The sequence below is a fragment of the Nomia melanderi genome, chromosome 12 (assembly GCF_051020985.1).
Source record: "Nomia melanderi isolate GNS246 chromosome 12, iyNomMela1, whole genome shotgun sequence".
In the NCBI taxonomy this organism is placed as follows: Eukaryota; Metazoa; Arthropoda; class Insecta; order Hymenoptera; family Halictidae; genus Nomia; species Nomia melanderi.
In genome coordinates, this window is record NC_135010.1 from 10,394,890 (window position 1) to 10,466,978 (window position 72,089).

A 72,089-nucleotide genomic window follows, 5' to 3' on the forward strand; every position below is an offset into this window, starting at 1 on the left:
GCGAGTGGAACGATTAAACGTTAGTTTGAATCCAATATTTTATTTTAAACATTCGACCAACCGCTCCGAAGTTGAGAATGCTACAAGCGTGAATCGTTTAGAAGAGAATTCCTGCTCGCCGGATCTCGATAGGAATTTTTCTTATTGCGCGCACCTTTGAAAAAGAGAGAGGCGCGAGCGACGCGGATACTTGTAGTACGGCCGGAGCTAATCACGAGGATCGTTCCAACGGGGCTGACAGATGCGCGTGTGTTTTGCATAGAGTGGATTTATAAATCCCTTATCAGGGTATTATCTCGCGAGATTCCCCGCGTCTGCGCGGATGCGGGACGCGGTGGAAGAGGAACGATGCGAGAAACGTGGCAGCGGTCGGAAACCGGTGAGAGCGAGAGAGGAGAAAGTGGGAGTACCTGTACGCGTTCGCGTCAAGGCAGAAAGAAGAGTCTCGGCGGAGGGGAAAAAAATAGAGACAGAGAGAAGGAGGGAACGACGGAAAGAGGGAGGTGGCGAGGGGTGAAACGGCGGCGGGAGGGGGATACAGTGACAAATGAGAGCGACTACAAATTGCACTTTCCGGCTCTCATTCTCATTCGACTCTCGTTCCTCCCTCTCTCTTCCTCTTCCTCTGTCCCTCTGCCTCCGTTCCTCCCATTCGTCGGATCGGAGCAGACGGGTAAATGTTCGTCTGGCCCTCCTCTTTTATTCCTGTTCCACGCGGCCTGCCTCCATTTATCCTCCTTCGCGATAATACTTCACGGTCGAATAACGAAAACTACTCACAGCGGGTCGGTGCAATTCCGGTTATTGGTAAGGACCATCGCAATATTCGAGTCAGGTCATCCGGTTCGATGATGTTTCATTCGACCCCCGTTATCGCCCGACCCCCGTTTCACGCTGTTACCGCGATGGGTACGCGATTTAATCGCGCGCGAACGCGTAGAACGGGGGTAAATGAAGTTTCATCTTCATCGTCGCTTCCGACGAGGAATCATCCAACGATCGGTCGTGAATGAACACACGATAGTAAGTTTCTATTGTTAATGTAGAGTTATGCGGGTACTTACCTTGTCTTATCGAATTAAGATAGTTTTCGAACACGCGCTTCGAAACTTGTCCCACGGTAAATATTCCAGTTTCCGTTTCCTAACTTACTTGAAATTCGTTTCGCACAGAACGATAAAATTCTCTTTTACATATTTCCGTGCAACGAATTACTATAAATCAGTGTCAACATCTACAACTTTCAATTTCATTTCAACTGCCACAACGATTACCACATTGCTTCACAAATATTCTCGAACAAACGATCGAAGTGTCCTATTAAACAGTAACTAAATCAAACGACGCAAGATTTACTGCGAAGAACGAACACTTCGGAGAGTGTTAGCGCGCGTATTCGGATTTTCGAAAACGGAGACGCGCGGCGTTTCTCCTCGCAGCCGCGGACATGCAGTTGGCGAATGCAGCAGTCGGCTGCCTTGTATTTACTTGAACGATTTCTGGTAGGACGGCGGGGGCGAGGATGTTATATCGTGGCAGGGGCCAAAGAGTAGAGAGAGGCTCTGTATTCCCGGTAAGCACTCGACGTCGTGGCTTGCTGCCGTTGTAATAACCCCCGTAGATCATACCCGGGCGCACGCACACCATCCTCCCGCGGATCCTTCGGGCCCGACGCGGACGGAGGAGCGCGCCCGGCAAGGAGTACATGTGCATCGCGAGTGCCCGTTGTCTCCCTCCCGCGCACCGAGGTATTATTCATTGAACGGAGCGCCGCGTTCCGGCTTCGAAATACACGACACAGTTTCACTTCGCGGGAGCAGCCCTTAACCTTTTAACACCGGCCGCCACGATCGTCTTCGAAATGCTTTATCGAACGACGGGACGGTACTGGACGAGTAATCGATACACAATAATGTTCCTTGGCGAGGAGAGGCCAGGTGAAACCTTTCTGCGAGGCGAAAAATGTATCTTCTTTCGGGAGCAGTTGGGAAGATATTCAAATTAGAAAGAGTCTCTGTTTCTGTGTTCTCTTGGCTGAAGGTCTGTGGATGTTTGAGGTTGTTAGAGAAAAGTTCGTGGAGATTTTGAAATATGGAAGTTGACTTTGCGAGGCTAAGTCATTTTACGCAAGATGGAACCTTATTAAATTTGCTCGTAGTTCGTTGGATTCGTCGTAAATATCTTCAGTAGGAAAAGGTAATCGAAGTATTCATTTTCCGAAGTACCAAGGATTAGCGTGCATTTCCAAGGAAGCGTCAAGGTACAACGCAGGGTCGCGTAAGGATTGCAGTGATTTATTGCATGGGGATCAACGCGAAAAGAATATTCGGACGCGAGGCACCGTCCCGATACATTATAATTCATGGTTAAAATAAGTCCGGAATTAAAGTAATTTCGAGGACTCCGATGAGAAGCGTCGTCGCTTCGCCGCGTCCTTGCCCGCGTAAAAATGGCCGCCGCGTCCTGTCGCGTCGCGTCGCCGTAGAGTTTGCAACTCTTCGGGTAAATGCTCGGTTTTCAGTGGCCGCAATACCGATAAATCTCCGCCGGCCGGATGCCCACAATTGTGTTATTTATGAAACCATCAATAGAGTAATTTATTCGCGGGGACGGCGCGCGATTCTTCAGCGGGCGCACCGTTCGCCGGCGACGATTTATCGCCGCGCGACGCTCGAAGAGTACAAAAAAAAAGGAAGGAAAAGGGAGGAAAAAAAAAACAGCCGGAAAAAAGGAACGCGAGGGGAAAAAAAGCCGCGCGAAAATAAAACCGCAACATCCTCCGGTTTTTAATCCGCGCTGCTGCGAGGCTGGAACGCGCGAACCTACAATGTTCCCCGTGATTTATCAATCGCTTCTCGCGGCGGGATTTAACAGCCGCCGCGGAACCGGTAATAACCGATCGATCGATATTCGCGGGACCGAAACGAGAAAGGGAACCGGACCGGCATAGCCGCGCAACGACCGCCACGGGCTAAATTAATGGAGCGGACGATCGGACCGTTCGTTAATCGATTAAAATCGTTCGAGCTCGCGATCCGTTCCGTTCCGTTCCCGGCTTCGTTTCCCTTATTAATCCCGGTGCCGGCCCTTAACCTCGTAAATACGTCCGGCGGCCGGTTCTAGACGCAGCCCGGTTTCCCGTTAAGACTCCCGGTCCCCGCCAGTTACGGCCGGTTTCCATTAAAACGAGGTAAAAAGACTGACGGTGGTGAGGCTTTTGTTGGCGTTTTCGTAACCCACGAGAAGAACTACGGCGAGGAGATCGTTAAGGCGAGTCGCGCTGCTCGTGCCCGCAGCTCGCGCTCGCGCGCGATGTTGCGTGATTTATCAATAGCTTTATGGAGGATTTACAGTCCGGACGGGGCCGGTAATGGAAGCCAATCGGCCCGCGGCGTTTTAATCCTCTTACATCGTTTTACGTCGTTTCTGCGGAAGTGGCGTCGCCGATCGTGCCCCGACGGGGCTAACGATCCTCGGGACCTGCTCTCTTCTTTCGATTTCCATTCACCTCGCCTCTTCTTCTTCTTCTGCACTCCTTCACGCTTCTTGTGCGCCCTTTTTCTTTGTGCCGGTCTTGACCGTTCGAGTACCACGGGTCTTCGATTGCGAAAATTTCGCCGAACAATATTGAACGCTGCCATTGATCTTCTTTCGTTTCGGTTTGAGGAATGATGGATTACACTTTTCCAATTCTGGATTTTCAATCTTCTAGTAATGAATTTTGGAACGACGAAAATATAATCATTCGAGTTCGATAGGAAGATTTATTACCTTGCAATGATTTATTTCAATTTTACAACAACGACTGTATTGTCTAGTGTGTTCGTTAGTTGGAAATAATTAAGCACGCAGCTGCAGGCCTTCGATGTGATGTAAGTCACTGGAAGGGTTAAGACTGTTTCCCGATACCGTCCGTTTCCCATTGACGTTGTAAATCTCCGCCGAGTCTCGTCTATCTTCGAGCTTCGCCGATAAATTCTTGACTCGCGGCTTGTCACTCGTTACGCAAGCGTTCCTATGAACGATCTCGCGGCCCCTCGCTACCGGTATAGATGACGGCCTGTCACGGGACGGATACTCCCACGTCCGTCGCGTCGCGATTCGATTTCCCTCCGGGTAGCTGATTTTTAGTCGACACCGTCTCTACATTGTAAGGTTTACGGCGCGGATTTATGTATCCGAACGCGTTCCGCGAGCTGAATACAAGTTTCCGTTGCGGCGGCGAGTTTTTTCACTCTCGCGAATTTGTAGCGCGGCGCGCGCACATTTCCTTCTGTTCCACGGAATGAATTTCGCTCGCATGCCGTCGAGTTATGCTGAGGAATTTATGTGATTTGGTAACCTGAACGATAGGAGATTCAGCAGCTTTGATTCCCGGGGACTACCACGGTTGAAACTGCAACGTTTGCTACACTGTACGCAGACGTGTAATTATGAAGAGTGAAACGAATCAAAATGCATATTCATAAGGCATAAATCGTTCAAAAATAATATTTACGATGTATGCGCACGGCACTTCGAGTCGTCGAGATACTTTAAAGTGCTACTTGTTCACGCAAGATTACCATCACCGTAACATAGTTTATAAAATTTGCAAATAAGTTTCGCAAACTCTCATGTCCCTCAATTAGAATGTGCATTAGAAGGATAAAACTGAAATTGTTTCGTGATAACGTCAACAATAAATACTGAAGAAGAAGCGATACTCGACACTAAGAGCGAAGCACTATTCAAATCACTGGGCAACACGCAGCGTCAAATAACGAAGGGTACAAAGATAATTACGGTATCCTCGCGGGCAATTACAACTCCGCAAACTTCCAACTAATTACCCCCGTAATTGCGACGGTTCTCGCGTGTCCTGGGCTTCAACGTAGCACGCGCACCGCGGTCAAGGGTAGGTTCGCGGCACGCGTCATGCGTGCAAGCGTGTAACGCGGACGCATGTGCGGACCGCAGGCCCGTTGCTCCGCGAAATCCAGCGAGCGCATCACCTCTCGGTCTTTCGTGACCGTCCGGCATTAATTATAGTGTCGTGCCCTTTAATATGAATCCCGGCTTTATGAGCGGATGAAAATGGGGGGGCAGAAAGGTAGGGAAAAAAGACAGAGAGCGAGAGAGACAGATAGAGAGAGAGTTGAAAAAAGAGAAAAACCGGGTGGAAGGCGAAGACAAAAGGACGCGTCCAGCGACGGAATTATTTTTTCGCGTCGGCACACACCATACGATGGAATCTCCGCCACAGAGACCTCAACCCTTCTTTCCTCCCGCTTCTCCCCTTCATTTCTCGTTTCTCCTATTCGCGCCGGAACGATATTTATTCGGCGTTCTCTGACGAAGGTCCGGCTGCCGTCGTGATTTCGGCTGAAACGACGGACGGCGAGAGGCAGAGCAAGAAAGAGGACTAGAGAGTTTGATTGCGGACCGACTTGACTGATTGGATGGTCCCTGGCCCGGACATCGAGCCACGGTTGCGGTTGATATTCGCGTTCCTAGGGCCCGGCGAGCTCGATTTGGACCCCGGATATGCTGTAACGAATCTCGCCGAAGAGAAACGCCGCTGCGGTCCGTGCGGATTCTGGATACGAGATCTTGGAGCAGTTTAATGCGTCCGTGGACTGTTCTAATCTCTCGTAGACACGCGAGGCAGGAAGAGAAAGAGGTTCGATGCACAAAAAATAGGGGCAGCATGATGGATCAAGCTAGGCTACGCAAAGACAAAAGGAATCTGCTAGTGTCACTTTATTGGACGAAGGATTCTTGGACCATGAGGATTTGGAATGGACTTCAGACAACTTTGATGTGTCCGTAGATTATCCATGGATATATAACAAAGAAAGGGAAAGAGATGAGTGGTTCGTTATACATAAATTAGAAAAAAGCTAGTAAATCTGAAGACAAATAGCAAAGACCCAAAGAAAAATCTAGATACTCGCTATTATACCTCACCAGACAGATTATCAGTCCACGTAAATTTGGAACGCAATCAATGTTAAAAGTCTTCGACGTCTATGGACCACTCTATCCACGGACACCCGAGACGAAAAGAGAAAGAGAAAGTGGCGGTCCGCCGCACAAAAACCAGGGGAAAATGATCGATCAAAGGCGAGGCGGTGCAAAGACACCAAGAGAGATCTACTAGCATCCCTTTATCGGCCCGAGGAGATCTCTCATCCGGGGCCCCGCGTGTGTCATCTCAATCGTGTCCGGCACTGAAAAATTCCTCTCCCTGGCCGCGCGCGCGTGTGCACGGTGTACCAGCTAATAAAATCATCTGCATCCGGGCCAGTGAAATTATCTGACGAATTCATCTGCTTATCGAGCAATAAAATGGCCCGGCCATCGTCCACTCCTCCGATCCCGATGCCTATCTCTGCTCTCCCCGCCCTCCCCGCCTCGTCCCCGCTCGCGTAGGTGCCTAGACACATTGTGGCGCCATGCCAGACAAACCTCTCTTCCTAACCGTGTACGTGTGTGGCATCGCGTGTATATTTATACGTTTCATGCGTGAGCACTTGTATGTGTGTGTGTGTGTGTGTGTGTGTGTGGCGCGTTCCCCCTTTCTTGCTCGACTTTTTTTATTCCCTCCCCGAGCCGCTCGATACCGGAGGAGGACGCTCCTTACGTTCGAGGGCCCGTTTAATAAGGACCCACCCGTCCCCGCGAAGATATTTATAATACCGCGGGGAAACTGTTTTTATAATCTCGCCTAGGAATCTCGGAGCCTGCGCGCGAGCATACCTATTATTCCACCGTTTGCTCGGTCTTTCGGATTTTCTGACGACGCGGAGATGCGCCGGAGAGATCTGACGATCAGGCAGAACGATTGGTCGAATGCTTGTTTCGACTTCTTTTCTGCCTTTTATATTTTTGCCGGTAGTACTGTGGCCACTGCTTGATTTATGATTATTGATCGCACCGAAGGGGAACGGGAAAAGAATGATTACTTCGATCGGTTAGTTGGTTATTGGATTGAGTTCAGAGTCTCCCATGAAGCGACGAACTTTTTGTTACTCTTATGAGATTAATTGCTGAGACGAGTGAAGCTGAAGGTAGCTTCCGTTGAGTTGAATGATTTAAGTAGCCACGAACAGTTGTGGTTAGCTTAGAAGAACTTCGGCCTGCGGAGTTGCAGAACCACTTCGTTCAGAATCGCTAAACGAGTTCAAAGTAACTTATTCAACCCGACAGTTGTTCCTACGATTCGCTAAGACAAATCCTACGTTCCCGAGACATTCTGAAGGGATCGACCGCCGACGTCAGGTATATTTGGTGGTCGCGCAGGAAACGATCAGAAATATCTCCGCGGAACACTAAAAACTCTACACAGAACACTGGCGTGGTCTTCCTCTCTCTCTCCCTCGTAAAGACCGGAATACGCGGCGCGCAATAAAACGAACGTTAATTTCCACACGTTAAAGTTATTATTTATTGATACGACGTAATCTCGGGGCCGGGATCAACGGAGATGCTTAGTCGGCCGATATTCACCCGAAACTGCGGCCCGGCCGAATTCCTCGTCGCATTTTATTATCTCGATCGTTCATAAATTCCGTTACAATACAAGTATAAAGTATCCCAGCCGCCTCCGCAGTACGAAAAAGGTCGTCCACGGTCCTTGGAGGTCCTTCGCGTGCAGCATTGTCATCGTCCCGGGCCAGCTTTTCAATAATCAATTATACGACATTAAAATCGTATATTTATGAATCGTATCCTGGCCGGGGTTCAGCGGGGCGGGGGTCGCGCGGAACAGGGAAACAAAAAGGAAAATGGACTGAGACAAATAACAAAAAAAGGGAAAAAAGGAAAAAGACAAAGGAAAAAAGACGAAGAAAATAAATGCAGGCAAACAGATCCCGGAGAGGCCGCTGCCACCAATAAAATACGCATCTTAATATCCCCGACGAATAGTCCTCGTAATTAAATCCCCTTTTTTGCCGGACACCGAGACAACAGGAATAGGTGGTCGACGCGTCAAATAAATCAGTCACAGTTCTCTAATATACTGCATCGTCAATATATTTCGGGATCTTTTTTGCAAAACAAATATTATAATATGATACAGGCATGGTCTCGTGGATCGGGAGCCGTCTACGCTCCTCCGGCAACCCCAAGCATTATACACAACGGAAATAATAATTATTACAATAATGTTAGAATCGCCGTGGTCTGTCCCACCCTATCACTCTCTTTCTCTTTCTCTCTTTCATCCACACGCAGACGCACACACATACATTCTCTCTCTCTCTCTCTTTCTCTCTCTTTCTCTCTCCCTTCTTTCTTTTCTTTTTTCTCTCTTATTTACAGGATATCACACATCAGAAAGAAATCCGTAATTCATATCTTACAAACGCGGAACGTCTCCTTTTCCCCCGGACGTTCCCCGGCAACCCTTTAATTCACCGCTTCGATAACATCGCCTATTAATTATATTTACAATGACGCCTCGTCGTGCGTGTAACCCAACCTCGATCATCCCCGCGCGCGGAAGCCGATCGCGTTTCCTCGGCCGCTCGCCGGCCGGTCGTTTCACGCTTCGAATCGGATCCGCTGCAGCAAGCGAGACGCGAGCCTAGATCGGTCGTGGCCGGCCCCGGAGGAACGATTAACGAGCGGTCGGTGCGCGATCGGTTCAAACGCGACCGGCAGCGAGAGGATCGAGAAAGAAACGCGAGGTCGCGGCCCGTTGCGATTTTTTCCGAAAATCGCGGCACGATGATGATCTACGTTAATCGTATTTACAGTCCCGCCGCCCCGGCGCGCCGCCTCGATCCGAGGTAACTTTCTTATTTGGTTTCTCCCGTGTCCCGTGCTTCGATACCACCGCCGCGTCCCCGCTTCGCGCCCCCGGAAGCCGAGCGTCGACCAATCAACTGAATTCCAACGTGAAACAATAAATATACTAACCGCAGTCTAATTAAGTCTCGATTCCGGTCTACCTTTGGTCGCTCGAGTACCCTAACCTCTAATTCCCCGTTCGTTCCTGATCGGATGTCACCGTGCCTAAGTTCTCGAAGTCCTACACTGAAGCGCAATCCTCTTCTTGTTCTTCTCTTGGCAGCCTGTTGATCTTCGATCTTTAATATCCAATCCTCCAGCGATTAAAGAACTCTTCAGATCAATCTTCTCAGGGTGTGTTCCAGTGGAAATCACCGTCCCACAGAAGTACGGAGAACACGTTGCCGCCGGTCGTCGCAGCCGAGTCATCGAAGCCGGGTGATTGTCCCGAACATTAGCTCCTCTTGCTCCTAGATCACAGTTCCTTACCCGACGCGAACTATCATCGTACGCGGAATCATCTCTCTCCCCTAGGGTCGACTAGTTCGGGGACTAGTAGGCGGTCGCTTGGTGATGCATCAGCGGATTGAAGTGATGGGGTCCTAGGTGATGGGGCGGCGGAGGCCCCGGCAGAGGACTGTGCTGGGGACCGACGGTCGGCGGCTGGCAGACGTACCACTCCGTCAGCTCGGGACCGCGAGTCGACGGATGGCTCGACGGTGGATTGGCCGTGGTCGTCGTCGGCACGACTGGAGGCGGCTGCGGGGACTCCGTGTGCCCGGTCACCGACAAGCTACCCCCGCTGCTGCTGCTCTCTTCACCCTCGCTCTCGTAGCCCCCTCCTATCTTGCCCTCGCCCAGGGTCATGCCGTGCACCTGGAAACAAGAGGCGGAGCCTAGCGTCAGATTATTTTTCGTTACCCCCTTGCACTGGGAACCACCGGGTTGATACTGTTCCAGGGGGAGGAGTTTCTGGGGAGAGCTTTAGCGACTGGAATCCGGTGAATCGGGAAAGACTCACGGATGAAAGGATCCGCGGAACGTGTAGATTTCTTAAAGCTGTTGGTATTTAGGTTTGAAAGTCTCTTACGATCAAAATCAAGCAGTAAGTGTGCTATAACACCTGGTTTGACATTTCAAAGATATCTTAATGAATATTCAATATGAACCTCGAGCACTGCAGTTTTAATACTAATGCCTACAGATGAAGCATACCAATTGAGATTTATCCCGCTCTCATATTTTCAGAGCAAACGATCATTTGCACACGACGAACTTACCAAATCCGGGTTCCAAGACACCACGCACACTCGTCAAACGTTAACCGGTTAAATCCCGTGGCAGATCCTCCCGTAAATCCTTCCGGCGCGTTTTTAATTTACTTTTCCGCTCGGCCGGGCCCGGAATTACATTCGCGGGGGATGATCCACGGTCGGCGCGCGCGTGTCTCGGCCGTCGCGTCTTGTAACCGAACGAAAAAACGCGGCGCGGGGCTAGTTGTGTGTTTGATCGTCGTAAGTTATCGCTTCGGAGATCAAGGTGGAATCACGAGCAAAACGAGCGCGTCGCCGCGTTGGCTGAACCGAAGGAGCACCCGGAGGATCACGGAGAGGAGGCCAGAGGGTGCGGAGAGCGAGATAGAGCCGGGGGAGAGGAGAGATCAAGGCTCCGTAGTTTCCTGTCCCCGCGCGCCGTGGTCCCGGGTTCCTCTTCGTTCATAATTCAGTGAGCAAATCTCGACGACTGCCTTCCGCGAATCACGGTTGCCCGGCGAAAAGCGTGGAGAAGCGAAAGCCGCACGCTCTCTCCCCCCGCCCATCCCCTATACGAACAGGAGAACCTATCGCGCACGTATCTCGGGAGTTGCCTTTTGGACGGTTTCTGCGCTCCGCTGTCCGGTCGCCACTCGTTGTTGCCACAGATAATTTCCTATTAAGATTCCGTGGCCGTTCGTGCATGAACCTTGCGCCCGGGACGCCTAACCGGGGAACCGAGTGTATATCTTCCCACAACTCTTTTTCTACTGTCCGCTGACCGCTCTCTCCTACCCGTGTCTACCTAGCGTAGGTACCTACGTTCCTCTTGCGCCTGGCGTGAAACGATATACGCCGGAAAACACGCCGCTAGCCAACGATACGGTGCGCGAGTGCGATACCATGGAAAACGCGGCTCGCAGGTTAATTCGTGGGAGGGAAACGCCGGGAAGATCGCGTGAACGAGGATAATTGCGTAAGATTCAACGCGCGCATTTGGCTCCGGGCGGTTGAACCTTTAATGGCTGAATTAAATGATGATGCGCTGTTACGCGGTCGTGGGTTTTTCTAACTGCTTTTGCACAATGTAGACGTTATAGAAGTTGCTTTGCGTTCATGTCTCGTATTCGTCGTTTAGTTTATCTAGTAGTTTTCGGGTTTCATTGATATAGAGGACTGATAGTTACTACTGCAGTGTTCAATTTCCAATAAAAAAACTAATTGAAGATTAGTTACAAAGGAACAGACTTTCCATTAATCCAGCTTTCATCTGTAGTCTACCTAATTGTTAATGATTAAATCACTTTGATCAACGTAGCTGCGAAAGGGATCACAAGGCGAGGTGTTAATCCCTAAAAATCTGTATTCAAAGTATAATAACGAAGAATGAAGGAGAGGGGATGGGCGAACCGCGAATTATTCGATAGCGTGCAATCATTTGGAAACGAACGTACCTTCATATGCTTGCGCAACGAGCTGGGATGGGTGTAGGACTTGTCACAGCCGGAAACCCGACAATTGTACGGCTTGTCCGACGTGTGGACGTGACTGTGCTTCTTGCGGTCGCTGCTGTTCGCGAACCGCCTCTCGCAGCCGGAGTACTCGCACTTGAACGGCTTCTCTCCTGGAAAAGAAAAGGAAAAACCGGGGACGGGAATTAATGGCGTTGTAATTGAGACGTACAATTACACGCGCGTTACACAGCGATAATTGAAAAGCGGTACACGCAGCGCCGTGGCCGGCGAATCAGCGGATAGAAACGTGGACGTTGATCTATGCTCGCCGTTACCGAACAATCGCCGTTCAAAAATAATCAACAAACACCGGCGTGCGTACAAAAGACGCCGGTGCACGCGTTGACACGCGTTGACATGTTACTTCGTGTAATGTTCGCTTCGGAACGCATTGCTAAAGAACTGATTACACGTGCGCACCGTTTAGTAGATTAAACGGCAGATACTTTTAACACAACTCGAAGTGAAGTTAATCATATTCTTCTAAGTTAATCGCTTCATAACATCCCGAACGAGAACGATTTCTAAACGAAACTATCCCACTTCGGAATTACTTGACGCCTGATATCTCGACCTCGGAATATCCATTCCGAAATCAGTCGTTCCGTATCGAGCGCACGGGGCAAGAGACAAATGGGCAACAAAGGGAACGATAAATAAAATCGAATAAGACGCTTGACATCTGTTACGGCGTGTAATTAATTTCACCTTTCTCGCTTCTTGGGTCGTGTTTCCTACCGGAAGCATTCTTGTTCGCGGTGTGTACGTGTGTGCTAATTATCACGGTGGAAAGTAGCGATACGCAGCGGGAAAAGGCCCGGGGTCGTTGAGAAACGAACAGGAAGAATATTTTCCTCGGGGCATAGGTGGAAAAACCGCGGCGACTCGCGGCGCTACAATAGGCGTCCCGTACGCGATTACATCGTATCGCGGATCGTTCCATCGTGATTTCCGGATATCTTGATGAGCACTGGTGGAACATTTTCTCTCCGGCACACACACACTTTCTCTCTCTCTCTCTCTCTCTCTCTCCGTCCCCACTCGCCCCTCCATACGCTCTCTATCCGTAGTGGCTCTCCTCTCCGCCTAGGGCGAGGAGCAGAGATATCGAGAGATAAGCTCCCCTGCACACGAATGGCCGCCGTCGTCGGGGCGCAACGAGACCGTGTGGCGTGACTCTTATTTATTTCCACCGGAAGTTGACTGGAATATATTTTACCGTCGGCTCACACCAACCCCCACCCCATCTAGCTCCGCGTAGACACCCTTTTCCGGGACTTCCTACTGGCGCTCTCTCGCCGAGAAGTGCGGAGACGCGCGAACAGGAAGCGCAAACTTGGCGGATTTTTTATGGGGAAAATGGTGGCCAACTTCGCCCTCCTCTCCCTATCTCTCTCTCTCTTTCCGTGTCTCTCCCAGTTACTCCTTTTCTCCCGCTCTCTTATAATCCGTGTCTCTCTCCGCTGCTCTATTTCCTTCTCGTTCATTCTCTTTCACTGTGCTTCTCTCTCCATTGCTCTTTTTCTCGCTCCTTATCTCCGTGTTCCTTTCCGTTGCACTTTTTCTCTCCTTCTCGGTCCTTCAACTCTCTTATCCGTGACCAAGGGAGAAGGGGGGCGACAGTCGCGGCTGCGGATTTGAGATCCGCGTTAGCGGAACGTAAAAACGAGGACCAGGCTCCGTGGAATGGGTTCCACGGAGTGTTCGAGAGAAGGTTTTACCGTCGCCAGGATTTTCCTGCCATATTGTTCCTCTTTACGCCCGGGGATCTTTATTACCGGAGGTTTCTCGATGGATCGGTCCGCTTGGAGTCGACGATTGAACGAAACTTTAAAGTCTTCGGATCGAGATGGCATCGGTGAATTTTCGATGTATCGTCTGTCATAGTGAATACCGTGTAGTATTAGATACTCGAATGTAGAACGATTAAAATAAACGTACTGAGAAAGTTATTAGGTTAGAACGGGTATGATGTTGAACAAAAGAAACGATAAAACCGAAGTTCAACGTGGTTGATTCAGTAACAGTGTCCCCATAGATAAGTGTTCACTCGGATATATTAAAAATGGAATGTACCGTTCGAAACCTCGTCGCTTGTTTCGATTAGCGAAACTAAACGGTTTCGGAGTCTATTCGGCAGTTCCTTTTCTTCTATTTGCTAATCACGATCGTTACGCGTTGCCGGTTGGCGTCTTTTTCTCGGCGGCCGATAACGAACGGCGGCGGTTCGAGTTTTGAATGTCGATCCGCGGCGTATCGCTCGATGGAAAGTCAGCGCGCGAATGGCGACAAAGAAGCGTGGCGAGTTTTCGCAGCGCGCGCCGTGCTGCCGCGCCGTTATTCATCTCACGTGTGAAAAGCGCGATAACATTGCCATGTTCCCGTGACGTATCGCCGCGACACAGATTATATTTAAATCGCTCGGACGTGGACTGCGGGCGCTTATGGCAGGCCCCGTCGTAAGAAGGCGTCTTAAATATTTATGAACCTGGAAAGATAGCGGTACGCGCGCGGTGTCGCGCCGCTTATCTGACGTTTCACATGACTATGCTTCAAATTCTCCCGTTGGCTACCGGCGCGGAGAGGTTTCACCGCTCCGGCCAATTTGCGATGGACACGCCGCGCCGCGTTCAACACGCCGCCTGACCATGTCGAGAAAATTCCGCTCGCCGTCCACTAAATTAGATCCAACGACTCCTTTCCCGACTTTTAGAAGCTCCCTCGCCTCTGGAAAGATGAATGAGAATCTCTGGGAGGATCGTGTTACGAAATTTTTCTCAAAAGTTTGATTCATTGATACAAGAACTGAATGAGTTTCTCGATTTCCGAATTTCTCAAGTAAATTCGATCCCTTTAGAATCTTTCACTGACAATTAACTCCTAGTACACATGAATACCCGACTACTTAATTTTCTATCAGTATGTAACACCCTATACAACTCGACCATATTCATCTCTAATTATGAAATCTTGGAATAAACTATTCCACGACAAAGCATCCTTCGAATTCAATCGATAACAAAACAATAGGCCGATACGGAGATTGTTCTATTCTCCGATCTTCCCTGTTCGATCCTCTGAATCTCCACCCACCGATTCGCACCTCCTTGAGAGGAACCCTCTTCTCTCTAGCCAATCGAGGACGAGGGTTAGCGAGCCCCGAGGTGCCAACGACGCCTGGTTATCCCAGCCCCACGGCACAAAAGGAGATTCGCCAGTTGAGAGAGCCGGGGCTCCGCTCGCGCGTCTCTCCTTCTACCGAAAACGGGACGATTAATAACTTTTCAAATCTGTCCCCGGCAGGGTCGTGAGCCCGGCCGAGGACCACTCCGGTAGCGAGCACGTTGGCAAATAAATAGCAGATAAATAAAAGCCTCGCTCTCGCGTCTCTCCTACGTCCCGGCGTTCTGTCGTGCGCGCGCTCAGCTCTCCCTCGCTCTCTCTCTTTCTCTCTCTCTGTCTCTCGGGGTTGCGTGTGCAGATGGCAACAATATGCTGTGAAATATTGCCGGCGACGGTCGTGTGCGAGGCGACGGACGCGTGTGCGTGCACCGTACCCCTATACGAAGACGCCTCGATACACGCGTGATACGGGGAGAGCGAATCTTTTCTCTCTTGGGGATGGGTTACTCGAAACGTTGAAACTTTGAAACCTCGTGAAACCGAAGAATGCTTCGAGGATTCGAAGTTTGGCAGTTATTTTCTGCATTTGAAAATATTGAAGTTGAGATTGAGAAAGGTACAAAGTCAATGGATGAAGCATCGTTCGCAGTATGAATGTTAAAGAGCCTTTAAATAGAAATGTGAATTAGATATTTCTGTATATTGTTGGATTTTCCTTTACTGAAACCAGAATTGTCAGCGAATTTCGAGTTTTGAAAATCTCCAAGGGATACAACGTTTGGAGAATTGAAAATTTCAGTTCGAACCCGTCCCTACTTTCTCTCTTCCTCTTTCTCCTTTACCTGTCCGCGCACGGAGGATTCCTCTGTCGGTGAGGCTCGACTCGGATGGAAGTTCGAACCCGGCCGAAGGATTCCGAGGGAATTTCGCGCGGGGATCCAGACTCGAACGCGTATCTCACGCTTCCCGGAGGAACGAGTTATGGCGATGATTCCTGCGATCGAAGGTACAGAGAACGTCCGTTGGCAAACTGAATTTTATGAGAGTATCTTCCGTTGAATTGTTGTATCATGTTCTTTGAATTTCTTGTCGCGCCTCACGCTTGAATTTCATTGGAATTTTATTCGTTCGTCAGAATGGATGCATCGATCTACTATTTTATACGAGAGGAAAGAGTTCAATATTTAAGAATTACAGACTTAACTCCGATCGAGTCGAATCGAAAATTGTGATTAAAATTCAAAGGTTCAACACTACCGAACGAGTCAAATTAACAGAATTTTTATTGTACAAGTATTTCAATTATAAAGACGTTTTTGCGATAGCCTTTCATTTAAATTGCATTTGCTCAGCTACAAGTCTAGGACACCCTTCAAATCTCAAGAAGCGTATTGTTCCAATTTAAAAAAATTGCAAGTAGCTTTATTGTTAATTAGAAAACGAGTCCTGCATTTGACTCCTACAAATTATTCATACAAAGGCTTAACCAAACGATGAAACTCCTGTTCAACGAAACCTACGAATTCCATTTCCCTCGATCCGCCCAATTTCCCCGCGAGATTCAATCTCGCCGGGTATCAACGATATTGCCCGCGTCATCTTCCATCGAAGACGGCCCGGCATAATACGTCCATACAAATTCGAAACACAGTTGCTGGTCGGTGTGCGCGCCGAGACGATGTGTTCGTGAAGGGAGAGACCGGGAGAACTGCGAGAGAGCGAGCACAAGGGGAGAGAGGCCGCAGAGACGCGTATATAAACTCGAGATTCATGGTGCGCCGGGTTTATAGCGCAGTGAGCGCGGAGCCAAAAGGGAGCCCCGAAGAGCAGTTCCCGAAGGGCAGCGTAGGCACCGTGTTATGACTTTCAGAATGGGGAGGCACAATGGCCCAGATCCGCGCCGGATAAAATAGTTATTATAATCGTTTTGGCTACGGCCGGGATCGAAGAGAATGAGGAGCACATGCGCGGACGCGTGTGCGTTTCAATCCGTGCGCCCGCTCCGGGACCCACGGACCTGACCACGGAAAATAGAAAACAACGAGATCCGCCGGAGGAATACGCTTCGTAACCGCCGAATCAGCGACGAGAAATTATGGAACGTAACATTGTTTCGTCGACATAGTAACGACAACGATCGTGGCATTTGGAGATCGCTGTTCTTATAAATTTGGAGTCTAAACTGATCTTTCTCTGGTATTTCTGTTCATAATGAAACGTAAAAGGAGAAATGTAATTTAAACCGAATCCTAAGTGATTCTTCTTTTGTTCCACTTTGGAGTAAACGCTTCAATTCGCGACGCGTAGGTTTCGCGTTTTCCTGAACAAAATCTAGAGTCTCTAGGAAATAGGGTATGTAATTCGGAAGACACCGAGCGAACACTTAACACCCAGCCATGACTTTGATATTAATGTTTCAATTAATTAAGACGATCCTAAGGAAACCATTTCCTCCTCTTCTCACTTACCGCGGAGAATGTCCCGGTAATAAGGCATTGTTCTCGCAACAAAGGCCCCGGCGAGGCGTTAATTCGCGGGAACACAATCATCGAAACGTTTCCTTCGCACAATTGAATTAACAGACCCTCCGTCGGATGATCTCTGATCGTAAAGTCGGAATTAGTCCGATCCCGAACGAGAACGAGCTGCTTTAAAAGATATTTGCTTGTACAATGCGCGGCCACGGAGGAAGATTTATTATCGATACACTTCCGTCCGGTTTCGAACCGGTGTGTCTCGGCTTGCACCTTGAGGAGGCGCACTATAAAAGCAATCTAGAATTCCATCTTGCCTTGAATGCCTCTTAGTAGGAGTCTCATTGAGCCGCAGTTTTCGGGAAACCTCCGGAGTGATATATGGGCGTACGCCATTGTGCCGGCGTTCGGGGCTTCGCCTCTCTCGCTTTCCGTTCGTCGAAGGATAACGGATGATTTTTCGCGACCATTATACTCGAGGAGGACACCAGGTCCGAGGCCATCGGACATTGTTGCGAGCCGTGCCGGAAAACCGAATTCTCCCCACCCTTTGGGAAAGCTTTCCACCGGCTACCCTCTATCTCCAGGGTGTCCGGGCTAGATCTCGTTCAGGCCCGTCCCCTCTATTATCGACGGGTTCTCGTGTGGATAATTTTCTTGTTATACGTTCGGCATTAGTGAAAACCGAGAAATCATCCCCCTAAACAACAATGTCAGTGGATAGTCGCGCGTCGATTCCAGGCCGGGCATCGATAAGATCCGAAAACGTAGCCGGGGATCGATCTTGGCACGGATTAGGACCCCGAGATATTGGATCTAGACAAGAGGTCCCCGGGAGGCTCGCGTTTTGTAAATTGATTGCACCGTCTCCTTCTATCTCTTCGTTTTTCTCGCCCCCCCTTCGCTTCTTCTCCTTGTTCCACTCGTGCCGGTGGTGATTTTTGTCCTCGTGTGGCAAAAGTCGAGATCGAGGCAGAGATAGGCTCGGAGAGGGAGGTATGGAAAGGCTAGGAGAGATCGGACGATCGCCGCTTATGATCGATGAGCTTTCCGTGGCGGGATAAAAGCGGGATCGAAACGTGAACGTCGCGATTTAATGAAAGCTGCACGAACAGCGGGTCGGAGGCAACGGCTGGAATTAGAATCGGTGCCCCGGACGGCCGGTCGTGATTGGATAATCATCGCGTGCCCGAAAATGGAAGTGTCTGCTACGCGGGATTCATTGCGCCACGACTAGCGCCTTTCGCGATGCCACTCCGCGCTTTTGATACGCACAGCCCCTTCGAGGCTTGCCATTTCATTTTTCCCGCGGATTTTCTGATCCTGATCGTTGCGGTAATTGGATCGGTGATTTTTAGATTTTATACTAATACTACTGCTTTAGAAGAATCTTATGCGGAAGCTTGCTAAGGTTAAATATCTATTAACGCGAATATTGTTGAATATTTATCTACAAAAATATAAATACGTTGAATATTTGTGTAAGATACTTCGATTCTGGTAGTTTATGACTAGAATTGAATTTATCAACTCCAGAATGAAAAATCGACTACACTTTCGTTTCAGTTCTTGCCAAGCAGAAAATTCTTTTCGGAATATTTATGGTCAGGATTTCCACGGTAAGAGCAAAGTTTACACGGGCGTCTGGCGAAAGCCGCGTGAACCTGCCCGGACAAAGCCGAGGAATCAAGGATGCGGCCAGCGGGGCTGGAAGCACGCTTCCGCGGCGGTGGTTCCGTAAACAGGGAAGGGGCGAAAAGGGAGAGCTTCGCGGAAAAATTCGTTCGAAAAAGTCGAGGCGTGGGGAAAAGGAACACGGGCGAAAAAAAGAACCGCAAATCCGTGGGTAAACGTAACTACCGGTTGATGCGCCGATCATTCCGCCATGTTGGCTACGAAAAGGGAGAGCGCCATTGGCAGATGTTTCCTTTCCCTGGTAATTCGAGTGTTTGCCCGTTCCTACCGTTCTCTTCTATGTTCTGCCTGCTTCGAGCCACTCGCGATACGTGTCTGTGTATCTCGTACTTGATACTATCATAGTACAATAAAAAGATTGCAGTTTCTTATAAAAGGAAAATGACAAGGAAGTCTGTACTTCAATAGACACCTAGGTGTCTCAGCTAAATTACTGCACAAGGAAGCTACACAAGGTTCTATTATTTTATAGAATTCTATGATACACTTTTCTAAATTCTTTCCACAAATCCTCAAGACAATAATCTTAAATGAACCCATTCCATTTTCTGTGTTCTCACACGGATAAAGCGTCCATCGAAGCTCTCCCCATTACAAAGTCAAACGGTAATTCAAGAATTTCAAGATAAGATAAAAATATATCCCAACAAGTTCCACAGAGACCCAACTCAGCCGTTTCACCCCGATAGATCATCGAAAGGGGTTGGAAAATCGCAGCGGATCTGGATCCCGACTGGCTCGAGTATACGAGGAAGCCTTTCCAAGGTATAGCCACCCTCGGATGCAATAATTCTCAAACGACAGAGGATCGATCGCGGTATAGAAACCGCACCTCTTCGAATAGGAACTAGGAGCCACTAGATCCCGCAGGATTTCCTGCGAGACACTTCTCCGGTCGTTCTGAAAAATCGCCATGGGATCTTGATTTCTCGAAAATTCGGTAGCCCAGTGTCCTGCACGTAGGTGCAGTTTAGAGTCGTATATCCTTGCCCGTTATCTGAGTCCGGATGCTACCGTTGCTCGGGACCTGGTCCAGGGACTCTCTACCTCTCTCCCTCCCCTCTTTCTCCGGCGTCTCTTTCTCTCGCGTCGGTTTACACGACGTTTATACGTGTTTATGTAAACTCCGTCCGCGGAGCACACGTGTTGCTGCTGCGGTTGCTGCTGTCGCTGGCAACTAATCTTCCCATCCCGACTCTCCCGTCCTTCCATTCTCTTCTCTCTTTCCACCTTTCCTCGCCGAGAGGATCCTCTCTCCCGGTCTCTCCGTATACACGCGTAGGGAGGACGCGTCCGTACGCGGCGAACACCGGCGAGAGCCAGATCAAACTCGGAGATTTTCAGAAACTGCCGGCATAAAAGATAGGGGCGCCATGGGTCCACGGTATGCCCATCTAGAGTTACCAGGGTCGGGGACCGTGCGCGCGGTCCTCCCGTTTCGGGCCGCGTGAAAACAGAAAACCGTCCTCCGCCGTGGGAGGACTAGGGTTTCACCGGTCGGCTCTCTAGCCGCGGAGTTGATTACACGGAAATTGATACTTCGATCGGAATTTCGGGTCAGACGGGGGCATGGTAGCGATCCTCGGAATGGACACGTCGAACCGGCAGCCTTCCCGTTCTCTCTTTTCCCCCTTTTCTTTGCGCTTTTTTTCGACGGCAACGAAAAAAGCCTTCACCTCAGCTACCGCGTACGGCCCTGGCGTATCTCCCCGTATGCAAAGCGCGCGTTATTTATTCGTGGAAGGTGGCATTTTTTTGGACACTGACCCGCGCGTATATAGTTGTCACGGCGCCGGCTATCTTTGCACCGATCTAACATAATTGAATGTCCTCGCCGCGAAAGGGGCACCCTGCCCTCCTATCCTCGAACCCCTCTCCCGCCTTCGGTATCTACCCCTTGGAAACGGATCCTCGGCGAAATGGAAACCGAGAGGTTTGTCCCGGGGGACGGCTCGTCAGAGAATGGTCGATTTTGACGTTCTCCGGTATCGGAGATGGACTTTCTCTCAGTTCTCTTTGTGCGCGGAGGGTGAGTTTACAAACCACCTGAATAACTCCTACGGTTTTGGAGTCAGTGAACGGTTCTTGAAACGAGAAAGGGTGAATTGTGGTATTATTTTCAACATCTGTCTTTTTGTACCTTTAACTTGGTTTACTTATTCTCTGAAGATCTTTCGAAGATCTCGTCGATCTCTCATATATAAGAACTAACCATCGTAGAGCAGACCTAGGATCAAAACAAATGGTAGTTCCACATAAATTTACTACCACCATAGTCACCAAAATCATCTAAGCTCTTCGATCTTAGTACCACCACATAATCTCGACTACAAAGAAAAAACCGACCCTGTATCCCATGAAAAAAGTTTTCTCCGCGAATAAGCTTCTCCGTACCCTCGGAAAGTGCAAAAGTTACTCGCCGGCTCGTCCCGTATCGTTGAGATCCATCTAGCCGTAGATCCGCTGGTAAACGGTTTGGAAACCAGTCGAACGCCAATATCGGAGCGTGCCCCTCGAACGCGCAGGTACACAAACACGGGCGACACTCGAGAGAAAGAGGAAAGAGGGCCCTCGAGGGCCGGGCATTCACGGGCGAAGTATTAGGCGCGGCCCGCGCCCTTTCTCCCCCCCTCGTGTTCAAGGGCCACTGAAAGTCTCGTCAACTTTTGCACGGGCCGCGGGAGAAAACAGCAAACAGATTTCGCCGGACCGTCTCTCCCTCCCTTAAAGAGAAACGAAAAGAGGGTCGCCGTTCGCTCCCTCGCTTTGTTGCATCTTTGTGCACCGGTGCTAAACGGCAGAAGAGCCACAACGGGAGAAGGACGCATTCAGGAAAGAGGAAGACGGCCGAACGGTTTTGCTTGTTAGGACGCCCATTGTCCGGCCCTCGAGGATTTTTCCGAAAGGAACTTTTCGTTCTCGATCCGTGTCGGCGAAAAGGTTGCGACGCCGATCGTGAACTTTTCACCGGCGACGAGCGAGAGCCCAGAAAAAGAGAGCGGAATATGGAGAGCGACGGGATAAGAGGGAGTAATCGGTCAAAAGGAAACGTCGGCAGATTAGCATTTCAGGTTTCGAGAACCGGAACGAATTGTGTTTCGAGTGCCGGCGCACCGCGTGCTAGTACACGGCTACTTAGTCCCTCTTCTAGCCCTACAGCCCTCGGCGCAGCCTCCGTTCACCGGGCTCTTGTTGTGTAGCTGTCCTCTTTGTATATTCCACTTCGAATTTAATATCGCCGCCTTCCCGCGGCTCTGCCGAGCGCCTTCTGTCATCGCTGAATCCTCACTCGACACGTTCGTGATTTCGGCGATGGAGCCCTAACATTCGATCGGCATTTTTTGTATCGAGCAATGCAGTTATCAAGTGATCGCATATGTTTCACTTTTTCTATGAAGTTATCCACGTTAAAAGCTATATTTGAGCTTGTTTAGATTTAGAGAAGAATCATTTATCTATCGCAAATAATTAGTATCGTTTTTGTACCTTGCAGAGTTTGCGCTTCTACTTCGTTTTATTTTATTACCATTGCGAATTGAACTTCCTACAATATAAAATACGTTTACATACATCATTAGAGTCACTAAGACTGTCAGAGGAAGATATCCCGAGTCTCTTGCTAGTGTATTTATATCTTTACTCTCAGATCGAAGAACTCCTCGGAAAACTTTCGATTCGCCGGTGTTCGCAAGCAAAGATGAGTTGGAGTACCCTCTGAGGCGTCGAGGAGGAAGTCGATGATTTACGCGCGGCAAGGATTAAGCGGGGGAAACCTCGTGGATGGCTCGAGGGAGTATAAAGACCGTCGAGGTCGCCGCGGGGAGGGACTAACGAGAGCAAAAGGGGTGGGAGATGATGCATCGTGTTACCAAGTAGCGAGCGCGCGCCTTCGCGCTTTATCGAGTGTCCTCGGAGAGACGCGAGGTTCCTTACCTACGCGTCGGACAGGATTAAATCCACTTAAGGTACCGGAAACAGTGACCAGGATATCTCTTGTCAGTCTCCCTGTAACTCGAGGGATTAGCGCGATGGCTCGGCTAGTCGTTTTAAATCATCCTCGCAGGACTTGTCTGGAAGACGTCGTGTAGAGATGCTCAACAGTGACGTCCTGGGAATTCGATTCGAACTAGAAACCCTTTGTCGATCATTTTAACCGATTATGATTTCCTTGGTCCGCTCGTTCGACGATATTATTGTGGTTCGTTAGGAAGAAAATACTTTGACACGTTGCTACGCGCAAGGGGAGGCTCAATTTATAAACGGTCGCTGTGAAATCTGTTTTTAACCCTTAGGGGTAGTTCTTTTATATTGCTGGCAAAAGGGATTCGATCGATATCGAGATTAGGGTGGCTTGCTGTACTATTCGTGTTAACTTTTTGTACTCGACAATATTCTCCATTGTACTCATTATTTTCTGATGAAATACCGTTGATACTTTTTATCTCGTAAACAGTGTTTCATAATTTAAGAACTGTATTTCAATATTCCACGCGTTGGTGCATTACACGAAATTAAATATTGACTCTTAGAGTTATAAAATATAATACATAGGGTTATAAAATATATGTTTAATCAAATGGTAATCACTGTTCGAGTGTGTTAAAACTTGAAAATACGTCTATCAAAGGAAACTTATTAATTATCCAATTAGTTCCATCAGCAGACATTATTTACATTAGACACCGAGAACTTTAGACACGATCGTATATAAAATATTGTGTCTCGGAGTTGAACAACAGTTCCGCGATTCAGTTCAGGGAAGAGGAACGTATCTTATCGGAGTTATCCGTCGCTATCGGAAACAATGCAGCGAGCGACCCTGGAACGCCGAATTAAACGCACTTTAGTCACGGTTAATTTGGTTAGCCGACGTTTAGTCATTAATAGATGCTGGCGCAAGATCGATCGGTATTTATTGACGGCCGATGATTCGACGTTTTCGTTGCGACCACGTCCCGATCCTGAATCCGTCGACGAACGTTTTGGTGCCCGCCTCGGCCCTTCCCTCCCCTCTTTCCCCTCGTCCGCCTGGGTCGCGCGTGTACACTAGGTCCGCGAGAGAGGATCCTCGAGAGGGCGACCGCTCTTTCCCCGTTGACGTGGCACTCCGGCTCGTTTTCGTGTGTGGGCCAGTGTCAGGCTTATTAATGAACAGGGCCCCAGGTCCTCCCTCCCTTCCTTAACGATTAGACACAGGGCGTGGCGAAAAGATTGCTAAATCAGATCGCGTTCCAGCGGACGCGTTGTAGCCCCTGCAGCTGCATTATCGACCGACTATTAACCCCATTTAATGACGGGGAGGCTCGTCGCGAAGATTATTAGTTCGGTTTGGTACTGATCAATGCAGTGAACACTGTTCCATGTTTTCAGTGTTGCAACTTCAAATTATATCTAATTATTATCGATTGATGGCCCAGGAACTTCTACGCTTTTAGCTGTTATGTACATATCTAACTTCGTTTTCCGTTTCTGTTGTATATTTCTTATATGCAGTGATCAAAATTTGCATATTGAAGTTTGACGATTAAATGATTGCATATATATTTTCGAGAATTTTGTAGAAAGGAAGTTCTTCCTTTTTTATAGGACATGTAGGGTGAATAATAAAATAAATTTGATGCACATAGCTGCGAACAGAATCGATTCCTATGGAGGCCGCGATTCTCTTCTCTCTCTTGATCGTCCTCTGCGACTACCAACCGGCGTCCTTTAGCCTTTTAATTAAGATGCAATCTGTCTCTCGAACAGCGTTCCCCCTCCCGGTCGATCCATTCTCACGAGGTAATTGGGAGCGTAACGCGAGGAACGCGTCAATAGAACGATACAAACTCGGACGAGCGCTAATAGCCTATCCAGAGAGCCGGATAGATCGGATAATCATCCGGAAACAATTATCCTCGCGCGCTCGCGGAACGTTAATAGAAACTCGGGATATATTCGATCTTCCTGATCGAATTCTTCTCTGATTAATTCCGATCGATAGAGTCTTACACGGGAGTGACTTATAAAAAAGTGTTGCATGACTAACCTACCGATACCTTAGATATTGTATCGCCCCGCGACAAACACGACAAATCATCCTGCGAAAAACATCCTGACTCATAGATTCCAAATTCCTAACCAGCTAGCTTCCCGTACCCGATTACTCATCTTGCCCCTTTTGCACTCTACCCTTATGCCGACCATTTCCAGTAGTATATATATTACCATTTTTAACCAGCGAGTCAGTTCTCTGTAGTTCGTACTTGCGTGCGGAACTTACCGCTTACGAATAAAAACCTTCGAGCCTCTCTAACAAGTTGCGTTTAAATTCCTCAATCCGGAATCCAACACAAATTTGGTGTCAGAAGTGGGATTGTTCTGACGGCCTTTCACTCAGTTGCATTTGGACAGTCACTGTCTCACTGACGAAAGGGTGCTGATTTTCATCGGTTACATCGGAACAACAAGAAAAGAAGAGACTCGTCCCGAAGCTCAACATACACAACTGGTCGTATCTTCTGGATTCCTTGTGGCTCCAGCACCATTGTGAGTTGCAGTCTCTCTTCGGAAGGAAGAAACCGTACCGTCGCATCGTAAGTACTGAACTCCAGATATTCTCAACGTATTATTTTTCAATTTCCGACTTATAATCCCATCCTCTTATACAAAAATGTCCCTAAATAATGACGTTAACACAAATATCACTTCCTCAGTAGCAATATCTTTGGATCATTTAATAAGGCTGTTGCCAAAAGAATTCGATGGCGACAGAACAAAGCTACGTTCGTTTATTAAACAAGTCGACGCCGTGTTTGAATTAGCTAGCCCTTCGCAAAAGCCAGTCCTTTTATTATTTGTAAAAAATAAGATCGAGGGTAAAGCCCGAGATCAGATTGACATACACTGTAATCTCACTACGTGGGAAGAAATTTCTGAACTATTGTTAAATCTATACCAAGATAAGAAATCTCTAGAACAACTTATGGAGGAGTTGAACTCAATTCAACAAAGCCGTAACGAGAACGTTTCCCAATTTTACCAAAAGTTAGAGGAACTTCAATCGAGAATTTTAGGAACTATTCATTCAACAGACTGTGAGGTTAACACATTAGCAGGACGAGTAGCGATGGTAAATGAAATGACTCTCAATCGTTTCGTGTATCATTCTCACCCACAAATATCTCAAATGTTGAGATACCGCGACTTCCCCAATATTAATAGTGCTTTTACGGCAGCTTTGGCAGAAGAGAAAGCGTTACGCATGAGATACGATAACTTTCAACGTTGTAGAATTTGTAATAAATCAAATCACAATACTAACGACTGCTATTTAGGGAGACAAAAACCACACCCTAGTAAAACGATCAACTTCACTCAATCGAACCGGAACAACGCGTCCAGTAGTATGAAACAGTGTAGGTATTGCAAAAATTTCGGCCACAGTATAGAAGAATGTAGAAAGCGGGAATATAACAATTCAAGACAAAATAATGGATCTCCTCGCCAGTCAAATCCTAACAATTTTCAAACAAACCGACAATATCCAAATTCTAATAACTCATATCTTCATCGACCAAATCCTAATAATTCCTACACATATCGAAACCAACCAAATTCTAGCAATTTTCGTACTTACCAACAGAATCCAAATTCTCTTAATAATCACTCGCGAGATGTTAGGTATCAACAACAAAACCCACTCACTTCCAATATAGATATACCGAATACGACCGAGTTACATAATACCGTGTCAGGAAACTCTCAAACTGGAAATTTTCGTCAGGCATATTATCCACCGAAACCCCCGAATTTGGTGGAAGAAGCGACGACAGAATTCAATCTCATGAGTACACGATAAATTCTTCGAGTTCGTTCCTACCTAATAACGACCAATTAGCCATACTCTTCGAATCAGACAATTCTAACAGCCCCGATAAACTCCTAAAATTTCTTGTTGACACGGGTGCTGCCATTTCTCTAATCAAAGCACACAGTATATCTAGATATGATGTTAATAACGATAATTCTACTATATTAAACGGGATCGCGCCAAACGTTTCTATTCAAACTCTGGGAGAAACCGAACTTTCTTTAAACATTAAGGGCAGGAAAATTTGTGGAAAATTCCAAGTAATTGATTCCCCCAATAACATCCCTTTCGATGGCTTGGTAGGTCACGACTTCCTAAAAACTCACAAAGCAGCAATTGATTACTTAAAAATGACCATGTCGCTAAGAAATATACCACTTCCTATACCCTTATGTCAAAACACTCTTCAGAAATCCATTGATATAATTAGAATTAATGCTCGAACCGAAACGGTAATTCCAATAAGGATATTAAACCCCCAGCAACTACAAACGGGGACGATAACTGCGCGCAAATTAAATAACGACGACTCTCTCCTAATACCTCATTCGATTGTTCGGGTACGCGATGATGGTACTGCCTTGACAACAATAATTAACACTTCTTGTAAATCACAAGTGATCGATATGCCTAAATTTTTTATCGAGCCAATTCCCAGTCATTCCTTTATTTATAGTTTAGCCGCAAATCAAGAATCAAATTTCACTGAAACCAGATTACGAGCATTAAATGAGAATTTACGACTGGATCACCTAAATGCGGAAGAGGCCCAATCCATCAAGGAAATCTGCACTAAATTTCATGACATATTCCATTTACCGACGGACCTATTAAGTCGAGCGACAGTAGACCCTCACACGATTCCCACAACCAATGAAATACCTATACATGCAAAACTTTACCGGTACCCTCAAATCCATAAGAACGAGGTAGACAAGCAGATTGAGAAAATGTTAGATCATGGCATCATTAAACCATCTACCAGTCCTTGGTCCAGCCCACTCTGGGTTGTCCCCAAAAAACCAGATTCAGCCGGAGGAAAAAGGTGGCGAATAGTAATAGATTATCGAAAGCTCAATGAAAAAACGATAGGCGACGCCTACCCACTACCAAACATCGAGGACATTCTTGATCAACTAGGACACGCACAGTATTTTAGCATTCTAGATCTATCAAATGGATTTCATCAGATTCCAATAGATCCTAGAGATAGTCAAAAAACAGCGTTTTCAACGCCAAATGGGCATTATGAGTTTACTCGAATGCCCTTTGGTCTTAAGAATGCCCCGGCCCACTTTCAAAGGGTCATGAACAACGTTCTAACGGGTTTAAATAGTACACAATGCTTCGTATATATAGATGATTTTGTCATCTATGGATCTAACTTAGATGATCACAATCGCAAGTTGAAAAACGTATTTCTTAGACTTCGAGAAAATAACTTAAAATTACAACCAAGTAAATGCGATTTTTTAAAAAAGTCATGCGAATATTTAGGTCACTTAATTTCCGACAAGGGTGTACAGCCGAACCCAAAGAAAGTAGACAGCCTGCAAAAGATCTCAAAACTGCGCAACCAAAAAGAAGTTAAAATGTTCTTGGGTATGATAGGGTACTATAGAAAATTTATTTCAAATTTCGCTACGTTAGCAAAACCCCTAACTCAGTTACTCAAAAAGGACGTGCCATTTGTCTGGAGTGAAGAACAGGAAAAATCGGTCGAAACTTTAAAAGAAAAACTAATCAGTAAACCGATCTTGCAATACCCCGATTTTTCAAAACAATTCATCCTTGCCACAGATGCATCCAACGTCGGTATAGGCGCGGTACTTTCTCAAATTAACAACGGTCAAGATCTTCCAATCGCTTATTATTCACGAACTTTAAATAATTCGGAACGTAATTATTCGACTACAGAAAAGGAACTACTAGCAATTGTCAACTCCGTAGAACACTTTCGACCTTATTTATTCGGCAGAGAATTCATCATCTATACCGATCATCGTCCACTCCAGTGGCTTTTCAATTGTAAAAATCCATCGTCAAAATTAGTCAGATGGCGGCTTAGATTAGAAGAATACCAGTATACGATAAAACACAAACCAGGCACCTCCAACTCAAACGCAGACGCTCTATCTCGACTCGTCACTCAAAATTCGATAAATATAAGTACACAACAAGTTCCATCCTACAACGACTTTATCAAATATCATTACACGAATCAAAATCCTATATCTTATGAATTCGAAGGAGGAACCCTAGCATCACTTACTGATCCTATAGCAGTATTTTGGTCCCAAGATCTTCATGAGAACAATCAATACTTAAACTACGTACAGTCGAAATTTAGCATAGAAAATCTCAAACCAGAACTAAATGGATTGTCTAAAGTTCAAAATAAAAAGCAAACTTTCTATTTTCTATATCCTCTGAACTCACCTTTTGATAGACTAGAGTATAAAAATATATTTGAGTGCCTCTTGAAATTGAAATCGTTAATAAAAACTCAGAAATTCATTCTCATTCCTCCCAATCATAAGAAATATAGTAATATCAAATTAGATCAACTATGTGAAATGCTAAAATTCATATTTCCTAACAATGAAATCCGATTGTTCCCATCTGAAAGAATTAATCCGCGAACACCAGAGGAAATACAAAAGATCCTAAAAGAAAATCATGATAGTAAACTAGCGGGACACTACGGCTTCAATAAAACTTATGCAAGAATTAAGGAGCAATATTTTTGGCCATCTATAAAATCAGACATAAGGAAGTATATTCAGTCGTGTCACTCATGTCAAATGAACAAAACAAATTTTAAGCCTATTAAGCAACCTATGGAAATAACTACAACAGCTGAAAAGCCTTTTGAGAAATTAGCCATAGATATTGTAGGGCCATTACCACTCACCGAGAACGGGAATAGATTCATCCTTACTGCACAAGACGATCTGACAAAATTTTGTTTTGCCAAAGCCATTCCAAATCATGAGTCTTTAACTATTGCAAAATCATTGATGAATATATTTACCCAATTTGGAATACCACAAACTTTCTTGACAGACCAAGGCCCAGATTTTATGTCCGAATTAATAAGGGACCTAGGAAATTTATTAAAAACAAAACATATCTGCACCAGCCCATATCACCCCCAAACCAATGGAGGTCTAGAAAGATACCATTTAACACTAAAAGATTATTTAAAACACTACATAAAAGCCAATCAAACAGACTGGGACGAATACATTTCATTCGCAACCTTTAGTTATAATACTTCAATTCACAGATCCACTAACCTAACACCATACGAACTTCTTTTTGGACGAAAAGCATATCTACCCTCTTCCATACTGAAGGAACCAGAATTCCACTATACCTATGACGACTACATCCGTTCATTACAAAATAAATTAAACACTTCTTTCAAAACAGCAAGGGAAAATCTAATTAACTCCAAAAATAAGAGTAAAGAACAGTACGATAAAAAAATTAACCCGACAAAATTTAAAGTCAATGATCTCGTATGTATATACGAGAAACGAAACAAGGTAGGACTTAGTAAAAAATTATCGCCCAATTTCAAGGGTCCATTCAAGGTCACACAAATACATCCTAACAACACAGTAGAACTTCAAATAGGAAAAAGAAGAACTACTTATCACTCCAACCTTCTTAAACGTTATGTTCCAGATGATTTCGACAATCCTACTGCTACTCCTTCCTCTAATTCCTAATACCATCTCCGAAGCTCCGTACATCAATACACCCCTCACTGACACGAGTGGAATTTTTTATAGAAAGTTAGGAGAAGCGAAAATCTCGAACACCGAACTACACCTCATAACATACGTCAATATGACTTATCTATCTCAAGCGAAAGCTCTTTTAGATTTCCATTTTTCTAAATCACAAGAAATTTGTAAGCTACTATTAAAAGAAGTCGTAGTATCGAAACAACAAAAGTCTCTTTGCGAGCAAACCCTACAGTCTGTTCAAAATGAATTACAAAATATCGATGACAAGAAAAAAATACTTAACGGATTAATAGGACGTGATGTAAAGCAGCGTAAACGACGTGGATTAATCAATGGAGCTTCTTACATTTTAAATTGGCTAATCGGCACCCCAGACGCTGACGACGCCAAATATTATTCCGATAGCATAAAAGCCTTACTAAACGATAATAGACAAACCCAAACTCTATTAAAATCTCAGATACAGATAGTTTCGAGCACTATAAAAAATCTTAATAATTCGATTCAATCTTTAAAACTTACAGAAGACACCTTGAACAACAATATGCAACTAATTAATAAGTATATGTCAGAAACAGATAACTACATATTAAACCTCTCGTTAGAAGCAACTATTATGGAACAAGTGGCCACCTTACTTTCCCTATGCGTTCAAGTTTCAGATCACTTTGATAAAAACATAGAATCTATTAACTTGGGAAATCACAATATAATCTCTCCATTCTTAATAACTCCAAAGGATCTTTGCGAAGAGCTGATTAATTACAAAGGTGAATTTGAGTTAATAATCACACCGACCTACAAGAATTTACCCAAGATATACAAATTAATGAAACTTCACAGCATTACGATAAACGAACTCGTAGTATTTGTTATAAAACTACCACTCGTAAAAAGAACAAATTTTGATCTGTACAACCTGATTCCACTACCCATCCAACATCATAACACCTCTGTCTTCTCGTTCATTACACCTCAAAACCCGTACCTACTCCTCTCCCAACAAAAATCCAACTTCGCCGTCCTGTCGGATTTGAGAGACTGCGTTGAATATCTGGAAGGGAAGTACGTGTGTAGCAACGTAGACTCAGCCAGAACCACAGAAGAGTCCATCTGCGAGGTCCTGCTGCTGTCACCGCACGTAAGGCAAATTCCACAGGACTGCACGACGAAAACAATAAGTGCCGAAATGGAGATATGGAACTACATCGGAAGCAACCAGTGGCTGTATACCCTACACAAGCCGACCACACTGACAATCATCTGTGGTGAGAGCAACACTGATCACATGGAAGACATTGTTCTAAAACAAACTGGTTTGATACAGTTACACAGTGGTTGTAAGGGGTATACCATGATATATTCGTTGGAACCCACAAGCTATGTAAATAAAAACATCAGTCATTACGTTCCTCGAATCAACTTAACTGAAGACGACTGCTGTATTCTAGCAACAGATTATTTACACCATAAAGCGGCAGCACCCTTGAAACCTATAAAACTTACAAATATCGATTTAAACGAATTAAAGTTCAACAGCAAAAAACTCAGTGAACTCGACGGACTACTAACTCATCGTCTGAAGGAGCCATTTATCGTTACCCACACTAGTTGGTACACGATAACACTAGGAGTAGTAGCTGCCATTCTAATCCTCATCCTCGTTGGAAATTGCTGTCGCTGGCTTGGCTGTTGGAACTTGCTCAAGCGCCTCTGCTGCTTCACCAGGAGCCCCAGAACAGGGGAAATTGTGCCACCAATAATTAAAAATTTTGTTCACTGTAACTTCGATGCAAGCAATCATAGCGAACACAGGGACCATTCCAATGACATGGTCCTGTTTGAAAGGCGTGGAGGGGTACAATGTTCCGAAGAACAAACAACGCCTACTAACATCAGCGAGGAGAGGACCACTGACCAGCCTCAATCCAGAACCAACTCATACAATCTACGACCCAAGGTTGGACCACGAACGCGGAAAAGTTCAACCCCTTTGTAATCACAGAACCCGTACAATTATTCGTAACCATCAATTGCTAGTAACGACAGTCCATGTCAACTTTTCGTTATCAAATTTGTACACTTATATATGTAATATCATATTATATTAACACATTTATCCCTCATCATCAAACTACCTCAGTACATATATATGTAATATCATGTTAACGCATTCATCTTTATAATATGTAATTTAAGCTTATATATATAAGATTCTGCATAATTAGAGTAGGCTCCAATATTTAATTGTAAGTTACAATATCTTTTCTTAAATCGCATTATTAGTTAAATTAATAATTCTAGATCATTAAGATCCTCCTCCAAAAATTATAATTTTTGGACTACAAGGGGGGAGGTGTTGCATGACTAACCTACCGATACCTTAGATATTGTATCGCCCCGCGACAAACACGACAAATCATCCTGCGAAAAACATCCTGACTCATAGATTCCAAATTCCTAACCAGCTAGCTTCCCGTACCCGATTACTCATCTTGCCCCTTTTGCACTCTACCCTTATGCCGACCATTTCCAGTAGTATATATATTACCATTTTTAACCAGCGAGTCAGTTCTCTGTAGTTCGTACTTGCGTGCGGAACTTACCGCTTACGAATAAAAACCTTCGAGCCTCTCTAACAAGTTGCGTTTAAATTCCTCAATCCGGAATCCAACAAAAGTATTTCTAGAAAATAGTCAGGAATCTACTCTTAACGACTGTAGATCCTTGTTATTCCGTACAGAGTAATAGGATAATCACTACGTAACGCTGTCAGAACATCGTTTTGTTCTACCATGGTTCAATCATTACGGAAAATTCTTAAAAACTGGAGAAAGAGTGCAAACTTTTCACAATATTACTCATAAAATACCACCATATATCCCAGTTCTAATTCTCTCATTATATTTCCAAAAACTTGAATTCACATATAGATCAATTATTCCTCCAAAGCAATCACTGCAACATTTCCTTCAATCCTGCATTTACCTAACGCTGCATTTATCCTAAAATCGATGATAAACTTTCATTATCCTCCTTAACACTAGAACTACCGAGCACTTAAATCGTATTCGCAAAATGTCTTTATAAAAGTCACAAGCGTGAATTTATTAAGATTTCAATCAGTTTATATTTCAGTTTAGGTACTGCTAAATCATCTCCTCTAATCATTTCTTAAATAAGCGTCTGTACCTTTACAATAATTGTAAAAGAAGCGTGGAATTGATGATTTTGACTCGTCTGGTAGTTCTAGTGTTAATAAACGCGAAGCAAAATTTTGCGACGATTCGGGTCGCGCCTGGGGGTTGAAGGACGCGGGCCGGCCCTGGTCCGTGGCGGAAAGGGGGCCCAATCGTCGAACGAATGGGGGAGAGGAAGAGGATCGGTCCGACGGGGCCCTCCTCGGGCCCGTCGCGGGCCAGTGGGGGGGAGAGAGAGAACATAATGTTTCCCACAGCGCGAGGAGTTGTATATTTTACGATATGGCGAGCAATTTGACATCTCGCGCGAGGCATAATTCACGCCCGTGCGCGCTGGCCGTGTGCGTGGCCTGCTCCCCCCCACCCTGGGCCCGATCCACCCCCTTCCTTCTTCGCCATCACCGTGCTCTGCACGTTGGCAATGATAGGGCCGACTTGTGTGCGTGCATCGACGCGCGGGGCGAACACGCGAGAGAACGCATGAGGGATAGCTGTGCACGCGTGCACACGCACCGGACCGGACAGGTACGCGCGCGTCCGACCGCATCGAAACCATTAGAGATAGGGCCCCGGGACGATTCTCCGTAAATATAACGCGGACGCGGCGCGATTCGTTTCTTTCTCACTAGGATACGCTTAGTCGGAAGAGGTGGTGCACTTGTTTTCGAATGAATCGTTACATCACGAATATCATTAACTTCTCGCGCTGGAAATGAATTCAGAGATTCGGCAGAGTCTCGTGCGAAGAATTTTGTCTTTTTTCTACTTTAGGCGGGTGTGTACATTAACCTTGTTTATTCGTCATTTCGTGTAGAGTGGTACGTTGTAAAATAATCTAGTATGTAATGCGACAAGACTATCGATGTGTCAAGATGTCATCGGTAATTTTGGAACAAAAGCAATCTTGACGCGCGTGACACGTCTTTTGAACGCAATAGGTTAGTACCCTAACAAAAGGGAATATATTTAATAAAGTCAATGTATAGGAGAAGAGTATAGTTAAGTAGGCTTCTGTGGAAGATTCAGTGTGTCATCGGGAACAATTGATAATATAAATAGTTGACAATCCAAATGGGATCGGGCTATTCAGCATGTTTCCCCGGAGTTATCCAATCTGCCTGCTGTCTGTTTCTTCCGAATGAGGATTAATTATTCTTGGAAATGGTCGTTTACACGATATTATCGTGAATACGAAGGTGTTCTTGATTTAGCAGTTAATTATCCTGGTGATTTTCCGACCGTTTAGCACTCGGGAAACCAACCGTGAGATTCGTTGCTTTTTGTTCTTTTTGTTTGATGGATGCTTATCTGATCGGAGCGCTAAGCGTTTTTGAATAGTGGATGGGAAACTGTTTTTGACTAACGAAACGTGGATGTTAAATACAGTTGATTTACGTGATAATCATTTTTCGAAACCGTGGAATTGTGACACGAATATATAGCGGGAAGGGCGGTTAAAGTGTGAAAAATATTGTTGACGATGGAACGTCAGGCGTTGGTTAATTAAATAAAAAGAATGGCTCGATCGAATAGGAGATAATTACGAGAAAAAGGAGACACCGGCAAGGAACACGGAAGTTTCGTGACAACCTCCCCACAGGCTTTTCATTTATTCGCGTAAGGTTCGACACGAGCCTCGCCGTCGTTGATACGCCGTTGGCGTGTCCGCCAGTCGTTTCACGCTGGAATTTTATTTATCGAGACTTTTCGCTCTCCGTCTTTCGATAGTCGCTTTAAGTGTTTTTACTGCCCCGAGTGATCGATGCTTCCGTGATCTTAAACATGGAAAGCTGTTCCTTATACTGTTACGTCTACCCTCGCGCGGTATCCGACCGCGGTGGCCTGAAGGGAAAGGTAAATCGAATTTGCAATTCTAAAATAATCGAATTAAAACATCAAACATACAGTGTAATAAACACGGAATAAATGAACCGCGAAACTTCATGCAAATTCGCGTTCTCATCAATAAAAATATATTATGAAACGAATGTGGGAAATAAAAAAGGAAACTGAATGTGATTCGTTTGAGGTTTCTATCTGAGATTTTTGTATCTCGTAATCCATAAAAATCCGTCGTGTGTTGAGTAATATTGTATAGTGCAATAATTATAAAACGGGAATAGAAAGAAACATATAAACGAATGAAAAACCGACGCAACATTTTAAAAACTATTAAAAAAGTAGCCAAATAACTATTAAAAGCAATGATCAATCCAGAAAAATTAGATAACTAATTGATTCATCAACAATCACGATCAAAGCTAATTTATTCAGGCATCACGATGGATTCCGAAAAAATCCCGAGCACCAAGGAACGCGAGCGAAGCGTACCCGCAGGAATCGGTTGGGACATCCCACATCGGCTCCCGTTCCCGGTATCTTTCACAATTCCCCCGCGAGTTTCGCACGAACCAGCTGCGAGAGCTTCGATCCCCGTGGCACGCCGCGCAACGCGCCTCGCCGTTCTCCGGGCAAAGCATCCTAATTAGCCGCGAACAATACGCAATCTGCGGCATCTATACGCGGCGTCGACTGATTCTTGCGCTTTGCTAACAACCCATTCTACTCATTGTGCGGCGACGGGCCATAAATCCTCGCAACGCGGCTAGCAAACACCGTGCCGTGTCGCTCGAACATGTGTACGATCTCGTTAGATCGTTATCACGTGCTCAACAATTATTAGTTTCGAAACACCGTCTAACAACTTGACCGTGTCGCTCGAATTTTGGCGACAGCTTTTGGTACAGATTAATATTGAATTTTCTTAGCGACAAGTGGAAAATTTAGACTGTCCGAGATTGCTTCGACAATTTAGATGCTTGTTCTGTAATATGTATAAATCATTTCAAGAATCAACGTTTTCCTTCGACTCCCATCGAAAAAATCGACGCTCGAGCAGTCGTCGGTGTTCAATCCGTACGTTGCTCAATCCTTTGAACCCAAACGGACGATCCTTCGACCGTTCGCGTCAAGGATCGTGTCAGAATCTCGTACGAGAAAATTAGAATGCGGTCCCTGATAATTTCTACGTCCGAGGGGCGCGCGGCGTCGGGTTACGAAATTAAATTAGAATACGACGCGGCGGTCGAGGGCAGCCTCGACTCCTGACGTCCCGGTGTTCCTACGGTTTTTTGACGAGACCCGCAGGTCAGTCCTACACGGAGATCCCGTGGGACAGAAGGCACCAGGTTCGGTTTCTCTTCTTCGAGTGTCTTCCTCGATCAAACCCTTGGAATTTAATCGATGACCGCGCGAACTGTGAATACCCATTTTGTTTTCACCTGGTTCGAAACAATTTTCTGCTGAGAAAATGTTATATAAATATATCGACTTCGTAATTGCAGCGGAAAGATGCCGCAGAGATTGGAGAAAATAAGGAGTCTAGATGATTAAACCCGAGATTTGAATCACGTAGCGTCATTACAGACGGAATGGCCGAGAAAAAAAGATTTCGTGAGGCTCGATACATCGTTCGATCCGGTTGCGAAATTAATTAAACGATAAACCCCGTATGGCCCGTTCGGACGACAAATTATGCCCGGCGTCGACTACTTACATAATTGATCCGGCCCCCGGCAATAATTCGTCCCCGGCTGCGATCTAGATAAGCGTGTTCTTTACGAACTAGATTCGTGGCATTCCACGGATGCCCTTCTCGATATATTCGTGGTATTCCTGGCCGCCTGGTCTCACGGGAATTATCCCTGTTCTACTGAACTCCGGTTCTTGACGGTCCGCGTCGCGATGCGAACCGGGAATTCGTGTGCGACGAGTCTGCGCCGGCCGCCTTGAATTTCGATCGTTTTTTCGAGAGAAATTTCACAAAAACGAACGTCGATCATTCGCAATTGGAAAATCCAGGAGAGTACGATAACATAGATTATAGAAGCTCGTTTTCTCTCAAATAGAAAAACTGTATTGTATGACACTTCTGCAAGATACCTAATTAATTTCAGTATAGTAGTTACAGTAGAACCTCTATTACCCGCTTCCATTCAGCGAACACCGGATAAATGAAAACTTAAGAAAAAGATCTTTCAGACGTTCAGAAAATTCGATTGTAGACATATATTCCAGAATACAATGTCCCAATTAGATCCTACACGAGCAAGAGACCAGCGACCCAGTTAATCGAGGTCCCGCCTTCATCACAAAATATAGGTCGCAGACCATTGAAATCCGTGCCAAAAGCAACGAAAGAGGAACAGCGAGTATCAGAATACTAGGGAAAAGAAGATCGAGAGAGGCCGAGTACCCACACGTGAAATGGTCTCCGCGCGCGCCCGCCACTAACGACCTATGTAAATGTCCTATCTGTTATCCTTGTCCCTTATCATTTTATCCTCCTCCGCCAGCGATTCCAAACGCGGAGGGAAACGAGGAGTAGGAGGGTCGCCGTTGGAGGCGAGGGAGGGAGAAAGACGACGAGAGTGGTCCGCGAGAGGAGGAGAGAAGAGGGTCCAGCATTCCAGAGCCCGGTCTCGACCCGCGACCCTCGCCCCCTAAATCATCCACCGCAGCTAGGCCGCAATTCCGTTTTGTTTTCTCCGCTCCTCTCCCTCGCTCCTCCTTTCACTCTCTTTCCCCGGTATCTGCTCCCCCACTCTCGCCGCTGTTCCTCTTTTTTATTTACCTCTCCCTCCTTTTTTCGACCTTTCCTACCAGACCACGGAGACAACCGCCTCGACCCTTCCTCTTCTTCTTCTGCTTCGTTTTCTTCTTGTTCCACTTCCACGTCTCCGGGGAGATTTGACGAACGCAACACAGTGTGGGAAAAACGGCTGGCCAGTGACAAACCACGATGACGGGGGAACGGGTCTGACGTTGACCTTTGACACCCATCGACGCCCGATTCCCGATGAAACGACGCGCTTTCGATCGTGGATCGATGATGCCCCGACGGCACCGGGGGCTAAACGAAAGCACCGCGGGACAGAGGCGGAGCGACGCGCCTCTTTCGAGAACGAAAACGATCCACCTACTCTTGGAGGTGTGCGCTGTGGTTGACGAGATGCTCCGATTTCGGGGTACGCTGACGTCGTGGAACGAGGGAAGATGGGGAAGCTGAGATTGAGAGAGAAGTTGAGAAAGCAGATAAAGAGAAGAGAGACTGGGAGAGAGAAGATGCGAAAGAAGAGATTGATACAGAGGGAAAATAAGAGAGTAGAGATTGAGAGCGAGGGAAGATAAGAAAAGAGACACTGAGAGAAAGAAGTGTACACCTTTGTACAAGAGTGTCTACAAGGAGGAGATAAAAAAAAGGTACAAAAGCTTTGTACACTGTTCGCGTAAGCGATACGCCTATTCTCCACTCCTGGTTGGAATAGTTCGGAAGTTCTCGCGGACTGGATGATCCCCGGATATGCCTGATGCCTCGAGGCAATGGGGTACGCGCGAAAGAAGCGCGTGGTCCAGGAGAAAGAGTGAGAGTAAAGATCTTCCCCGCCCCTTGGCAGGCAAGTGGAATCCTGTGTGCACACGGACACGCTGATTCCCTTTTTCTCCTCCTCCTCTCTCTCTCTCTCTCCCTCTCGCTCTCTTTCCTACCTTGGCTCGTCGATGCTGCTGGCATTTAAACCGCACCGAAACGTATAGTGTTACGGACACTCGATATTTTCTCGATGATCGTCATTGTGCCGCGAGGACGTCTTCAGCGCGCGCCCCGGCGAGAAGCGCATTATTCCGTGAGGCTACCGGCCAAGCAGTGGCAACCGAGTGATTTACCCCGTGTTCGGTTACCCGCCGCAAGAATTTCGAGAAACGGAAATCAATGGGAATATGGTATGGAAAGTGAACATGGAGAATAAAAAAGGAAGCTGAATGTCGGTCTATGTTGTAATGTAGGGCAGTGAGTGCATGGCACGAGTGAAAAGAAATGTGGGAATTTTAAATAGGAAACATGAATTTTCAAATGTTTCAAGTAAAAAGTTTTTTAAGTTTCGAAGCTTCAAATCTTCAAAGTTTCAAATTTTCAAAGCTTCATATCTTTAAAGCTTCAAATCTTCAAAGCTTCAAATCTTCAAAGCTTCAAATCTTCAAAGTTTCAAATCTTCAAAGTTTCAAATCTTCTAAGTTCCAAATCTTCAAAGTTCCAACCTCTCAAAGTTCCAACCTCTCAAAGTTCTAACCCCTCAAAGTCCCAACCCCTCAAAGTCCCAACCCCTCAAAGTCCCAACCCCTCAAAGTCCCAACCCCTCAAAGTTAGAAAACATCAACAAAAACTAGAAAGAAAGTAGAAAATCTAGTTCAGCAGTTTCAAAGAACATATCCTTGAAAATCACCTTTCGTTCTCATTTTTGGCATAGCCGAGTTCCCGGCGATCCTAGCAGCCCACAGAAAAAAATATCACGTGTTAACAGAAGCGGGCCGACGATTATCGGCGTCAAGCGGCGAGCAGACTTTTTCGAGGACGGTAACGCGGCCGGTTGCAAACAGAATAACACACGGTCACTTAGCAGCTTAAGTTTAATTTCTCCGTCACTATTTCCCGAGCAGTCGGCGCGCCCACAATCCGCGCCAGCCACGAACGCGTCGAACGATCGAATCGGACGGAACAGAGAGGGACGAGAAAAAGCGGGAGGGAGAGATCCGGAGTTATTTTCTTGTCGAACGGCCCATCCCGCGGAGGATAACCAGAAATGTTTGATTTCTTTTTCCGCCCCCGTTCGCCCCGTGCCCGGCGTTGTTTCCCGACGCGTCTCCGTTGCACCTACGCATTTGCGTCAGTCGGTGAAAACCACCCGTGATAACAGATTACGCGTGCTCCGAGCCAGATTTAATCCGCTTTTCGCCTGAACTCCAGTCGATTTCTCACCGCCACGGTAAAATAATACTTCCTGCCGGCGCTGTAAAGATTCCTGATTATTAACAGATCCTCTTCGGGATCTGTTCTCGTGTCTATTCGAAGAGCAGTCTCGATTGTCTTCAGTTGCTCCCTCAACCCTGTACTACACGATTTTCTTCGCGACTATATTCGTCAAGTTTATTTCATGATTAATAATTTATGAGAATGTGATTATGTGGAATGTGATTACGTGGAATAATAGAAATTAAATTAGAAATTTTCACGAGTTTCACTTGTTATTATACGCCAATTAATCGTTCGAAACATTTCCGCGCGTAATATCGATAGAAAAAGGTACCGTTCGATTGATAGAAGAAAAGGCATCGACATGTCCGTTTTCTCTTCAATTAACTCTCGCGATATGGGGGTCTAATGTTTCCGCGTCGGACCTCTGGTAGCCGCGTGTCGCGTTAGCTCGCAATTAGCGTCGCGCGGTTTCGAAGGCTCCTCGTCAAACCGCGGCGTTAATGAGAAACCTGTTTGTCACGTTCACCGTCTCGCGGCCCGTTCATTCAGCATGGCCTCGGGGACCTGACCGCGCGTCCATGCAAGGTCCTCCCCACGCGCATCGTAATCGCGGATAGTCAAGTGACTTGCGGGAAAACTAGAAAGTTCGTAACTTTGTCAACGAATAGGCTACCGCAAATCAATCGTCCGTTAATTCAACATTCATCCCTTCGATTAAATTCCTAACACCTGCATTTTCAGCATGATACCAGGCAAACTTTCTCAATTCAATTTTCATCCCTTTAACTACTAAATTGCAATTCAACATGTCTACCGTTCAAAAGTATTTCAAACAATGTATTCTATTCATAGACTAAAGAAATTTCAATTGTCATCTCTTCCAAATATGCAAATTTCACGCTCGAGCATCCTACAACTGCTCCAAAAATCTCATTTCACCCCTTACAAATTTTCAAACATGTCCCAGCTGTTGCGACGAACGTGCCGGAGCCTAATTACCCGTAGATCTTTTATTCCACGGAGCTAATTAAAGATTCCATTGCGGTGTTTCCCGGCGCGGAAGCATCCAGCAATGAAACACCGAAAGGAAACGCTGCAGCTCGGTGATCGATAAGCCGGGGGTGCGCGAGGAAACGCGTGGCCTCGTTATTTTTTCAGCTGACTGGCCGAGAGTAGCAGGCAACGGCTGCTCCGAGGCGGGGTGTGAATCCGCGCGATAATTAACCGGTTCTGTTTTTGTAGAAGCCAATCGTGCGGTCGTCTATTATCAGGCCTCGGGTTCGCGGGACTCGCGGCGAACGGTGTCGTCGTCGTTTCCCTCTCGCTTCGATCGCCATTGCTTGTCTATCAAGCCCGACGCGCGCCATTAACTGTATCAACAGCCGCTTCCGGCTTCAACCGATGGGAGAACGACGTTCCTTGTGATCTGTGTTCATTAACGAGGCATCTCCCTCTCCCGCTCGTCGTTTATCTCCTGGAAAACGATTAACATTGTTGCGTAGCCGCGTCTCGTCATCCCCCGTTAACAATTTCCTCCCGCGCTTCAATGGAACTTGATCGAACAGCTTGATTTCGGTGGAAACGGGACTGGGAATTTTTATGTATCCTCATTGTTTAGGATCACCGTAGTTCTTAAACAACCAGGAAAATTAAGAAATATTTCGTTAGAAAGATCTTCGTACAATTTATCTGAACATAATCCAATGTATACATAGAGTTCAATCTAGAAAAGTGGATATCAAAATTAGAATTAAGATGATTAGGAATAATCTAGGAAGATAATTGATATGGAAACCAGAGAAATAAAATCCTAGAACAATATACAGTGCACAAGGTCGAACAGTTATTTTCGGAGTAGTTTCGAGTTCAACGGTTAATTCCGCCGTTCGATCACCATTGGCGTGATATAGATGTCCGACTTTCGAGCCGCAATCGTGGACAGGATTCATCGACAGGTTGAAGGGCGAGCCACCACGTTCCGGAACGGCGAGAGGAGAGCACGCCGCGCCGGACGGTTACGATGGTCCGAAAGAGTGCCAGGGGCAACGTGCCAGCCCACTGCTCTCGCCCCGGCAGCTTGCTTTTGCAACAAATCTTTCAGTCTAAATCAGTTTCAAATAATATACCCTGTCCCGGGGCTGGCCCGAGGGCCCTCGTGGTGCACCAAGAACAGAGCGCCGCTGATTTCGAAGGCATGAATCCTCTTTTAATGACCTCGTCTCGCGACTACCAGTGGCCGGCTACCGCGCGCCACCAGGATCTGCAAATCCTGCGATCGCGCGGAGGAAGCAAACAGACACAAAGTGTCTTCCGCCTTATTATCAGACATCTCCGAATCTTGAAAATCTTTAGAATTATCCTCTCAACACTAGAACTACCAAGCAGTCGAGTTGACTTCTCAAAATTGTTCCACAGAAACCCCAAGAGTGCATCAATCGAGATTTCTATCACTCGAAAGTTAGTTTGCGTATTGTTCAAACAATTTCTTTCGTCATTTCTTAGATGATTGCTTTATTCACACGTCAACGAAAAACGATCTAGATATTAGTACGATTACTAGAGAACTTAATCGCGTAGTATTAATTACAGAGATATTGAAACGTAGTTAATAATCCGATTATAGATCAGTTTCTCGTGATCGAATCGCTTCGATTATAATCAGAGGTTCGTCAATAACGAAGGCAACTAATGAAGACTGTTCTGTTCCTTATGAATAACGAACACCGAAACAACAAATCCTCTCAGTTCCCAAATTGCAAACGATGCACCAGAAATCGAACGATCCGACAAAGTCCCACAGTGTTAATACGCCAGCGTTGTCGATACAAACAGCACGGTTCCATTCCATCCCCTGCAACCTGAACAATATTTTCCTCTGTTCAGCGTATAAATAACTGCCACGGCAGACGTTTATTCGTCCGATCGAATATATTTTACGAAATGGCAGCGCCGAGAATCCTGAAACGCCTGCCAAATAGTAGAAGCTAGGCGAGAGAACACCGCGCCGTTTACACGGGAACATTCCCGCCGGCGAAATTTACCTGACAGCTTTCGGAGCGCGGAACGGCCGGGTATAAACTCGGCCGACCGTTTAATTATTTTCAACGCGGTTATTTCGAGCCGCGGAATAAATTACGCGGACTCGAACGTGGCCGTTGTCACAATTCCGCGGGGGGACACGCGCGTTTCCGCGCCGAAGATGAGCGGACCGGCTGCGATCGATGAAGGTGTGGGCGGTGAAATAACAAAGCCGCGGCATAAACAGGAACCAGGGGTGGTTTTTTATTGGCGGCTGGTTTTCGAGGTGCAGGCGCGAAGGACCCGTCTCGTCCTTATCGACCCGCAGGCTTATCCTAGGGCTCTTCCACTCCAGCTTCCCGCGGTGACAATTCATACGGGAGCTCTTACTCGTCAACGAAAAATCGTGATTTTCTTCTTCATCTTCTGGAGCGATCGTCACGGTTAATTAACCGTCGATTAATACTAACGCGACGGTTCTTAATTTCGCACTCTGAATTTCTTTTACATTTTTTCCTCGATAATTCTGTATCGCGATACTCTATTTAAAATGCATTTTAAAAAATAGTTTGTAGGGACCTGTGTGAAGGATTCTTCTTACTAATAATATTGAAAGTAATAATTTCTTTGGAAAATATCTTGACAAAGAATCACACCTGTATAATACTGATGTCGAGTCACGCTCGACATAGGAGCGTGATGGGTTAATTGGCTTTTAGAAGGTGAAGATTGAGTGTTTTAATGGATTTTGTTTCAAGCAACTGCAAGCAAGAAGCATCGTGGCTTCTGTGATTCTAGGGGAAATGGTTAATTGTCTTGGAACTGTTGGAGGAATATTATTAAGCTTCGTTTTGATATGTAGATGTTGAGATTGCTGAGAAGTATTTAGTAATTGGACGACTGTTTTGGAGGTTAATTAGTGTATAGGAAGATTGGAATTTTGTTTTTTGAATTGATTGTTGCGTACGTCTTCATAATGTAGGTTTATTGTTGACGTTTCTGAGAGTGCTGACTTCATCGTGAAAAAATGTTAATGATTCTAGTTGGATTTTGAATATTGAATAGACGGTTTTAACGACAGAACCGAGTTATGAATATTTAACGGTGGATAGTAAATTGGGCCGGACTTTCGTTTGAGAAAGTCTTCACCCGGCGTTTCGAACTTTCGTGGCCGATAAAAGCGGAACAGTTTGACCGAGCACCGCGACCTCGCGATGTCGATTTACGAAAGAGATAATTGAAAGTATCGAACAATTCCATAATGGCCGGGCGTGTCGAAACTTAACGTGTGGCGACGTTAAAGGTACTCGACGATCGATCATGCCCGGGACCGCGAGGAATATTGCGCGCGTTGTTGTCCGTCGGTTCGAGTGAGCCGCATCTTCGACGCGGTTTTATCTTCGAATCGGTGGCCCTCGATCGGATCGAGCTGCGCGAGCTCTGTCATTCGATCGATCTTCCCAACGAAGAGATTTCGATAAGTCGTCGATACGACAATCTTGCGAGCGATACTGATTTCGTGTACCGTGACGATCATTGTATTCTTTTATGCTTCAAAATCGATTTACTCATCTGAGACGCGAACTTTCGAAATTTCAAGCGATGCAGACTATAAACTTACAAACATTCAAGTTATGGAATTCCGAAATATTGAAATTTTCGAATATTCTAATCTCCAAATCTCTCCATTTCTAAATTCGCAAACCTCCAAATGTAAGAATTTTCGGATTCTCGTATTTCTCAACTTTCAACTATTCAAACCTCTTAATTATCAAACTTCCGAGCTTTCGAAATTTCGCGTCTGAATTTTCGAGTCTAAATCTTCAAATTCTGAAATATCTCTCAATTGCACATGAACGGCGTTACAAACGGAAAAACTTTGTCAACGGAATAATTTGTAAGCCTCGAACGCGGAGAGCCGATTTCAAGCGCGGCTTCACCGTGTTTCTGTCGACGTCACTGGCTTATCGCAATAATGCCACGGCTCTCCATATTGGTCTCGCATAAATCCGATCATGCATCTCGATTCCGATCGCACTGCCCGCCGCCATTAGTTACCCGGAGACTTACAATGTTCCCCGGAACGGACTCCGGAGCTTTACGGCATTGTCGATCGTCGTCGATTTCCTGGCGGTGGCTCGCCGAGCAAATATCGTCTCTCACTTCCTGGCACTGTTTCCTCGTTTTTCCCCTCCAGACCCCTTCTTTCTTTCGCTTCCTGTGTCACTCCATATTCTACTTTTTCCACCATTCTTCCCGTCGAAACACGTAATCTTCCATGATTTACTATCCAATACTTGTTAAATCACTATATCCCGTGATTCATTTGTTCCACTCTCTATCATTCATTATAACGTACTTCGCCATTCAACGACTTGACAACTTTCCTACAGGAAGTCTTGTCTTATAATCTGTCATATTATTTCTTACATACAACTTCTATAGCATTTCTATTAAAATCTTCATACGCTAGCCAACACTTTCACTTTATTTCCTAAATTTCTCTCTATCTAACCGTTTGGATGCTAAACAACTTTTGTGGATATTTACCAAAAATACGATCAGAAATATTGTTTTATTACAAACGAATATCAAAAAAAAACTTTTATTCGAATAAATTTACTTTGATTTATTCCTTGAAAAACATAGTAAGAAAACTATAATTGATACTGATAAACAGAAGCGCCTCCGCGCTCTCCGCAATTTTGGCACAACACAAGTTATCACGTAAAATCTATGTTATCACGATTTTTAGCAAAAACTATATTCGGAATATCGAAACGTTAAGTATAATGCTTGAATTTAGAACACGAAAGTTTCTCGTCGAAAACACAAGAGTGTACCGGGAATAATTATCTCTCCAAAGAGAAGTATGCTTCCATGGAGGGTGGAAGCTTATTTATTACAAACTATCGGTCGCGTTTCTCACGCTGAACGACACCGAACGGCGGGAGGAAAATTTTCAATCGGTCGGTTTCGCCACCGGAGAAGCCATTTACCCGCGCTGCTCCCCTTTCTCTGTCTTCCTCCCGACACCGCTCGCCCCTACTTAACGCTTATTCCACAACAACCCCCGTCGACTCATCCCGTATCATCCCCTTATTCTCCGCGCCTCTAACCCTCCGAAAATCCTGACCAATGGCGCTGGCCGTGGGGTGAAACCATTGTCAATCCCGACCAATCGTCAACGGGTCGCGCGAGCGACGCACATGCGACGATCGCCCGGACGTGTTACAAGCTTCCCGTTCTTCCCGATTCTTTTTCCTTTCACTTCTCTTTTCTATGCGTCTCATCCTCGTGTTCTGTCGGAGGGGGAAGGGTGGCCGGTCTCTTTATAATGCATATCAATTTATGCCTAATGGCTAACGCCGTTACAGGCGGGTCGCATCTGCGGATTAACACTTTCAGTGCGGAGCCTGACATTTTGGGAATGAACGAGTGTGTTCAGTTTTGTACTTCGTTGTATGAAGCACAAATATTCGAGGATAAAATCGACGATGGGAGACGAGAGTAGAAGGTTCGAGGTTGATTAGAGATATCGTAGAATGTTGCTAAATTAGAGGACTTGGATATTTGAAGATCACAGAAATTCTGTAATTTAATGAAGAATTCTGAAATTCCGAAATTTTACTCGAAACTGTTTAAACTTTGTTTTCATAGTGTGGTATGGATCTATTCTCTGATAAGAGATCGACCATTTTTCTTCGATTACTTATGATTGGAGCATAGGTCTATCAAGTTCATTAGTCAATATAAGTTTCGTCTATATTTTATTTCTAATGTAACGACGAGGCAAGGAATTTTGCACGGACGTTGGGACATATTTTTCGAGCACGTAGGCTGTCACTGAACACCGGTTAATTCGGCCGAGCCAAAATATTTGTCCTCGGCTTTCCAATAAAACAAAGAATTCCTGTCGAATCGCCATTGTGCGTCTCGGGAATGCTGGAAAAGAGGGTGGCGGAGAAAGTGGGAGAGAGGAGAGGCAATAAAGGGGCATCGTGAGCGTACGGGCGCGTGAACGGGGAACGCCCGGAAACAATGCGTCAAGCCGTGCGTGGAGCGCTTTTTTGAAAACGCCAATTTATCCAGAAAGGGGTTGCTAGAGGGTCTCGTTCGTTCACCGACACGTTGCTAAATGGATTTTAATTGATTCGACTGTCGACGACCACCGGCCTCAATACTTTGTCAATAAAATCATTTACGCGTTCGAATAATACGCTGCTTTTAAATATTGATAAACATCTCGTGCGATTCTTTCAACGTTCAGCAATTTCCTAGTAAGTAAAGAAGCAATCTGGAAACTAACAACATCCGACAAACCTCGTCATCCCTTATAAACTCACTGATTACACAGAACAATCACTAAATTTCTTAATAGAGGAAGAAAATATAACAAATTGTGTCAAAGAAACTATAAAAATGAGTAATCGGGTATCCAGTTGTTAACGAATCGTCAACCAATGATGGAGATTTTCTATTCCTCTTGGTAACCCATTATCTTTTAGCTTGTTTCCATTTTCACTTCCCCCTTGTTTCTTTTATAATCAAGTTACAGGAAAGAATGAATTGTTACTATTACCGTTTGAAACGTCTCCTATGGTTTACGAGAGTTTTAATTTAAAAAGACTACTACACGCTCGCGAATTTTTCGCGGCCGGCGTTAACATAACAAAGGATGGCTGGATGACGGTCCGTGTGAACGGAAACGCGGAGGATCCGGAACCGTCGGCCGCGCTCGAATCCGCGATGCAAGATCGCGTTCCCCGGCCAGAGATCATCGCGAAGAAGAAGGAAACGAGCGCGTCCATGCCTCTCGCGGCCGCTGATTTATATTGATTACAGACGTTATTAAAACCCGAGGCTATAGATCACCGGCGGATACGTCGCCTCCATTTTCCGCGACGCTATCTACCGTGTAACTACCTTGTAAAGCAGAAACCGTACAATCTCTCCGCTGCTCTCTGTCGTTCGAGTGCCGGGCACCGGCGCGCGGGAAACCATAGAAATGCAAATCGAAACGGCGAGCTGCATCGCGTCGCTAAACACTGTCGTTTAACGTCCCCGCGAGAGAACGCGCAAAGAGCGACAGATGTACGCCGCTAATGGATTTACGCGTCCCTCGTTTTTACGGTCGCAGTTAAAACGGAATCGCTCTAGCAGGATCGCTAGCTAGCACTTTGACTTCTTCAACGGAGAAATGGGGAATAGAAATTGAATATTAAATAGAAAATAAAAAAACCTCCCTATATTTTCGCTCAGGAACCAAGGAAGAAGTATCGAAAATCGAACAGAAACGCGACAAAATTCCTCTATTTCATTAAAACTGAATCGCTTTAGCTAACTCGATCTCTAGTCTTTCAAATTCCGTCTTATCAAAGAAACGGAGCAGTAGAAATTGAAATGCGAAGAGAAACTAACCCTGTGCAGTCGATAGGCAAGTTACAGTCACTTGGTACGATCCAGTTTCAAATGAGATGACGAAATATAACAATTCCATCTCTTCGCGTATTACATTTGTATTCCGAAAAGAACCATTAACGTTTCATTAGGAAATATTGAATACACCTAACGAAGAAAGATTCCGATTACAAAGGACTAAGGAAACCTCTTTCGTCAAACTGAACCCTCTAACCAGCTCGATCTCCGGTTCTCCGAGTTCTCTTTCAACCGAAAACCGTAGGAAGAGAAATTGAAAAGCGACCAGAAAATAAAGGAACCCTCCCCCTCTTTCGATTGCGCGCGCGACCGAGGACCGAACAGCTGGCAATAAAACTACACGGTGAAATTAGTAGTGACTCCGCGGGATGGAACCCCAGCAACCGGTGCCCGAACGGTAGAATCTCCGCGGGCCCGGACGCCTGGCGTCTATCCGTCGGGGCCCGGTCGATCGGGAACGCGCGCCGCTGGGCCTCAAACTCCTCCTCTCCTCTCCGTTTCTCCCTTCCTCGCTGGATCCAGTCTCGTTCCACGTATAAGCACGTGAATACATTGTCCACGGGGACGCGGGCATAAAACGGTACGATATATGGCCCGGTAATTTCTTAATTGCGCCCCGAAAAATTCTTGTCATCGTAAACAGCCGGTTCATTATATTGAAACGGCTCGAGGCGCCGGGGGCGTTTCGTGGATGAAAACTGGACGGGGGCCCGCGGGAAGGAGGACGCGCACGGGGACACCGATCGTCCGGGCGAGGGGGGGCAGAGCGGCGGAGGGGGAAGGGAAACACGGCGACGGTGGACAACCGTTCCCCCGCGCCCTATTATTTATGCATCCCCCGAGCAACCCCTCCACGCCGCGCGGAAATCGAGCGAATTCGGCCCGGCGGATTATTGCTGCTCTTCGGCCGGGATCCTCACGGTTGGCGCGCGCTGGCGCGGGTCACCGTGCCCGAAATTAATCGAGCGACCGGGCCCCGGGACGGTATTTAACGGCGCGATGATTCATAGCGCGGGATTCGTCGCGGCCCGTCCCGAAGAAGGCGGGGAGGATACCTGAAGCTAGAGGGTCCTAGGAATAGTTCAGGGCCTGGCCAAGTTTCCGGATGTTACTCGCTCGTTCGTGGAAACGCGGCCGGTGCGGGCTGATTCAGATCAGCGAGTGACAGGGTTCAAACGAGCACCGGGCGCGAGTTCGGGGGAATTCTTGCGGCATTCTTCGCTGGCTGCTTGAAAGAAGATATCGCGAGCTGGAGAGACGGCCGCTGGAGAAGTTGATGAGACGGGGAGATTATGAGTTGTCTTGGACCTGATCGCGAGGTCGTTGTGGAATGGTTTGTGGTTTTGGAGCTCGGCTGAGATCTTTGGAGGATACTGTGAATCGATTTGCAGCTGGCAGACGTTGCGGGAGGTTTAGGTTAGTGTCTATGTTTCTAGACGCAGCCTTTAAAGACTTGATTCTTGGGATTCTTTTCATTCATTGTCAACAGATGAACCTGGTTCTAGACCGATTCAACCCCTAATCTAACTTCCATCGTTCTACGTCTCGATATAAGCTATCTCGACGGAATAATATATATTCATAACTCCAAATTTTCCATGACTATCGACCTGTAGTTCAACAAACCTTATCGCTATTCTCTAAACCGGACGCAAAACAAAAGAAAACGGATCCACAGATTCGACATAACTTCCGAGCACAGACTTATTCAACGTAAAGGGATAGTTACTCACCGGTATGCGTCCTCTTGTGAATCTTAAGGTTCTCGGACCTAGCGAACACCTTGCCGCATCCAGGGAACGGGCACGGGAACGGTTTCTCGCCGGTGTGCACCCTGATGTGATTGACGAGCTTGTATTTGGCCTTGAACGCCCTGCCGTTCCGCGAGCACCCTTGCCAGAAGCACGCGTGCGTGGTGCACTCGGGTCCGCCCACGTGTTCTACGGTAAGGTGCGTCACAATATCATGGAGGGAGTTAAAGAGTTTGCCGCACAGCTTCCTTCCGGGACCTGGGGCATCCTGATCAACCCACATACAGGACATCTCCTGGCGTTGTCCGCCGGCGACGCCGCCACCGTTGCCACCTCCACTGGCGGCTCCGTTGCTTCTCATGTACCTGAGGAACGCGCCGTGGGGGTGGTGGCTCGGATGGCTAACTGCTGGATGCTGCTGGTGGTGGATGGAAGCTGGCGTTAGGTGCGGTGCTCCAAGATATTGGTGATGGGGTGGTAATCTAGAGTCCTGGGGGTAGTGTCCGGGATAGTGACTCGCGGCAAGCGGGTGCTGGCTCGGATGATGAGGGAACTGTTGCATGGTGGCCGCTGTTCCATCGTGGTGCAACGGGGTGAAGAGTCCCAATCCGCTCTCGGGGGTGGTAGGGTTCGCTGTCGCGTTGAACTCGTGCTCCCGTCGTAGGAGGAAATCTCTAGCCGCGTACCCGGGATGATGGCTCATGTGGTGGCCCATGTGCGGCGCCATGTGCGACGCTGGATGGGGATGATGAGGCGGGTATCCTTGGGGGTGAAAATGGTGATGCTGTTGTGACGGTGCCTCGCCGGGCGCCGGTTGAACGCCAGCCCCGGCATCCGTGGATCCTCCCGCAGCACCACCGCCACCAGGCGACAGTTTAATACCCAGGTTGGCCAGGTGGTGAGGGTGCGAGGACACACCGTCCAGGAAAGCGTTCATCATCGTGATCGACTATGGTATATACTCTACCAGAGTGTTATTATCACCAGGCACGCAGACGCGCGGACATGTCTCTCTCGCGCGACAGCCCCAAGGTTAGGGGATGACTGTTTGCAGCACGGTAAACGCCGCGCACTTCGCAATCACTGACTGACACTGTCTCTAAGCAAAGACACTGCTCGAGTTCACTGCTAAAACGTTCACCGTCCGTACGCGTTCTAAATTCCTGCGTTAGCCCCAGGACAAGTATCCTTGAACGGACACCTGCGATCCGCTCACTTAGGTTCCTCGATCCCCGACGAAGGTTCGCTCGAAAATCACGCGTGTTCACTCGGCAAAGTTTCTATCCTCTTTGTGGACTTCCTCACTGGCTGCGGGAATTTCGATTACCGTTTCCCGTCGGAGAACCCGTTTTCGTATACTCGAACGTAGTCGCGCGTAGCACCAGTTCTCGGAAACGATCGCCGGGTCGGTTAGAGGCGTCCGGTGGATGACCACGACGACGCCGACAACGATGACGGCCGGTGTCACGACTCACGTCAACGTCTCCAACGCACCGTTTGTACAGGGAGGGTGAAACATCCGTAGTGTTCGTTCCTGCGTTCACAGCGGGACTGAGAGTAAGGACTGGGCTCCCGCCGAGGAGCAACTCGGCCGATTTCGGCGTTTACGAGCCTTGCCCTCTCTCTTTGTCCCGTTTGCCGGGCTCCCCCTCTCGCTCGGGCCCACGGGCTCCGCCACGCCGCTCCCTTCTCTTCTCTCTCGCTTTCTCCTCGGCACCTGGAACGGCCTGGCGGTCGTTCGGCCGACCTCGTGCGTCCCCGGCGAACCGCTCGCTCGATCCCTAGGGAACCACCCCTCCAGCCCCCACCACGGACGCAGCTGAATCACCGCGCTCGGTACCACTGACTCCGCCACTGGCGAGTGTTCCCTGCCGGATACCAGCGTTCCATTGGCGACGATGGCACCACCGTCACGACGAACCGACAGCCGACGAGTCGACCAGCGGGTCGGCCCCTTCGTGCCTCCCGCCAATGAGAATCTGGTCCCGTGGGCGGCGTGCCGAGCACCGCGCATGTCGCGACCACTCCCACTAGTGGACGCCTATCAAAGGAGGACGGGCGTCGCGACGTCGATGCTCGCAGAGCCTGCAGTAGGCACCCTGAATCGAGGGTTTCAGCCCTTGGATAAACAGGGTGGATCTTCGAGTTCGATGTTTTGGAGCACGCGTGAACTAGGTTTTGGGTTTTATGGTTTTTGAGGCTTTGATCATTTTTGCAGAGGATTTATAGACTATATTCATTTTGTAACGTGTACATTGAGATATAAGTGAAATGGAGTTTCAATAATTATCTTTAGAATTTGTATCGGAGAATTATAGACAATTGATTTGGTTGCCCGGTTGTCGTAGTATTAACGTGAAAATTCCTGTAATCTGTTAACACTTTGAATAGAAATTGTAACATCTTGGAATGAAAGGTTTCTTACCTGTGGCAACAGGCAGAATTTCTAGTGTATAAGAAGATTCTTCAATAAGATTTTCGAATTATAGTAAACACAATTATACGGAGCAAGAAACGAGCATTGTCCCACGGGTCAACAAGGATCGCCAACTCGAATCACGCCACTTGTACCCGGAGCTAATCGCAAAATCCCCGAAAATCACCTTTAGTCTACGGATTACGCGATTATCGGACACGCGAGCCTGCCCAAGCGCAATTACCGCGGCTCGAGGGACGAACTCGGAAGGATAGCGCTTGGGAACGGGTTAACCTTAAGTATCGGCGCGATCATAATATTAAGAAGAAGAGTGTCGTAACATTCCGTGATAGCGATCCGTCACGGTTTTTCCGGTCGGCGCGGCCGGAGGATGACGCGAGAGCCGCTCGGTTAGCGGAAAAATATTAAGCCAAGCGGAAAGTCCTCGAGTCACGCGAACCTCTCGTTTATAAATTACACCGGGGAAACGAGGTGGAAATTTCTTCGGTTGACGTTCGAAAACCGCTCGAAAACTGGATAGGCGTAATCACGCGAGCATCCATTCGGAGTTTACTTATCCAATTAACCGAGTTTACTCACTTCCAGCTTCGATTAATAACCGACGACGTTCGCGGCGTTCGTACGAGCTTTTTCCTGCGTTCGCTTCCGCGTTGGAACCTGCCGGGACGCCGCGAAAACTTCGAGAACCTCCGGGAACACGGAAGAAGCGGCGCGGCAACTTATCGATGAATTAAATACTTCGATAATTCACCGTCGAAATTGTTCGCGCCATCGTTTATTCACTGGGAGCTCTGAAATCGTCTGATTTATCGCCATCCCTTCTGGCGTGGTCTGCTTCCGCTGCATTAGCTCCGCGACAGTGTCTCGTTAATATTGAACGCAATCGGAATCGGCGATACGTTATCTCGATTATCCAATCACCGCGCGAAGCAATTCATTATTACACGTAATGATCGGTTTTAAGCTTAAACGTAATTAGCCTCCACCTTGTATGAACGAAAATTTTATCAAAACTGAATCTTCTATCGGCAGATAGTACGTGTGCGCTGAATTATGCGGTTCGTTAATTTTCTGAATACTTCGCGCCACGCCCCAAGTTCAATGTTCACAGGAAACACGGTCTCGGAACGAGCATAAATTTCCTCTTGTCGAACTGTTGATTAATAAAGCGTCGGTGTAACAGTAAAATTCATTCGCGAGTCAGCTGTTTGATCTTTCTAAATCCTCGCGAAAGTTCATCCTCGTTAATTAATTACGGTACACGGTTTCGTACCTCCGATCGTTAGTCCATCTCCCGCGTGCTCCCTCTCGATCAATATCCAGCGATCCTCTCGCAGGTTTTTCGAGCGTCCCGAGGCGAAAAAGAAAATCGACGAGGCGTGTATTCCCCATCGCGTCGAATCTAATCGTCGACGGAGAAATTAATCGTGCGATCGGGAATATCCATGGGAGAGGTTACACCTGCTCACAGGCAGATCGGTCGGTATCGGTGCCGTTCGAAGCAGGTAAATTTCCAGGAAATACGGACACGTTTGTTTGTTCTTAGAGCGATTAGTGTTGTTCTCGCGAATAACGAAAATCAATGGTCCTAATCCGGCTGATCTTAGCTGGCTTGCCTTTATACGGCAATAAACGAATTACTGCTCGGAACCTGGAAGCATAGTTTCTGCGAGTACAACCCTTTCCTAGGAAGGGAAATCCGATTTTCTCGGAACTGTCTTTCATTGAACGTCTACGACAAATTCAGATTCGTACCGTGGAACGTTATGGCACCGATAATATAGAATTAGGGTAGAACGACCAAACATGAGAAACACTATGTTCGTTTTGTCAATGACGCGGGGGATACTGTTATTGCAATTTATTTAATCCGTTTATTTTATTTAGGATTTATACCTGAGAGTTTCGACTCTTTACAGATATGTTCATTATATCCTTCATATATTCTCTTGCTTGAAGTCTTGATGTATTTTTAGTTAATAACCGTCTTTTGTCTGTAGGTAATAATGGAAATTTCCTCGCATGATCGAAGGCCGTTTCCAAATTGAAATCACATTGCACATTCGAGGGATAATAGAAGAATTAAGTGTTCGTTAATTGCAAACACTTCGTCGCAGATTAAGTCAACCTAGGTAAAACTAATTGTATACTACTATACTAGACGATTGTGCCAGTTTACTATTATTTCTATGTACAAAGTATAAATTCTTAAAGCCGAGAATAAAGTCGAAACGGTTGAAACTAGTATGAAAAAGACTGGAACTATAATGGTAGTGTAATTTCTCAGGATTCATATATTACATTCACCATTAATACTTCAAGAAATAATCCCTTTGTCTTTGTAGATACTTAGGCTACTACAGCAGTTGTTTCTCAGGACTGAAATAATTTCTTTGTTTGTTGTCTTAACAGACGACAATTCGCTTAAACCGTCCTGAAAACAGTTTTATTGGAAGTCGAGTATATACTTGTTTGCCTTACGGCAATAAAAAGTAAGATTATTTCTAATTAACGGTAATAAAATTAGGATTACTCATTGTCAGCCATCGATCTTTGTACTATATACCTGCACTCGTGGTACGACTGTTGCTTACCTGCGTCGGCAGGTTATTTACGGTTCCTGTGTGGGTCTAATATTCTCGAGCAACAAACGGACTTCCAATACTGGTCTAATGAAAATGAATGTGGTCTGGCTGAAAACCGGTTGCGGAAATTGTCTATTCAAACGTACCTGCGCCGCAATAGGTTTTCCCTGGAAACTGCCAACCGAGTGACAGCTCGCTTCTGTTTTCGGAACGACAGTTCGAAACTGAACACAGAAATTGTACGAATCATTACAAAAAAGGGCAGCCCAGGTCAGAAAGTCGTACTGTAGAAATGAAAATTCTATTGTTCACTTCTTGGAATACTAATTTTTATGATCGTATACCTTCAGCTTTAATCACCCGAAGATCTTATTAAAAGTGGTCACCCTTTAGATAAAAATGACCAGATTTCGAAGAATCTTTGTACGGCATCGTAAATGTCAATAGCTTCATGAATGAATAGGTTGATACTATAATTATTTTCAGTTTAAGTTTCCGTCATTTCGAACAACAATAGAACAATGGAACTCTTAGTTTTGACAGATTATAGTTTCCGAGCAACGTTCCACGCAGTTAAAATCAATCGACTAATATTCTTCTATTTAAATATCTAGCTGCAATTATTTGAAACGATTTCCGAACTCCACAGTTCAACTATAGTATCCGAATAACGTTTGACAGAGTTCAAATCCATCGACTACCATTCTTTTATTTAAATCTCAAGTTGCAGTCACTGGAAACAACAATTTTCGAGCTGTACGGTTGACCCATAGCTCTCGAGTAACGTTTGACACAGTTAAAACCGTTCGGCTAGCATTTTTTTGATTTGTCGCGCCGGCTGACAGGCGATTTACAATTTCGCTCGTGATAGCCTCCCGGTACACGTTCGAACCGGTGCCCGGCTTTGTTTCACGTGTTCCGCGTGTCCTCCTCTTGTTCCACGTCCTGCCATCGGATATATTAACAAAGCTTAATCATACGCGTGAATAATGCCGGCGCATCGAGTGTTTAACGGGGTGCCTCATTGTCGCGGGAAAAAATTGCGTCCCATTATGTCCGTAATGGGCACGGTGGCTGACTATTCGATATTAATAACTATCATAAAGCTGGACTCGTGGCTCCTTCGTGCACTTAGGAGGTACATTTCTGAATGATGCTTTCCATCCACCTTCTGTCGCTTACTAACAGCACGACAGGGCGCTCGCGTCGCACACAGTCCTAGGCAGCGCGTGTGCGCGCGTCCATTAAACCCTGCACGAACAGGCCGACCTTTTCTTCTCCGTTTCGAACCGAATTCGACCGTCATTTTTATTGTGCGGCCTAGCTAACAATATAATACTAAAGTCCGTCCGTCTCGGATAATCCATTTCTGCCATTTCGGGGAAACCTTATGTTTACACCCTTAAATAGTCAGCAGGTGAAGCATTCCTGTATGTTCCTGAATTTTTGGGTTTCCATAAAATTGTCATGAAACTGTCTTCCGAATACACAATTCCGGGATTTAACATGAACACAAAGCTGTTCTCGAAGGGCCATAAAATTCTTAGCAGTTCTAACAGCGACGGGAATCCCAGTAATTTGGATTCCCTGTTTAGAAGCTCGACGCTCTCGAGTTCAATCAAATTTGCCTTAATATCGCGCGGTAAAGTTGCGCGCGGCGGCGATAAACGCATCGGAAAGCATCGAGTTCCTTCGCCGCCTCGCTGTTAACGTAACAGCGAACGCTTTCGGTACTTAACGCGCCCCCCGTCTTAACGTCCGATCGAAATTACGCCCATGAAAACGTGAAATTCGCGCGCGCTTCCGCAATCCGGCGGATAACGAGCCGCGGAACTATTGCAAAACGTTCGGAGAGGTTGCTCGGAGGCGAACTGAACGCGGCGGCGGCCGCGCGGGAGAAAGAGAGTCGGTTCGAGCTCGTAAAACAAGGGATAGGGGGTGGGGGCCGTGTCTGTTTCGGTGCGTGAACACACGAAAACACGGGTAACCGGTGGCCACCGGGGTCCCTGCGCGAAAACCCACATAATTGGAAATGTCGACGGAATTTACGGGCCACTAAAGTCTTGTTACGATCCGGCGAGAGCGCGCGTTTCCCCGGCGAACAGCCGTGCGGACCACGAGGGACCAAAGGGGGCCGACACGCAAAACTTTTGTAGATCCCGCGGTTAGATGGAAAGACATTGGAACCGATCCGGATCCTAGATCTTGTCTCGAAGTCATTAGGGACATGACGATCCTCTCTGTCGGCCGGTCTCAATAGTGACCGGTCCTCTCCTCGTGGCGACTTCTTCAATATTCCTCCCTCGTGTCGCTTTACCTGGTTTGCCGCAGGTGCAAAATACTGTCGAGTGGAAGCACTGCTAAAGTGAAAGGGACGCGGTGGAAATAATGGCATTTGGAGATGTTTGTCACTTTTCTGGCGAAGTTAGCATATCCCTTGGTTACGAATATTTAGTGGGATATTTTATCTTTGGTAAGTTGTTATTGAAGGATTTTTGAGATTTGGCATTGAGTGTGATAAATGTTTGATATTAAAGGATTGGAGAAAATAATGAAGATACACATCTACCTTATGAAATACTATATTCTTATTATTGTGAAATATCGAAAGTAGTTCTTACATGTTCTGAACTGAATATACTTATGATATATTATACGAGAAAACTTATTCAAAAGTTGAAACTCCACGTTTTATTAACGCAGCCGGCAACAGTCTTGAGGAATTTATCACAGAAAAGCAACTATATGCGTGATAAATACGTAACCCAGAGTCACCTCCGAGCAAGATGGAAGCCAGGATCAAAGGCAGGCGAGGTGCACATGACAGAGCTGGTGGGCGGCTAAAGGTGGCTGAGAGATAAGATTTCTACGAGCGATGCAAGCCGAGATAATAGTGTCGATGGGTATCTATGAGGACGATCGCCGACGAAAATGTCGGAGACACTGTCCCGGGACCCTTCATAGGCTCCACGAGACCAGTCCTAGTGGAAAATGAAAAATCTTCGGAATATGAGAATAAAATTTATTTTTTTCCTTCCCTTCTCTGTCTCTGCGCCGACCATCGCCGATGGAAACGACCGTGGAGGAGGAGAGGAACTGAACCGGCAGTCTGCGAGCGCGCACTGTCAGGAACAATGAAATATCTCCTCCCATTTTCCAGGAACGTGGAAGAGAAATCGAGTCCGGGTAGAACATTTGTCGACATTCAGCCTCGATAAATGTCCGGCGATTCGTTGCCGCGCGATTTTTCTATATTGCGGCCCCGTTCCTCTGGTCACACCTAGATTGGCTGTCGTTATGTTCGTTGCTCATAGAGATCTATCAAAAACATCGAAGGGGAGAGAGGAACAAGGGAACATCGTGAAACTTCAGTCAGAAAATGAAGTTCGTTTATATCTTTCGATCGTCTGCTCGAAGTTGTTCTAGGAATAACAGGTTATCTATCTGTTTATTGGATTTCAATGGTTATTTAGTTGGAATATAGGAAAATTGGTCTACATCGTTGTTCGAGATAAAAGATAAGACGGTTATTAGTGAATTTTATCGTGGAAACCACCCCGTTAAGGCGTTTCTTTCGTCGAGGGAAGCTATTGTAGGAATGTTTCGAACGTTAAAGTGAATCTGTTCGGTAGAAGGGATCAACATATGTCCATTGTTGGTCGAAATAATTGCGACAGAGGGGAAGGTGGTGGTTCCCGGGGAACCCCATCGATCCTCGAAACGTTCGAAGGAAGTCGCCGCAGCCGAGAGCAATGTTTCTCGGGACGCGAAAGGGGTTCCTGGCATCTAAAACAAACTCTTACCCCCAGCCGCCTTTATCCGCCGTATTTTTCGCTGACAACCTCCTTCTAGCGGCTTGATTTACGACTCGCGTTCCCCGTGGACGCCGGCGAAGGGGGTCCGTGACGGGGGAGGAGAGGTGAAAGAAAAAAAAAACGAGGAGAACGAAGGCAAAGAGGAAAACCGTTTTTGGGAAGCATTAATATTTATAGTTCAGCACGTCGCGGCGGCATAATTTTACGAGAGAATTTACAACTACGCTCTCTCCGGCGCGTGTTGTCACTCGCCGGACGTTTTACGACGCATTAGCTGGGACCGGGAATCAAAACGCCCTCGACATGTCGTTGCAAAATCAACTCCTGACTGTTATTCGACCCATCGACGGAATTAACCCCTTTATTAAGGGGAAATTGTTATTCGTTTGTTCTGGGAAATTGAACCTTTGTGTACACTTGGTAACCTTTCCTTTATAAAAAGACGAATCGTTTATTATTACCGAATATGATAATGAAATTTGTAATATTGGACCCGTTGGTATCCTCGTTTTATTTATAAATTCACAAATCGATTAACGAATCTTTAAGCAAGATACAAGAGCACGAATGCAAGACCATTCACCCCTTTAGGCAATCGTCCAATTTTCTCGAATGATACGAGGATCGTTACCAATTCCAAAGGGAACGATACTATTGCCAGTGATATTAGTACCCTCGTATTGCGAAATCAATAGTTCCTCCGTTCCTCTATGGCCCGTAAATTGACATCATCCCTTAACGAACGTATAGAAGATAAATGCAATGGCAAGCGACCGATGCAACGTCGATAAATTCTTATTACGTCCACAATGGATCAATTAATAAATATATTAGTGATTCCCGTACCGTGGCCAATGAGAACACGGCACAATGCAGGTAAATGTGAAACGGGGGAGGGCGAGGGTTGTCTGCTGTCTACTTTATTTTTATTTGTGTCGATATTTGTCCGGCCCGCGAACAAAAACGATTCGTTAGGCGACTTACCCCCAGCCTTACCCCTAAAAAATGATCGTGCTCACCCCCCAGTGTGAGCAGCAGATGCAACATCCCCTGGGCCATCCCTTGACCCGAACACGGCCGCGTAGGTGTGTTGCGTCCATACGTTTTCCCTCGTCGCATTCTCTTTTCCTTTTTTCTGCTCCTCTCTTTTTTCTTTCCTGCGGATTCAAGATTTCCCGATTAACTCGCCCCTATGAAAATCACGGAATAATGTTTCCGGGAAAAACAGACTTTTTATGCTGATCTTTCAGGAATGACGTCAGTGCGGGATACCGACTCTCACAAAGTTCCCTGTCCTTTTGTTCTTCTTTAAATATTTAATTATTAATTCCATCATTCTAGATATACATTAAAACAATGATTCATAGAAAATATTATCATTCTCCATATCTCGAACCCTCTTATACGAGGGTTGTATTCGGGTTGTCAAAATTCTGATCCACCGCGCATTTCCATATGTAAAACAGGGTGTCTTATTAATTACTGAAAAAAATGCTGGTGTCTCGGACGGGGGTGGAGCACGGTCCAGCGCCCCGTCGTGGTCTCGTCCGTTCCCCGACACGAGCCCACGGGACAGTTAAAAAATGGGGATGATCGTAATTACCGGGATCCGTGGTTCTAAGACAAAAGGGTGCCCCGTAACTCATCGGCGAGCGCCACGCCCCGCGCTCATTTTCGACATCTTGGTCACGTAGAACCACCTCGTGCACGCCCCTGTCGTCGGCCCGGTCTCGTCGTCGAGATCTCCGCCGGAGACAAGAGGGCTGATCTTGTAACCGAACGCTCATTACGAGCGAAGATGCGAGATAGGCCCCTTCCTCTGTTCCTCCGGCCCGCGGTGACAGCCACCCCGAAACGAATGTCCTCTTCGTAATTAACTTAATTATGCAAATCACGTTCCGCTCGTCTGTCCCCGTGTTCCCGCCGACGATCGTAAACCCGGTCAATCGTTTCGAACGACTGTGTACCGTCTTCCTCTTCCCTTGAAACAGAGGATGTCCTGTGAAATTTGTTTCACATAGGTCTCCGATTGTAGATTTAAATTACTTTAAAGAGTATTAGACTTTTCTGGTGAAAATGTTTGTGAGACGTGGAAGTTTGAAATAATAAGTGACGATTTGAGAGGTATGGAGAGGTATGTACAACTGGAGTATAGAGAAAATGAGAGGTAAAAGAGAAACTGAAGATATTGGAGGATAATGCGTCGTTAAGAGATATAGAAGATCCTGCCGTATTAGTCGATGACGTGTCGAGATAGAGAAATCGATACTATTGTTGAACGCGAGATGTTGTGACACGTTGCACGTACCTCGCGAGTCTGCGTTTTATTTCCCAAGGGGCTCCTGTCGGGCCGATTAATTTCATTGTACAGGGTTAATGGGATTCCGCGTCCCTTTTTAAAGGCAATAAAGAAAAGTACGTTTCGAAAGGGTCAAGACGGTATTCCGTGGAACTTAATTGTTCGCGCGCCGAGTCGGGATTTAATCGTCTCGAGATTCGCATTGTTGCGCGATACCGCGAGCGACAGGCTCGTGAACGGACGGCACAATGACTCGATGATTTTTAATAAAACGTCCGGCCGTGCGTCTGTGATCCCGTATCGTTGGCGATCCTTTGTGTCTGGCGAATCAAGAACGAGAGATATTGGGTCGATTGGTACAACAAAGAAGAGTGCACTCAATCAGACCAGGAGCATTAAAGCCGCGCGCACGTCCTACTGCAAAGAGGACGCGTCGCCGCAGGAACGATTCTGAATTGTCCGCGGCCTTTCCTAACTTGCATAATAACGGGAACGGTTCGTGCATCTTCGACGTCGGGCCAATTACCAATCAAGAGGATTGAGACCAATCAATTCATAGGAGAATCAAGCACCTTCGTCGCTATTAATTCACGATGGAAATGGAAATGTCGAACGTTGCCTCCAGTCTCTAGATTCTAGGCAATCAAAAGAAGAAAACCATCTAGAGAACAAAAGAAACAAAATTCTTATGAAACTAATCTTAACGTCTGGCTCTATAAAACGATGAAATCAGAAACGTTGAATGTCCAGCCTAGCTTCTTCACAGCTGGAAAAACAATTTCCCCTAATTACAACAGAAACATTACTATAAATTCAACGTTGACATGGGAGTCGAAGTGGTTATTAGACCAATTAGCATCCTTTCCATTAATAATCGAGTTCCTTCACTGGAAAACAAGATCACCTGAGACATCGTTGTCGGATGCGCACGCCACCGAACACGTTCCATTAATCCCAAATCGAATAGTCGCTATCGGCCTTCCGATGGCGGACGGAAACGAGTGCTAATTTTCTTAGGAAGAATCTCGTCTCGCGCGCGCAGTCTCGGGGCCACCGGAAAGCCCGCTAATGAGAGAACAGAGGAGGCAGGACGGACGGCGAATCGGAGATGAAAATGAATTGAGTGAATGGACTTGAAGTGCTCCCGAGTGGCGGGAAGTGAGCAACTCCGACGAGAGTAGGCATCCATGCCCCTCTGCGTCGTTCGTCGCTCGTTCCGGAACATCCGACGCAATCTAGCCGGCTAACTGGCTCATTTCGCGTCGTTTCTTTCTCTACGTGCAATCTCTGCGCACGCCGCCGCATGCGTTCAATGACGGTCCGCGCATCTATCTTCGGTCTACCTAAGAACACGCGAAACTCTCTTGGTTCTCACCATCGATGGAGGTAATAAACATGCTCCGCGAAGTCGCACCTCTGCAAATTTTTCATTACCGCCAAGGAAACTCGTAGAAATTCAATGGGAAAAGTGATTCAGATGTCCCTTTGACGCTATATTACACATGAAAGAACACAGTTGGACGAACACGTTGTATTGCAAACATTTTTACTCTGACCATACATTTATCGTACTTTATTATATTGTCCTTAGAATAAGTTTCTACTCGTATGGATCTTAGAAACGAATGCTTCGAAAACAGAGAATTAAGATATGTATCTCTATAATTAATCAAAGTCGTAAACTTCTACCAAATTCACGTTAGATACCTTCGAACTGATACTACCATAAATCCAGCGTTTGAACGCCTTCGAGTCTAGCTACAGTTTCCCCGAACGTTTCGACCTGATAACTTCCATCCTCGAAATTTCGCGATACTGCCGAGGAAAAGGTATCGTTTCCTCTTAGCGCGTTCCGCGGCGCGCGCCCACGCGCCTCGTCTATGAATGCATTAACATTCCACGGTGCATAGAGACGCGCGTCGCGATTGGTCGGCCGCAATGACGCGCCGCGATCGGACGTACCTGTCTGCACCGTCGACAGGGGAACGTGGAACGGCGGGAGAGATGAAGCAGGAGAGTCGATAGCCGTGTGGGTGATGACTAATAGATTTCGTGCTCTGGCCCATCCATCTCGCGTTCTCGAACTGTCTCGACGCAAATCGATCTTGCCGAGGCGGTCGCGGTCTACGAAACGCAGCCAGGAATATCGGCTATCGATAGATCCTTTCGACCGGGCCCCTCTTCGTTTCCGCTCCCCCCTGCCCCACCCCTTTCGCCCTGCTCCTCTTGCACCCGTCGATGCATTTATAACATTGGCCACGGCCCTGAACCGATCGTTCGCGAGGGACGGTTTGTCATTATGGATATTCTACGGACGCGATCTTCTGTCAGACGCGTACCAAAAGTTACCAAGACTGTGGCCCCTTCAACGAGGCCAAAGGCTGGGCGGCTTTGATGAATTTCTCGTCGCGGGTTATCGGTGGCTCTTTAACCCTTTCCGTGCTGAATACCGATGGCGCAGTTAGAGCGGCAGGATTTTGGAAGAATTAATAATTTTGGAAGGGTTTTAATCTCAAGATAATGTTCTGTAAGTTTTTGGGAGCGAAATTGATGCTCTGTAAGTTTTTAGGAGCGAAATTGATGCTCTGTAAGTTTTTAGGAGGGAAATTGATGCTCTGTAAGTTTTCGAGGAATTGATGCTCTGTAAGTTTTCGAGAAATTGATGCTCTGTAAGTTTTCGGGAAAGCTAAAGAAGATTCTTTTGCTAGGGTGGTACTTCGATTTTGGAAGAATTAATAATTTTGGTAGGGTTGTAATCTCAAGATAATCTTCTGTAAATTTTTGAGAAATTGATGGTCTGTAAGTTTTTGAGGAATCGATGCTCTGTATGTTTTTGGGAAATTCATGCTCTGCAAGTTTTCGGGAAAGCTGAAGAAGATTCTTTTGCTAGGGTGGTACTCCGATAACTACGGATACCGATGGATGATTGATCGATTTCGTATGATTACGAGGAACCAATTTGTTACCCATAAGAAACAATGGCAACTCGATCGATTTTTCAGGGGAACGAGAAAGGACTGCGCTGCCTTTAGGAAATTTCATTTAGGTTCGATCGCGTTGCGGCTTGCTCAACCCCTTGTTTTACGATTTCATATTCGCAAACCGTACAGGCGGAATTTTTTCATCGTTAAAAGTTTATTGGAAGAGAAAGGAGTTCTGCATCCACTGCAAGCGCGCGTTAACTCTGAACGATGAATAACCGGTAACGGAAAAACAGCGCCGCGTTTCGACCGCGTAACGGAGTTAACGGTATACGTGTTCGTTAAATCGAGTTCGAACCTCCCAGCACAAGCCTCGCGTTCGGGGTACCGACGCTTTGCTCACTTTATTAAGAGAATTTGTGGACTTCCACGTACTCAACGGCGATCGAGGAATTTCATACGTGAGTGACTTCGAATTCCAAACTCCTCCGTTCCCTGTCTTCGGGGTTCATTTCCAGTCTACTATGAGTTAAACGAAGAGTCTACTTATTGGTCACAGTACGCTCACACCTAGAATCGAAGGAGTGCAATGGCAATTAAAGAATTCAAAGCCTAAAAGCAGAAAACTATATACATTCCTCGCATTCAAACGCTCAAGAATTCAATACCTAATTAATTTTCTATACAGTTCTCATTCGAAACGACAAAAAATCACCACCTACTTTCCTCATTTACAAGTATTCGAAACCTCGATACCTAATCCAACGTTCGAAGCAAAGGATTTCAATATTCCCAAAAAATCTCGGTTCACAAAGGGTCAACGAGCTGCCACCACGCGGAACGGCAAGATCGCGTATCGGGATCGCAATTTACACGATCCTCGCGATCCTAATAGACCAAACAGCCGCAAACAACTGTCCGCGGCTGGGGCACCGAGAAAAAGCCGTCGGCGGAGCCGTGGTCAGCCGCGGGCCGCCTTAATTTCAATTAGTAAATTCGTCCCGTCTCCGAAGAACGATAAATTACGCGCGGTTAGAGCCGTGCCGGAGTGACCGGTCCCTCTCTCTCTCGCCGCCAGCTCGCACACGCTCCGAGAGACGCAAGAAACACGGGCCGGCAGCGAGAACCGGGGAAACGGCCCAGGCTAAAGGAACGATAAAAATGCCGCGGCAATTTACGGTCGGTCCCCCTATCGCGGAATAATTGTCATCGACGATGTCCCGTGGCACCGTGGCGCCACTCAGAGCCAATTAGCCGGTGCAATTAAAGAATTACGCGGCGGGCCCGCGTTCTCTTCTAATCCCGAGCGCGCCGGACCGAGGTTCAAGGCAGGACGTCTTGAACAACCATCGGCCCCGCTTGCCCTCTTCGCCCCTCCGCCCTGCTTCGGTATTCCGGAACGAAGGGAACGTCGCGCCACTAAAATCAACCCTTTACGATTCCGTCCCGCGCGTAATGTACTAGACGTCTCCATAGTTTGAAACGATTCGGGCTGCCTGCGCGCTCGCCGGAATCCTCGCGTCCTTGCTGAACTAGCGTTTGTTGTATTCAACGTTGGATTTCGGTGTTCGAGGATAAATTGTTCTTCTTCGGTTTGGTATGCTGCGAGGATGACGCAGATTTTTCTTCCTCGAGTATTGGGAAATTGAGTAGTGTAGTAACTGTTGATTAATCGTTATTTTATTTCAGTATTTCACATGTTGATGCTTAGTACCAAAAGATTTTTTCTTTTTGCTATGATTCGAAAGCTGACAGATCTTTGAGCAGTTGTTAAAGAAATTGATTTAGCAATACGCAAACTGAATTGTAGATCATAGTCTCAGGAGATGCACAGAGGAATTAGAAAAGTTAGTTTAACTGCTCGGTAGTTTTAGTGTTAATATTATATGTGAGGCTTTGTTAGAAGTTATCACTGCTTTCGATTGAATGAAATAAATTTCGATGTGGTTGATTACCCAATTGTGAAATATCCTTTTTCGAGCGAGATATCTTCATTTTCTGTGAAACGTTTGGGATTTAGTCAATACTGTACCTAACAAAATGAATAAAGAACATCGAAGAGCCATATTGGAAGGAACGAAAGAAAGAAATTCAAACTTACGGAAACTGATTCGAAAGAAAAGCCACCGCGCCACCGATGCCGCGATTCGCGTCGATCGCTCGCAAATCCCGCGCGGAAACGACGTTGCGGAACAAATTACGAGGATCGAAGCCGCTCCGTAAGATTTACGTACTTCAGCTTCACGGGTACCAATAAATAGTCGATTCGGTGGCCGGGAACAATGCCGCGCAGCTTTCCTCGCAGATACCGTGGACCGGAGAAAGAGAGGAAGGCGGAGGCTGCTTGAAATATAGCCTCGTCGTAAATACTTTCCGATGGAAATATTTTGTCACCTTTATTGCCGCGTGCTTTTTGTTTGATCGTAAATTCGGTGGCGCGTTGCGTCGGCGAGAGAGCACAGGTACCGCGTTCTTCGACGCGTCCGCCTTCGGGACGATGATCCTGCACCGATAATTGGACGTTCGAGTCGCTGACTCGGCGCACCGTTTTGCCTTATCGTCTCTAAGATGGTACGTCGATGATCGCTCGAGAAACCCGGCGATAGTGTGTATTAATTGTCGTGGGCGAGGGAGCGCGATAATCAAGATGCGGAAATTAATACATCAGTCAGTGTATAATGTAGCTTCTGATCGTGAATCGATAATCTCCGATCTATATTGCACTTCGATATTACCGTATTCCGATCAAGATAATCCAAGAAGCTTCATAGAAGATTAAGTTTAATAAGAAATTAAGAAATCGTAAAGTAGAAATCTTGAGCTGTAGAAGTTTAAGTAACTGCAATAGTGAAGAATAATAATTATACAAATACACCAGTGATGGATCTTCGTAACTTTCGAGTTACAGCGGCGTACGTAACAGCTTGAACTAATTAATCACTCAGTCCCATTCGTCATCTTGCGCTAAACGACTAAATAAGTCAGCAAGACATCGATACGTCGGAGCAACTTGAAAGTCGCACCCCGAGAGGGTTAACGACGCATCCTCCCTGGTTCGTCACCGGTTCACTTGATCCTGGAGCACGAGTCTCGTGGCGTCGCGTCCGGATAATGGCCGTGGCCGTCCCGATTAAGAGAAAGGATTACATCTGTCCCCCGGCGTCGCATTATTATCTCACCAGCAATTTATCGCCGATGATAATATTCGGGCAAATAATAAAAATACCGGGACGGGGAGGGACGTCGTAAATAAAGCATCCTCCGGGGAAACAAGGTCCACGGAGAACATCAGTTTCGACAGCGTTTACGACGGGGAATCGGTAAGCTAAACGGTCGAAAGTGAATTCCAGGTGTATACTTTCCAAAAGTTTATGGCTCGGACAAAGGAAAGTCAGACATGCCTGAGTGTCTCTGTCCCCCGGGCCGTCCTGACTTCTGCCTGGAAGTTAATTGGTCGTGATCAATATTTTATATGCGCTTTAAACCACTAGACCTCGAACACAACGGCCCGGCGAGGGGCGGCGGGGGGATAGAACGTACAAGGGATGGCGTCGCGTCGCGGTCACGGGCGTTAATTTGAATACGAGCTTGGTTTGTCTCCCGGACGCCTCTATCCTTCTCTCTTTAGCGTCCCCACACAAACAGCCGTAAATAATGACTTGTCCTGGCACCGGTTACCATTAACCAGGCTAGAAACAATGTTGAAATCGGCCAGGGAATTACGTTCATCATCGTACCGTTCAATCCCCGGGTCCCGTTTCCGTCTCTTCCTTCACCGAGAAACGGTTATTAACTGCTACGCTGTGCGCTTAATTTTCGATGTACGCCGTGACGTACGGGGATCTATAAATTTCTCCTACGAGAGACTGTTATGTCCTGCTTGTCGAACTGTGTATGGAATTATAATAGATATTAATTGAAACTGTTGAGGATTATGATGAAACGTTGCATCGTTTCGATTCCGAAGATTCTGAACTTTCGAAGTTTGAAGACGAAAGAAATTGAATTCCCAGGCAAACGTCAAGTATGAGCTTTTAATTAGAAAGATTCAATTATCAGGATTTAGAAGGATTTGCTGATATATGAGAGATTTAGCGATATCAGTACTCTAAAGTTCCTAAAGTTGATTTCGATGTGCGAAATTTTCGATCTCCTTGCGATTCGCTCGGTAATAAGAGAACAATGGAAGAGAAGATGAAGAGGAATGTACGTACCAGGAAATTCTCTGTTCGAATGTCGTCGCGCCCCTCGATAACTCTCGAAGCCTCGCGGAAGGCGCGCAGGATCGGCGGACACGGAAGGGTTGCGAACAGGACCGGGAACCAGCGGAAGGAAGGCCCGGGCTCACGCCGAGTGGGAGTGGCGTGGGTGTGTCCAACACACTAGCTCACACGGGCTCCTATAAACTTTACAAACACGATGTAACGAGTGCCGTTCGCACGTTTTATAGGGGCAGGAGGGGCTGATCTCGGTGGCGAAGTTCGGCAGACCGCGAATAACGTCCGTGTCCCACTCGTAGGGGAGAGCCAGACACCGACACCCCCTTGAAATCGACTCGACGAAGGATACGTCGAATAACAGTCGTTTCGCTTCCACTTTTATAGTTTCTCGCGACACGTAAAGTTTCCACGTTACGCGTTCAGACATCCATTTTGTCGTTTGGAATGAGCATCTTGAAAAGTTAGCCCTGGTTCTTTAAACGTCGAGTTGACCTTTGAGACGAGGATGCGCAGGTTTTTGTGAATCGTTAGACGTGAATTTCATGCATTCCAGTAAATATAAGTTTCTAAGAATTTTAATGTATATTCGATTGCAGTGCGAGTCAATCAGAAGCTAATGAAGTTCAGACAACGAGAATTGAGAAAATTGATGCTTCTGAAATTATGTTGCATATTTGGAAGCTATAATAGAAGGGCTGTCTGATTTAGAAAAAACAAAGGAAGGAATAAATTCTTTAATAACCAGAAAGAATATTATTTATTCGTATTGCCTTCTAAGCGACTAAAATGTACAATATACTGTTCACTTTACGTCAATCCTGTAACTCTTTCCACGAAAGAAATCTGTAGAAACTAATCGACGAAGATCTATTACTCGCAGAGTATCTATAATCTAAGGATCGCATTGATAGCTTTCATCTCTTATTCGATTTTCACACGTTCCGAAAACGATTCTCCAGGATTCGATCAGCATCGACCGATTCAGCGGATAATAAACCAACCGTCGAACATAACGAACCGAAATTTTTTGCGGCGGCGGCGTTTCCAGCGCGTCACTGGGACAGCAAATGGAAAGCACTGGAAATGGAAAGCTCGACGCCGTAGCTCGTCCTCGAAACGTCGCACATAAATCTTGCCCCGGTGACTACGCTCGACCAGCACAAATAGCTTCCCGAAAGTGCCGTTTGCGGAATGCCGTGCGACTGCCGCCGATTTCACGACGTCTGTTTACGTTCCTCGTGAAAAATCGCTTTCCTATTTACGCCGGCGGACGCGTGTGTTGGGCACATGGCGGAAACCGGGCACAATGAGACGCGGAACCTCCGCCACACGCGCGTCGACCTTCGAAGAAGACTAAAAAGAACGAGCTTCCCTTTCTTTCTTTCACGCTGGCGCTGAAAAAACATGGTAACGCAACGCCTTCGACCGCGATGAGACATTTGTGCGCGGGGAAAACTGTGAACCGAGACAGTGGTTGCACGTGTGCCTTTTACGAGACTCGAGGATCCTGGAATCTTCAACTTGGCTGCTCGAAACAGAATTTTCCGTTTGAATGTTCAATATAAATTGCAAATGAATATTGAGCTAGGTAGAATATAAACCGCAAAGTTCGAACTGTGAAGCATAAATTGTAAAGTTTCAAAGATGAATCGAGAGTAAATTGAATTCTACTGAATCTTCCGCTTAGATTTCGACTTCTGTATTTATTCCAGCATCGTATCATACATCAACAACACAATATAGAATATACCTTCAAAAAATCACCACATAACAACTCGCCCACCAAAAGCGTTTGAACCAAATTCCCATCTCCGAAGTCCACCGAATTCCTTCGAGGATCGGAAAGAAATCCTCATCCACCCTGACAACATCTCAACACAGTCGCGTTCCCGCGCGACAATGTCCCGTGCCGCTGAAGTAAGCCATTGATCGCGTCCAGAGAACAGGCCCAATAAAAGGCGGCCGCGGACAGTGGTCGATCGAGGAAACGCTGGCAAGGGATGGGCGGTTGAAAAGCGCAGTCTCCGAGGATGAAAATATTTGGCGGCACGGAAACCGAGACGTTTTCTTCGCCGGACAATGCCGGGGTGCCTCTAATTTATAACTCTTCCATCAACCTATCCTCTCCGGAGCATCTGCCAGTGGAACCAGCGAATCGTTGTAGCTGGACGGAGGACGGGACAGGGTGAAAGAAGGAGAAAGAGGGTGAGCGTCGGTTGTTCCGGAGACGCGGCCTAGCTGGAACAAGCCGGGGAATATAAGAGTCCGTGTCGAAAAAGCGTGGCGAATTTCTGTCGACCTAAACGAATCCGTCAAAAGCTGCCGGGGGGTCGCAGAGTCCTCTCCGAGCGGGCCAGTGTCGCAGCGAGTGAATGCGCCGCGTCCATTCGACGGGACCGACGGAAATTCGGGAAACGGCTGGTCCCGGGGCTCATGGCCGCACACGTATACACGGAGGAAACGGAACGCGGCGCATGAAAGGACGGTTTCCGTCGTTATCGGGGATGCTGAACCCTAGTCGCGCGCCCGGGGTTCCGCTCTAAATGGGCGTAAATGGCAAACAAATACCGCCGTGGGTTCCGGTTCGACAGAAAGTTGAGACGTCACGCGCGCGACCCCGAGGACCTACGGGACACTTTTGGTTTCTTGCTTTAACCCTCGTTCCCTTTCTGCTGACTTTCGAAAGAATACCTCCGTAGTTCTCTTTTAGGTAGAATCGTTGAGCGAATGACTGCGGTGCTACGAATTTGTGGTCCCTTTTTTGAGGATGATTTAGAAGGGTTAGGGTTTCGGGAGGTTTCGAGAAGCGTCGTTTCGGGAGAATGTTTATTTGCGACGGATTGATTTGGGAAGTAGCGTTGTTGGCAACCTGTCGTTCGGATTGATCGATCGGTTACTTGGCGAGAGGATAGGATACCCAACTGGGAAACGATCTTATTAAAACGATTGTAAAGCATAGGGGACAGTAATGTTCGATTTGGAATGGAACGGCTTAGTTCTCATAAATTCCCTAACACGGCGGAGATCCACCGCGGAAACCTTTTAATTAGGCGAACAGCTGCGGGAACGAGGATTTCAAGGATTAATGTTCTCCGCGAGACGTTTCTTCGGGTGGGATAGTCGAAGAAAAGACCACCGAGGGGACA

The 72,089-nt window shown here is 46.6% G+C and overlaps 1 protein-coding gene across 1 annotated transcript; it reads right to left on the bottom strand.

The window, feature by feature from the left end:
* Window positions 1-8,004: 8,004 nt before the first annotated feature.
* LOC116431899 (uncharacterized) lies at window positions 8,005-52,225 on the bottom strand. Its single transcript, XM_031987973.2, has 3 exons — window positions 50,649-52,225; window positions 11,486-11,655; window positions 8,005-9,654 (listed from the first exon to the last, which is right to left on the bottom strand). The coding sequence occupies exons 1-3, from the start codon at window positions 51,604-51,606 to the stop codon at window positions 9,331-9,333; spliced, it is 1,452 nt and encodes a 483-aa protein (XP_031843833.1). The 5' UTR covers window positions 51,607-52,225; the 3' UTR covers window positions 8,005-9,330.
* Between the last annotated feature and the right edge of the window lie 19,864 nt (window positions 52,226-72,089).

What these genes read in the sequence shown, in the direction of transcription:
- LOC116431899 (XM_031987973.2), bottom strand. Translation starts at nt 51,606, where the DNA reads ATGATGAACGCTTTCCTGGACGGTGTGTCCTCGCACCCTCACCACCTG. An exon ending in TCACAAGAGGACGCATACCG is followed by an intron (nt 11,656 to 50,648) that starts GTGAGTAACTAT and finishes TTTCTTTTCCAG; the next exon opens with GAGAGAAGCCGTTCAAGTGC. An exon ending in CGTTGCGCAAGCATATGAAG is followed by an intron (nt 9,655 to 11,485) that starts GTACGTTCGTTT and finishes TCTTGTTTCCAG; the next exon opens with GTGCACGGCATGACCCTGGG.